The 71,172-nt window shown below is 48.2% G+C and overlaps 3 protein-coding genes, 1 long non-coding RNA gene and 1 pseudogene across 5 annotated transcripts in view; 4 read left to right on the top strand and 1 right to left on the bottom strand.

Annotated features, from left to right (window-relative positions):
* Window positions 1-9,759, top strand: part of LOC144151353 (glutathione S-transferase omega-1-like) — a 10,341-nt gene extending 582 nt beyond the window's left edge. Inside the window, exons 2-4 of the mRNA XM_077682373.1 lie at window positions 143-362; window positions 4,482-4,608; window positions 9,389-9,759. Coding sequence (XP_077538499.1) covers window positions 143-362; window positions 4,482-4,608; window positions 9,389-9,630 — 589 coding nt within the window. The 3' untranslated portion in view covers window positions 9,631-9,759. The remainder of the gene's footprint in view (window positions 1-142; window positions 363-4,481; window positions 4,609-9,388) is intronic.
* A 16,330-nt stretch (window positions 9,760-26,089) lies between these two features.
* LOC144151351 (glutathione S-transferase omega-1-like) lies at window positions 26,090-36,715 on the top strand (annotated as a pseudogene). Its single transcript, XR_013318854.1, has 5 exons — window positions 26,090-26,480; window positions 30,609-30,715; window positions 31,317-31,536; window positions 33,562-33,688; window positions 36,270-36,715. The product of XR_013318854.1 is annotated as a glutathione S-transferase omega-1-like (transcript).
* Window positions 36,716-41,033: 4,318 nt separating this feature from the next.
* On the top strand, window positions 41,034-43,358 carry LOC144151701 (uncharacterized). Its single transcript, XR_013318943.1, has 2 exons — window positions 41,034-41,189; window positions 42,090-43,358. It is a non-coding gene; the product is annotated as an uncharacterized LOC144151701 (long non-coding RNA).
* Window positions 43,359-52,727: 9,369 nt separating this feature from the next.
* On the top strand, window positions 52,728-55,095 carry LOC144153681 (uncharacterized). The gene is made up of 2 exons (XM_077685342.1): window positions 52,728-53,191; window positions 54,800-55,095. Exons 1-2 carry the CDS (start codon window positions 52,728-52,730, stop codon window positions 55,062-55,064), a joined length of 729 nt encoding a protein of 242 aa, XP_077541468.1. The 3' UTR covers window positions 55,065-55,095.
* A 14,833-nt stretch (window positions 55,096-69,928) lies between these two features.
* The window catches only part of LOC144153314 (uncharacterized), a 14,658-nt gene continuing 13,414 nt past the window's right edge, over window positions 69,929-71,172 (bottom strand). The window contains exon 5 of the mRNA XM_077684965.1: window positions 69,929-70,988. Coding sequence (XP_077541091.1) covers window positions 70,692-70,988 — 297 coding nt within the window. The 3' untranslated portion in view covers window positions 69,929-70,691. The remainder of the gene's footprint in view (window positions 70,989-71,172) is intronic.

Here is a 71,172-nt window from a genome sequence, read left to right as displayed (position 1 = left end):
GTTGGGCGGTGCTCAGGAGCCCGTTCTTTTAGTTACAAGGTGAGAAAATGAACGATCGTTGTTACGCGGTGACGCCTCCGTCAGTAGTTGCCTTCTACGCCGCTTCTAGGCAGATTTAAATCAAAAAGGGCTCTCTTCTCAGTCACGAAGTGGTCAACGTAAACCTACGCAAGCGGCCCGAGTGGTACGACGACGTTCTGCCTTCGGGCACGGTGCCCGTGCTGTACCAGGACGACAAGGTCATCAGTGGCTCCATGCCCATCATGGAGTACCTCGAGGAAGCGTACCCCGAGCCAGCGCTCATGCCGTGCGACCCGTACCTGAAGGCCCTCGACAGGAGCTTCCTGGACTCGGCTCTGCCGGTGAGCCTGCGTTTATGCTTGGACAGATGTGTGCCGTATTGACGCGATTACAAGCACTTTACGGTTCTAAATACCATACCAACCAGTTCGAAACGAAAACGTAGGTTGCAACCACCCTCTACTTTTGTGCTCCCAATTCATTTTGAAAAGACAAGGGGGTTGGAGTTGAATTTGAGTAAATAGCCTTTGTAGCATAGATTTAGCTGTTAGGGCCTTTGTAAAATTTGTTGGTGTTACTTTTCCTACTTTGCCGCCTCTTTGCGAGCTTGCTCTGCCTTAATAATAACACACACACACGCACACGCACACGCACACTGGGTGTCCACGCACCGAGATTTAAAAAAAGAGCTGTAGCGTTACTCAAAAAAAAACCTAGTGCATAATGTTTCCAGTACACTGGAGTAGCGGCAAGTAATTTTTCCGCTAATGATAATTAATCAGTAATTGTTATTAATTATCTAACTCGAGAATTACTGTCCCAATCATTAAAGTCTCAATGGGGCACTTGTTGGTACCCACACGGGACATCTAACTGAGGTATTTTCAGCGACGTACTAATTGCGTTCTCATTTATTGTGACTGATTAAGAAACCCCGCGAAATATGAAAAATACTACGGGACGGCGCTCCCGCCCGCATTATAAAGCAGTGCCCTCGAGCAGGCCGCCGCTGAATTAGCCAGAATGAAATAAAAATAACGAAAGAAGTAATCGTCACCGAGTTTGTGCCTTATGTGCCACACGCAGTGGCGTAGGGAGGGGGGCTGGGCTTGTGGTGCCTCAGCCTCCTCCCCCTTTCCCGAAATTATTTCGCGCTGTCGTGCACGCGACCGAGACAAGCACCTGCGCCGTAAACCAACCTAAGGTTTTTGTCTAGAAACCCAAGAAACCTGTCCGGGAAGCGCACTCACCCTCCCTAGGTGGCCCGTTTCCCTCCTGGCATGCTTGAATTCTAAGCAAGGCCTTCATCCATGGGGGTGTTACGCGAGCTCGCGCTCCGCGGCGCGACGGAGAGTCGCTGCTCAGAACAAACTATAGGGTAGATCCGCGGGCGAAACCGCAGGCCTGACAGGCCTTCAGCATTTCCATGCAACCACGGCCCACCGGAAACTAGTGCGCTAACGACTTCGGACTTTGTACCCCCCCCCCCCCCCCCCTTTCCCTCTACATGATGCGAATTTGCCAGTGAATTTGCTGCAGTGCTATGTCGTTCGCGTGCAAAACGATATATTGCCGCAGCTACAAAAATGGGTAGTTTTGCCGCACGAGCGCCGCTGCAGCAGCGAATTCGCAGGTAAATTCCAACCATGTAGAGAGAGAGATAGGATAAACATCTTTAATTTGGAGCTTAATGGTGCAGAATGGTGAGAGCACCACCGGTGGGGGGCGTCCGCTAGTCCGGGATGCCCTGGTACTTGCTGGCTGCTCGTGCCCTCGCTATCAGCATGCGCTGGGTCGAGAGGTCCGAGCTGGACAGCCGGTCCACCCACTGCTCGTACGTGGGACGGGGATTGGGTGTGAGGGATGGGGATTGTTGGCACTCCCAGACCAGATGGTACAGGGTGCGTGGCTGGGGGCAGAAGTGGCAGGTACTATAATACTGGGTGGGGTAGATATGGTGGAGGAAGGTGCAGTGCGGGTAGGAGTTGGTCTGTAGCCGGCGGAGTGTGGTCGCTTCGGCTCTGGAACGGTGGGAGTTGTGTGGAGGGAACCGCTGACGCTTGTGTCTGAAGTGAGAGATTCAGTGTGAGAGATTCAGCGTAGCCATTGAGTGTGTGTGTGTGTGGGGGGGGGGGGGGGGGGGTATTCTCCGTGTCTTGGCTCTCTTCGGAAATGGCCCAGAGGGTGTGTACTCGGGCAGCGGTGTGTGACGCCTCATTTCCGTAGAGAGACTCGTGTCCAGGGGTGCAAACGATATGGATATCGGGAAGCTGCGCCGCTGCGGGATGGTATTAAGGATCACTATGTAGAACCAACTTTCCTATAAATGTACATTTTTTTACCAGTGGCACTTTTGTTGCCCTGATCAGAGAGAGAGAAGGCTCTTTACTGAAAAAGCAGAGAGTTTTGCCGGCGTTTGCAATTGCCTACCAGCTTCTCCGCTAAGGATCGGGATGTAGGCAAAAAAGGCCTAAGAAAAAGGTTGGCAGGAAGGAAGAAAACAAAAAGCACTGTGTGGCTTGACGTGCTTGACGGACTATTTTCAGATTGTGTCACAGAATTCACAATTTTAAAATGTGACCATTGTCCTCCAAATAAAACAACAAACTTTTTAGAGCCTGACGCTGCTTTGAGGGGCCAGTTCATATGGTCCTGATCACGATATTATATTCTCGCTTTTTTCGCCCCAACTGTAATTTTGACGTAATTCTTGTGTCACTAATTTTGGTGCAAACATCCGCAGTGCATGCTTCCCTGACGCAATATATTGACATACAAAAACAGAGGTGTTAAGATTTGTCCCCAACCGTATGCAAAAATAAGAAAAAAAGAAAATCTTCGATCACAAAGCGACTACAAAATAAATAAAACGCCCACCCACAAGTTGATTGTTTCGTGTTTGCACGTCTATAGTATTCGCTCCTTGTTTTGTTAATTCAGGTGAATTAGTTCTTTAGTTCAATGTTTTTTGCTTCAATGTTTGTTTTGCATATATATTTATATTTGTTCTACATTTTCGTATTTATTTAAGTGCTATTCTTCTTATGTGGACAAAACAGAAAATTAGAAGCAATAATAGCAACTCTGTCACGATTCTCGGAACATGCGAATAATTTCTTTATGAAATATTTTATTTTCCTCGTTATTAACAGTGATTAGTTATGTATGTTCCGTTTATAATTGTAAATTTGCGTTAATAGTTTCAGTTAGTAATTATATATATAGCAAGGAAATGAGGGGCTCGTTGAGGAAATACAGAGAGATACGGCAGCAGTCTACAACGCCAAAGGAGGCATAGGGGTGTGGTTAGGCTCTTTTTTCTTTTTCACTACGGTTAATGAAGTCAACATTTTTTTAATATACAGAAGAAAGAAAGAAAGAAAAACACGCGCCCAGAGTGGGGACCGAACCCACGCCTTTCGATTACATGTCGAATGCCTTACCAATTCGGCTATCTGGGCGACTGTGTTCTCCTTCACTTTCTGGGCTATTTATATTTACTAGAAGTGTATCTGACGCTTGAGGGTGGTAGCCAGCGCCACTCTGACTACACGGGGAGAAGGGGACCTTTTTTTCAACCCCCGGGCGTGACCGAGTCTATATATATATAATATATATATATATGTATATATATATATATATATATATGACCAGTTTATAGTTATGTATTTATATTTGCATTTTTAATCCCGCAAAATTTCTGCAAAAAGCAAAATTTCTGGCTACGCTCCTGGCCACACGCTCCCCGTGAGACTTGCTGTTGCTGTTCCTTCCATGCCATTATCAAGGTGATGCGCCGCGTCTTCGGAGTGTAACAGGCCTAGCAGTTACTTTCAATCAGCTTATTTGAGGGCACTGGTTTATGATGCGGGGGGGAGCCCCGTAACGTGGTATTTTCTATATTTCGCGGGGTTTCTTTATCAGTCAGAATAAATGAGCACGTAATTAGTTCGTCGCTGAAAATACCGCAGTTAGATGCCTCTCGTGGGTACGTACAAGTGCCTCATTGACACTTTAATGATTGGGACTGTGCTTCTTGAGTTATGTAATTAATTCCAATGACCTTAATAAATCTTAATAAAGAAAAAATTACTGGCCGCTACTCCACTGTACTGTAAGCATTATGCACTAGGTTTTCTTCGAGTAACGCCATTGCTCTTTTTAAAAATCTCGGTGCATGACAGCTGGGACACCCTGTATATAATCTGTCTTTCGTTGCAGCTGTTCTTTTGTTTTGCAATTATCTAGAATTATCTTACAAGCCTCTTTCCAAACATCACCGCGGTGGAAAAACAATAAAGACGACCCTTACGTGTTTCGCAATGCTGTAGTCACCTGCATTGCATGTAATCTTAAACGCAGCTTTTGAAACATTGTCTGTGGTTTTCATATATCGTGTTGTCTGCTGCACAACATAAATTGAGCCCTGGTACCTTCGCTTTTCTTCCCCGTGGCCGAAGACTGCATCCAATATCAGCAGCATATGGTTGAAGATCGGCTCCAAGGAAGACAATTGGGCAAAATTTGTCCAGAAGATTCCACTTTTTGATAAGGAGCTGGCCAAGAGGAAGGGAACCTATTTCTCAGGTACAACGCCATTGGCTTCACTGCTTATGGTATTTTATTGAACAGAGGTGTTGGTACACTGCTGTTTTGACTAAGCGCACGCGTACCTTGCCACCTATATAGTTCGTGTTTCTGCTGTTCTCTACCCAAGGCGAACATAACGTTCTTTTATCTTCTTGTTGCGGGGCTCTTTCGACAGACAGGCTCTTTCGCTACCGCCGGAAAATTGACGAATTTTTAGGGGTCAAAGAAAACATTTTTTTTCCTGCTATAAAAAATTGGTTAGGCACTAATTACAGGAACACAAAATGCAGATTTTTTAACGGCCTTTCCAATAACACCAGTTTTTAAAATGTTTTTATATATCATAGTTGTGAAAAAAAATCAAAATCAAAGTTTTTGTCCAAATGTCGAATAAAATGATAATAAAGGAGTTGTGCATACCAAACCACCGGTAGTAAAAAAAAATTAGAATATACATTTTGTAGGAAAACATTTCAAAAACATGCCCTACAAAAAATGTCGACTTTCGCGGAACAGTTTTTCAGATACAAAAATAAAATGTTAGCACGCTCGGTGCTTTGTCATGCGGTGAAGCCCAACCTCCAATTCAAAATGTGCAATTTCGGGTACTTCCATAGAAGAAATCTGGCGGTTTCACATTATAAGAGGCACCAATTTGCACCCACATAATGTAAAAACATCTTGTCAATGACTGACTTTGCATTTACAGCGAGCAGAATATTTGGGACAAGCACGCGATTTGAAAAAAAACATGCATGAAGTTTAAAATAGAACGCTATGGTTGGTGCTTGTTGATGTTCACGGTCAGTTATCTCTGAAAACATAAAGCTGAGCTTTATTATCATCTTCTTACTCGCAATTGTAGCCTTTCTCGCAGAAATGAGGTACGATGCGCTAAAATCGTGCCCTGCAATCTTTGGCCGAGTAGCAGTTGCGCGATGAAAAAGATCAGCACAACGAGCCTTCTCTATTGCAGCGCCACCTAACAGTTTTCAAATAAAACAGTACAAAAACTTATCGGAGACTCCGTCAGAAGAGACAGTTCAACTAAGCATCAACAATAGACACCCGGATATACCCTCGCATGGAAACGAAACTGGAAGGCGAAGGCAGTGCAAGGCCGGTTTGAAGCGCTGTCCTCGGCCGTACAGATATCTGGCGACTGGGTGTGATCTTTTGACTTGCATCTGAAGTTCTTATCGCAGAAATCGGGTTAAGGTGGGGGGAAATCAAGAGCGGCGTGCTTTGTTCGAGGATCAGTCGCCGACGCTCCAGGTGTCATGGCAGGTAGCCTTGAAGTTGGGTAACTGCGTAGTAGCGCTAAATATGAATTTCACGATGCAAAAACGGAACCGAAACTGTTGTAAACTGTTCACGAATGGTCCTGGTGTAAGTAGAACTACCACAGAACTTAGAACAACGTGCGCAAAGGCAATAAAACTGCCTAAAATCATAAAGTAGCTTTGCAACCAGGCACTGCTTGACATTTTCAGACGATTTCTGGGATTATTACTGTCAGAGCGCGAACCTGACGATTTAAAATCGTTTGCTGGTTCACCATTCACGCCCTGATAGCAAAAAACAAACGCTGGTGCAGAGTAATTATGAGTGGCACGCATTCTTCGTTGGTAGCAGTGACGTGCGATGACCACGCCCCTTTTCCACACCCAGGTGATTCAAAAGCGTGCGAAAAATCATGTTTCCGTTGCAAAAATGAAAACAACACTTATTTTGAAAGGCCATTTTCTGACCTAACTCCGAACAGCTTTACTTGCTCGAGCAACGCCTGGAACGCTATGAAAAGGCGCTCCCAAAGTATCGATCAAATTGATCGATTTTGATAGGCGCGGTAGCGAAAGAGTTAAAACCGCTACAGCTGCTTTGCCCAGCAGGAGGGAATCGCGCTTAATACTTGAGGGAACCTCCGTCTGCCGAGGGCTGGCCAGCCCATCTCACCCGACAAAGCAATTCGGACAGGCAAGAAGCTTAGATCGCCGGTTTACTCTGAGACAACAAAACACACGTGCAGAAAAGTAAGTGAAACATATGATGATCATGGGAGCAACGCTGCAGTGAATAACGTTCTGCGCTGATTGCAAAGAAAATATACGAATACCACGCACAGGTGGGAATCAACGTGCAGCGAGGCTATATGGTTGCAAGCCGTTCTAAATTCAACTGCAATCGAATAGAGATTAATACCACAAAAATACTCAACAAGGTCCTCGCTGCAAGTCAGAAGTGCTACGGGGTGACCTAGTTATCCGCGCACGAAGACATGCCCGGAAGTGAGAGCGCGCGCGCACTCGTCCGAACGTTAGAGCACTGGGCGTCTGAGCATGCACTGCACACTGAAGGGCCCGTGGACGCGACCAGGAAATCATAATCCAGTTGAAATCAGATATCTTTTATGGACAGCCCGTCAAAACAGTTATATTTGCATTTTTAATCCCGCAATATTCTGCAAAAAAGCTAAATTTCTGGCTACGCCCCTGGCCACACGCGTACCGTGAGACTTGCTGTTGCTGTTCCTTCCATGCCATTATCAAGGTGTACGAAAGGAAGAGCAACAGCAACAGCAAAACACTCGCGCTCCGGGAATCCGCTGTGCTAAGGCAGATTCAGACAAACACGTACTCTACCTACTGTACACCTCGCACACCAATTCCAACGATTACCGGGTACCCCCAAGTGTCCGAACACCGGCATTTATCATACACTCTGGACTTCCTCTCATACCAAATCCTACCCCCTCCCCCCTTCCATGGGAAAGGAGGCAGGCCGACTCCAGCGCCGAAGTGAAAAGGGCACTCAGAGCGCGCAGAGATGGCCCTATCGACTATCCCGGGAGCTCCGGACTAGGGGATCCTTGTGGAAATAGTCTCTTTCTTCGTCTTTTGAATTCGTCCTTCACGAAGTAATTTTTCCAGCATTTCTCTGATGTGTACACTTCATACATAAACCCCCACAAAGCTCTCGAGCACGATGATGAAACAACAAGATCAGGCAAAACCTCGGCGAGGTTAACTTGCAAAAAAGCACCCCGGGAGCACAGCATTTCCTTTGGGGTCGCAGCGCGGGCGTTGGCTTTGGACTGGACCGTGGGTTCTAGAGCGTTCTAACGCGGTCTACTTTGGGAGAGATCTGAAAGCATGCAGACGAAATGATCCGGGCCTGCCAGCCAGGGAGAACTTTCAGCGGCAAGTTCGAAAATAACTGTGAGCTGACGGTGACACATGGAGCGGAAATTTGGCGGCTTACCAAACAACTTGAAAGCAAGCTTAGGTTGGTTTAACGGGCCATGCAACAAATAATGATTGGATTATACACTTAAGGACAGGAAAGCGAGCGTCCTGGATGGATCTGAGAACAAACTAGAGTAGAAGATATCCTAATGCAAATACAAAAAAAAAAGAACTTGACTTGGGCTGGCCATGTAATTAGTTGAAATGACAATCGGCGGACTACCGGGGTGACAGAGTGGACACTGGTTGACGGGTCTAGAAAACGAGGAAGGCCAATTACTCGATGGCGGGGAAGAAATAAGCAATTTCGGAGGGGAAGAATGAACTCGAGCGGCGCGGGACAGGAGCGGTTGGGGGTCGGTGGTTGGTGGTTGTGGTTTGCGAGGGGAAAAGGAAAGGAAATTCACTGGGGATATTTTGAGCTCGGCAGGGAGCTCACCTGCATACAACCCAGTGCAGGGGAAGGGAAGTAGAGCGGGAGTAATAGGATAAAGTAGAGAGAGAGAGAGAGAGAGAGAGAGAGAGAGAGAGAGAGAGAGAGAGAGAGAGAGAGAGAGAGAGAGAGATGAGAGCTGTCAGTCCTAGAAAGCTGTCAGTCCGGGCACATCAGTCAATTACTGCACTCCGGGCTACAGCCGCTGCGTAAGGCCGGTCGTCTCCAGGAAATGAAGCAGATAAGCGAATACTTCCCGTTGGGTTGCCGCAGGCCCCTTCGGGAACAGAAGGTCCTCCATGCCGGCGCTGGGAAGGCCTCGACGCTGGAGCGCTCGGCGGAGCTCTGCTCTCGGCCCCGCGTGGTGGGGGCAGAAGCAGAGTAGGTGCTCGAGCGTCTCCAGCGGAAAAGTCCGCACATGTAGGGGAGTCCTTGCACCCGTGTCGGTGCAGACGCTCCGCCACATTGCAGCAGGGGTCGATGGGAGAGGCCTTTGGCTGTGACATGATTGTTGGATCTTTTGACTCTTCAGACTTTTTGACTCTTTGTATCTTTTGACCATAAGCGCCTTTGTCCTGCGGGGGACCTAGTGGGCGCTGATGTTGATGATGATGGTACAGCCGGGTCTCCGACGAAGGGATAGGTGCCGCCAGCTCTGCAGTTCTACCAGTTTTGCACCACTATTGCAAGCTGCGCCATTTTTTTTATTGTGCAGATATAATTTCTGGCTCATTTCCCCACTTAATTAATGACACGCTTCTGTTACTTGCACCAAGAAACGTCCTTAAGATGCGTGACTTAAGAAAGGAGAGAAAAGGAAGGAGAGACGCCCTCTCCTTCCTAACATCACGTGTCTTCTTCCAGGGCTGTATAGACTTATTATTTGTAAAAAATGCAGTTGTCAGCCAATAAAATAACGCAAAACCCCATAAACAGCAAGGATGCTTGATTGGACAACTTGGTATACCACGATGCTTCCGGAAGGCGCTTTCTGACTTCGTCTTGTTCTCCTTGTCCCCGCATGTAATTCGCGCTTTCCAGAAGAACGAGTACAAATTCATTGTCTTTATAAACAGTAAGCTTCTGTCGCATATTTCAGGCAACCAACCGGGACTCGTCGACTACGCCCTGTGGCCCTCGATTGCGGGAGGTCGCGCCGTCAGCGTGGTGTACCCGGAGCTAAAGTTGCCCTGCCCCGACGAGGTTCCGCTCTTCTCGCGCTGGGTAGACAACATGCTTGAGCATTCGGTCGTCAAGGCCGTCACGAACGAGGACCACATTGTGCAGTACGTCAGGTCAGGCGTCATCGGAGACAAGGACCTCAACGTGGGGCTTCATTAACAGCAACGCCTTCCTCTGCATGGGTGCAGCTGCGGCTTAAAGTAGCTCTTTCTGGCATCTTCGATCACGACTAGAGTGAACTAGAGTAGTTCACTCTAATCACGACCAACCGCATTGAAATACAATTGACAACTTCCGGAAGACTTTCCTCCCTTTGCTCCCGGTTATTTTTTTTTTTAAAGCAAAGCTTTACTTCTTTCATTTAGTTGTTTCGCCGCGGATGCGCAAGTTCACCTTTTGACCGCAGACCCTGTCGCAGGGTGTGTCGCAGACCCTGCAGGCTGCGACACACCCCTCGAAGAGCATCGCGTGATACGCCGGGCCCGCTTTCGGCGCTTCGCACGAGGACCCGTTTTCAGTCGTTCTGCTCAACTGATCAGCTGCGTGGCGCGCGGTTGCGGGCGCTCAGCTGATCGGCAGCCGACCAACTTCGCCGCCTCCCACGCATGCGCCGCTGAGTCGTCTCGGGCTACGTGACTCATCTTGGGCCCTGCGAAGCGCGGTTGCCGGGAATGAAAGCGAGGCCGGGCCTCCTCCTGTCAGCGTTGCACGGGACCGAACGGCTTTGAGCCGTGGTAGGCAACGCAGCTACATCAAAGGTTAACCAAGCGAAACCAAGACAACCAGACTAAGCCAAGCTTTTGCTATGCGTATCCAACGTTAGCTGAGATAAGCCGCAGCCATTTTTTAATAATATACGAGTCAACGCGCCCCACATTATTGATGTTTAATAAATCCTTGTGGGGGAGGATTGCTCTGTGATGGACACTATGACGATGACGGAGGGTTTCCCCTGACGCTCGCACGTTGGCACAAGTTTACCAACTGAAGAACATTCAATGCGCATAGAAGTGAGGAACTAAATTCAGAAAACAAGGCCGCGGGGCTATAAAAATAAACACGAATAAATCTAAGGCAAGGATGAATAAACATGCCGAAAGCGCCCTGTTCAGCATGTGTAACGAAACGCTAGGACAAGTAAAAGATTAAAACTATCCCGGTCAGGTTGTCTGTGGTGATCCCAGCCACGGGAGAGAAATCCTGCGCAGAATTGGTATGGGCTGGGGTGCACACGGCAAACACTTGCCAATAACGAGAAGTAAACTATCTCTATCACTGAAAAAGAGAATATTCAACCAATGCGTCCTTCCGGTAATGACATATAAAGCGGAAGCTTGACGACTTACTAAACAACTAGAAAACAAACTTAGGTCGGCTCAGCAGCCCATGGAAAGAAGAACGATAGGAAACGAGCTTCTTGGATCAGAAAACAAACTGGAGTAGATATCATAGTTGAAACGGGCTTGGGCTGGTGCCAGGTTCGGGGACAATACTGAATAGCAGAAACTCTATACACGAGACTGCATGTTTGTATTACCCGAAAACCACATCAGCAAACGAAACACACAGAGACAATGAAGTAACAATGGGGAACGAACTACGCAAATGCGGCAGAAACAACAGTAGAGAGTCCAAACAAACGGATAAAAGTCACAGTCGGGAAACGAAAAGGTCACAGTACGCGTTTGCTGCTCGAACGGGGGTGTCCTACCTCACGTTCTAGGTGCACAGTAGCGGTGCTGCGGTGTTTGAAGTTGCAGCTGACGTCTCGTGGCCGCGGCGGTAGAGAGCACTCCGAGATAGCGTCGCAGAGTAGCGGACGCGCTGCAGCTCTATTGGCGCGTCGCGGCCTTCTACCAATGTCCGGCGACCCGACGCTCTTGCAGAGGAGAGGTTCTGGAGGTTGCGGTGGTGGAGGACTTCTTGGGGCACACCACTGGTCCGGCCGCCCGACCGCCATGCATCCCGATCACACTCAATCCTCCTGTCCCCCTGTGTTCTCGTTAGGTCCTGTAGTCACGGACCTAAAACACTGGGACACTAGTTCTCCAGCGCCTCGCGCTAGAACGCAACGCGTACTAAAAGTGTATAATGAATAAAACCGATTCAAAATAAGCTAACATGATTTAAAGATTTGTGGAAGGTTCCCTGTCCGCTTCAGCAATCGTCAAGCACAAGCAGAAACGGTTTGTAGACGGGCTATAATCTGTGTTACACTCAAATACCCACCGGCTTTCGACGCTAGGCCTGATGATCGGGTGGTAGGTCAAAGTAAGAAAGGGCATACTTACCTGGTGCCGGGGCCTCGTTTATTACCAAGGACAAGCTAACTACAGCGGTTCCTAGCTCTAACTAGATTTAATAAATTCTTTTAAAAGCCCCTAGGGCGAGACGCGGGCGTTGCACTGCGCTCGCGTTAACCCCTGCCACTACCCCGAACTGGGGCAGATGGGGCATGCAAATTGCTTAAATCCGGTTCAACGAAAGAGAGGGCGCCACCACCTCAGCAAGGGCGTGATTGGCCTTCCCACCGGCACTTCTTCGGCGCCCAATCAGCGCGCGCCGTGTTGCAAAAGACAGACTTAACATCTTTGAATGCACTTATACACTGAATGATTCGCCCCTCCCCTGGTTTCACGTTAGGGAGATGGCCTTTTTTTTAAATGCGAATGCATTTATTAGTCGGGGGTTGTCTTGCGTCCATCGAGCGGCGTGCGCCTGCATTCCTCCAGCGCGAGCGCACGTGAGCGCGCGCCTCGTAGTTCTGCCTTCGTCGTCGTCGTCGTCGTAAATGCGAATGCATTTCTTAGTCGGGGGTTGTCGTGCTCCGTCGGCGTGCGCCCGCAGGTGTTATCTCTCCGCGCTCAATGCCGAACGCATGCGCTTGAAGCGAGCTGTACTAGTTTGCTCGAAGCGGCAAGGACGGCGAGTACTGCGGTGTTAGTCTCGTGTCTAACGTGTATGGGAACTTGATATCGCACGCCGTTGCCACGTCTCCCGTTCGAGACACGTCTCCGTACAAGGACTTGTACACCCTTGCCTACACCGGAGACGGAGTCTTTGTGGTGACCGTGTACCTCGCGCCCAACCTCGCTCGAGACGCCGTTGCCGCGCAGCTGGACGCGGCTATGGAAAGTGTGCGCGTGCGCTCCAAACCCTCTGACCCCATAGTCTTGGTTGGCGACTTCAACGTTGACGTGCGCAAGAAGAGTGGCGAGTGGCGAGTGGCTGGTCGAGTACATGCAGACCAGGCACTCTATGCATTGTCTCTCTGCCGGCTTCGACACGTGCCCCACTACCATTCACGGGAGTTGCATTGATCTGGTCTTTACGCGAAACTGTGACGCGCGTATGCTTCTTAAAGACCCTTTGACCGTGCACTTTAGCGATCACAAGGCAGTGATTGTGGCCGTCAGGTACAACGATAACACAAACAGGTGCTGGTCTTGGTTGGCGACTTCAACGTTGACGTGCGCAAGAAGAGTGGCGAGTGGCTGGTCGAGTACATGCAGACCAGGCACTCTATGCATTGTCTCTCTGCCGGCTTCGACACGTGCCCCACTACCATTCACGGGAGTTGCATTGATCTGGTCTTTACGCGAAACTGTGACGCGCGTATGCTTCTCAAAGACCCTTTGACCATGCACTTTAGCGATCACAAGGCAGTGATTGTGGCCGTCAGGTACAACGATAACACAAACAGGTGCTGATGAATAAATGATTACGTTCACACTCTCGTCATTAATTACGCCATTACTCGCAACACACTCATCGGTGCACCCAATGCATTCGCATTTCTGCACGATTCCCTTCGGGGAGGTGCGGGGAATTTTTTTTTTTTTTTCACAGGATCGCCTCTTCCCCCGGCCGCTGTCGCGGGCCGCTTCCGATTAACCGGCGGCCGATCGGGCTCGTGTTGTGGTCGCGAGCGCTCGGCGTCGTAGCCGTGTGAACGACCTTGGCGCTGTGTTCCTTCTGTCTTCCTCTTTTTTGTCGTCTTTCTTCACTACTTCTCGTCGCGTGGCCCTTGTTTCTCATGCGTATTCTTCGCGTGACAGCTGGACACGTAGTTACGCGAAATGAAAACCGGTGGACCAGCAGGGTGACAGAGTGGATACGTAGAGACGGATCTAGAAGAAGGGGAAGGCCAATTACTCAATGGAAGGACGAAATAAGGAATTTCGTGGGTAAATAATGGACTCGAGCGGCGCGGGACAGGAGCGGTTGGAGGTAGATGGGAGACGCCTTTGTCCTGCAGTGGACCTAGTGGGCTGTTGATGATGATGATGAAAAGTGGGTATCTTTCTTAATGCAGAAAGCCGCGAGGCAGCCTGAGCGCGTGCGACGAAATGTTCGGGGTCCTCGCACCATGAACTGGCCAGCTCGCGCTATTTTGGGACCTTACGTCTGCTCAGGGAAAAGGGAAACATGGGGGTTGGCACGTAGGGGTACTTTCAGACGAGGTAGTGTGTGGTATTCGGGACGGGCCAATGAGGGCAGTTATAAAGGTAGGCAGGAAGGTGGCTGTAGAGGAGTATCAATGTGTTGTATAATATACGTGGGTCTGTATTCGATGCCGCGTGCATGCGAGCTGCCTGTCTGCTTAGGAACCATTGAAGATGGGGTGTTGTAGTCGGAGTCGGCCGTAGTAGTAAATAATTTCAGTGTACCGGGAAGAAACCGAGTGATAAGGGGAGGGCGCGGAGGAGAACTCTACCGTCAATGACAACGCCAGAAGTGTGAGATCCAGAGTAGCGACTTGTGCCGCCTCGTTTTCCTCTACGAAAGTATGTGCGGGGGTCCACACAATCTCAGTGTGGGTGGGATCGGTGAGGACAAAATTTTAAGGGCTGAGGGCGAGACCCGGTTCAAGTAGCAGTTGCGGTAGCCCTGTTGAAAGTCCTTGAGGACGACCACGTAGTTGGAGGAAACTTAAGTTGCGGCCAGAGCGATGGCTCTCTCCCGACGCCGTGGTACGTGTGTTGGGAGGGTGGGGTAGGTAATAGTAGCCAAATTGGGGCGTACGATAACTGTAGTGCGTGAGCTGGGCGGGCAGCGTAAGGTGTGACGTCCGAATATTGTTTGTCCAGCTTGTGGTGGTGCTCTGCTCGGCCCAGGGTGACTCGGGCCTGTTGCCTGCCTTGAGTGAAGGCGACAACTAGACTGGACAACTATACTCGGTTACAACTTAAGAACGGCACCGAAGTTGCCGCTGTGCCTCATCACCGCAGCCGGATGTCACTCCGCGCAGCACAAGTAGCGCTTTACTGGGAATATTTTGAACATGGCACGAGCCGTTTTTGTATCTTTTTGGACGTAATATGCTTATAAACTACTGCAGCGACGGCAAACAAACTACGTGAGAAAAGGCAGACGCTATCACGCATTCGTGGCAGTCTCCTTTCAAAACGCGCGCGCCCGTTGACATCCGGGTCCGTCGCTTAGGCAGAATGATACCGTACATGAGCTGGTGCCGTTCTTAACTTGTTCCCGAGTATAGGTAGAGCTTCTTCTCCAATCTCTTGCGTCATCTGCCAAGATGAATATGATGACGGCTGCTTTTGTCAAGCATTTTGGACGGCGATAAACGCCGAAAGTTTGTTGGGGAGGTTTTGATGAAAAATGGTTCTTACTGTTAAAGTGTTTGGTTCCCGCCGCCCGCTGCCTTCCGATTATGCAAGAGGGAAATGCAGTTAAAGGTGAGATAAAAATTTGCACCACAGAAGTGAGAAAATCAATCTTTCTTTCCCTCAATTGTATATATTCGTGTTCAAAGGGGCCAAGAAGACAAACTAAAGCCATGTATAATATAAAAACTTTTAACGCATAAACAACACCATTTTTGGCCGCCATGCATGCACACTGAAATCGCCGACTGCGACTCCGAACGCAGCCTGTTTCATATTTAAAATGCGAAGGCAGGCATTGCGTACACTGGTGGCAGATTTCTAGCGTTTCAATTAAGCGTGGGTTTCATCGCTTGCACGGGGAGCGGTTTCAGAAAAAAATTAAAGCATGTCGGAAGTGCAGAGAAGTGATTCGCCATAATGGGCTGCAGCGCCGTTATCCGCTCACTGCTGCATTTCAAATTCCCCCGCTTTCGCAGTGCTCGCGCGCCCCCACCCTGAAACTTCGCCAGCGGGAGTTCTGTTCTTTTTGTGCTTGCTTTGATTTCGTATGCTGGAGCTGTTTTCCGTCATTTCGAAAGCGTGATTTTTTTTCTTGCGTGGCTGGAGCCTTTCTGCGTCATTTCGAACGCGCCATTTTTTTCTTGTGCGGCCGCTTTTTTCGCTTACTATCGTAAAAACATCGTCAACGAACGTTTCTAACTAAATGAACGCGGGGGCTGCCGGTTATATAAACAGATTTTACCTCAAATGTACCTGCAGTTTTCTTTGCGCTAAACAACGGGGAGATGTGTGACAAGCTCCAGGGGTTCACGAGGTTCGAACGGTGATGACTATTTAAACTGCGTGGTTTTCGACGCCTCAGCGGGACTCCCTGATGACGGTACAGAAGTCTCTATTTGGGTCCGTTATCTCGCTGCGCCGCCTGATTCCGGCAATCGCATCGACCGTTAGCGAGCTAAGACGACAAGGGGAACCCATAAAGTGCTCTGCACTTAAAAATCCCAGGCCATCTCCACTCACGTGAAACCTGGGGAGGGGCGACGCATGCAATGTGCGCCGGTGTTTCCCACATCCAACTCGCTGCTAATGGCACGCGTTCTCGCTCCTTGCGAGCTAGCAGTTCAGCGTCCATCGCAGAAAAGAGTGTTTCTGGAGCCAACGTGCGCCGTTGCCTCTCTTGCCACACGGCGCGCGCTGATTGGGCGCCGGAGAAGCGTTGGTCGGAGGCGCAATCGCGCGCTCGCTGAGTCGGTGACGCCTTCTCTTGCGTTGAACCGGATTTAAGCAATTAAATGAGACCGGCGTTGATGAGACATACTGGCCTAAAGCTCTCTTCGTGCCACACGCCGCAGCATGCTAAGAAGTATGCTTTACAGGATTGATTGATTGTGGGGTTTAACGCGCCGACGCAACGCAGGCGATGAGGCGCGCCGTAGTGGAGGGCTCCGGATTAATTTTGACCACCTGGGGATCTTTATCGTGCGCCGAAATCTCGTACACACGGGCGTTTTTGCTTTTCGCCTCCATCAGAAAAGCGGCCGCCGCGGCCGGGAATCGAACCCGCGACCTCGTGCTCAGCAGCGCAACGCCTTAGCCACTGAGCCACCGCGGCGGGTATGCTTTACAGGAGAAAACCTGGCGTTTGAAATCAATTTCGTGACGGAATTGAACAAATTTGTGTAAATAATGCAATTAAATCCTGATTATACCTGTAATTTGTATTAGTTTAAACCATGTTAGTTTATTTTGAACCGGTTTTATTAGATATATACGTGTTTTTTGACCATCGTCTGACAACTTTATTTACAGTGACGGCAGGAGACCATGACGACAGGAGACGCCGACAGCCCTAGCAACTAAGGTTTTTCGTCCCGGGAAGCGGAATTCTTTTCTTTTGCAAGCGCACGTGCATCAGATAGGTTGTTTGTGTGCGATATGCCATTGCAGGGCTCGGCCAGTGTACTTAACGATACGGGTTGTTTTTTTTTCAAATCGTTTAGATGCAGCTGCAGCAGTTTTGTAAAGTTTCCCATCTCCCATATGTACACGTACCGGCAGTACAAACAACACTCGGATAATTTTCTTTTTGCAGTTTACTTGACTTTTACAAGCTCGTGCCTAACCTTGCAGGATGGCACGGGCGGAGTTTGCACATTACACGAGTAAAGTACGCGTGACAGCGCCTCGCTGATACCGGGCACGTTTGACCCCCGACGTGGGTTACACGCGAAGGGAGAGTCAGCTGTCGTTGAACAAAATCGATGAACGCGTTAGGGTAACCGTACGATGAAAGCTCCTGCCGGCATCGAGTGGTGACCGCCACTCGGTACTCTGGCTTAGTGCAGATCCTCTCAGCTCTGGGCAGCCGAGAGGCGACCACAGACCGCTACGGTGCTATCGGGTGCTTTGATTTAAATTGCAGGTACCGGTCGGTGTGCGTGTCTTTTCTCAACATAGTAAAGTAAAGGAGAGCCACGCACCATCACGCTTCACCAGAACGTATAGGAGTGCCCGACGACCGTCGGGCTCTTCCTGTGTCGTGAAACGTATTGCAGGTCAAATTCATTGCAGTTAGTCATGAAGGATTGTTGAGTCCTCTGATAGTACAGAGAAGCAAGCAGAAACGTAGCGCAGGATCTTTTTCTGTTGTGGTGCAAACGAGGCAAGGACACGCACCTCTAGCGCCTTCATCGTCAGGTTGGCGAGTCTCTCTCGAAGATAATGAGGCGGCTCACGCCGCTGCCCGCGCGCTTATACACCGGGCCATTACCATAGAGGGACAAACACCGCTTGCGGCCCCCAAAACAGAACCTCTTGTCAGGTATGCTGAAATTCTCATTTATTACCGTCAAGGCTGAAGAACCTTCCCGACTCCGCATTCCCAGTTAACAAGAGCAGATTCCACCACCCTTCGGAGACTACAGACAAATACGTACCCCCACAGAACCCTACTCCATGCGATTTACCCTACCCAATACCCATCTACCTGCAATTTCTGTCCAACTCCCGGTACACTGTACCACCAGAATTGGGAGAAGACCCCAGGCCTTGCCCCAATAACCTCCCCCTCCTACAAGCAGTGGGTGAACCGCCGGACGAGCCCGGACCTTGGGATCCAGCGTCAACTGGTGAAGAGGGCCTAGACCGCCAGCCGAGCTCAGGGTATCCCGGAATAGGGAAGCCCCCCACCGGGCGGGTGGCCTAACATCTGCACCAGCTTGACAAATAAAGGTTTCATCCTCATCATCATCATCATCATAATAATAATAATAATAATAATAATAATAATAATAATAATAATAATAATAATAATAATAATAATAATAATAATAATAATAATCATCTCACGGAAATATCGGCCCTATGTACCTGCTTGAAGAATTTCTCGTTGAATGTACTCTGCACTCAAACGGCGGGAGAATTTTGGCTGTCTGTCTGTCGGTACCTTGATTCGGCCGCCCACAGAAGTTAAAATTATTTTTGAGAGAGGCGTTTATATAGGCCCAACGTTTTCAACCTAATAAATCTACAAATATGTTCTACATTTGTCAACATTGTTCAGCAAAAAGATCATATGAGGTTTTTTAACAGCGTGGCTGTTCAGAAAATCGTTTGTGTATGGTGTCCGCAGTTAAAAATACCAAGAAAATGGCGAGCGCCCGCGCACGCGTGCCTCGAGCGCACGTTCGTCAAGCTAAACATACCCAGTTAGGGAGATTGGCACATATTGGCCCCACACAAAAAAAATTAAAGCCATTCAACTCAACAATTAAGTTCATTGTCTGTCTCAATAAAGTTCATTGTCTGTCTGTCTGTCATTCCACTCAATGTGAAAGCTGTCATAAGTGCAGAGCAGTGATTCGCCATAATGGGCTGCAGCGCCGTTACCGGCTCAGCGCTGCCAGCTAATGCATTTCAAATTTCCTGCCTTCGCAGTGCTCGTGCGCCCCCTGCCGGAAACTGCACCAGCGGGAGTTTTGTTCTTTTTCTGTTTGCTTTAGTTTCGCATGCTGGAGCTGTTTTGCGTCATTACGAACGCGTTATTTATTTTTTTTTCGTGGCTGGAGCCTTTCTGCGTCATTACGAACGCACCATTTTTTTCTTGCGCGCCCGCTTTTTGCGCTTACTATGGTAACAACCAACCCAACGGGTGTTCCTAACTAAATTAACGCGGGGGCTGCTGGTTATATACAAAGATTTTGCCTGAAATGTACGTGCAGTTTTCTTTGCGCTAGACAACGGGGATATGTATGATAAGCGCCAGCGGTTCACGAGGTTCGAACGGGGATGAATGTATAAACCGCGTGGTTTTCGACGCCTCAGCGTGACTCCCTGACGACGGTACAGAAGGCTCTACTTGGGTCCGTTATCTCGCTGTGCCGCCCGAATCCGGCAGTCACCTGACATCGACCGTTAGCGAGCTACGACGACAAGGCGAGCCCATAAGGTGCTCTGCACTAAAAAAAAAAAAAACGCGTTCAAAACTGTTTTACCCACAAAATACAAACTATCGAGGCAAGCATGAGGCCTCGCGCTCGTGGCTCGAGCGCTAAGTCTCAGCAAAACCAACTGATGACGCAGCAGGGAGAACGCGGCAAAACTGAACTCCACGAAAACTCCAATGGGTGGACCGAGAGAGGGAGAGAGAGAGAGAGTGAGAGACAGAGAGAATAAACTTCTTTATTAGCAAGACAGGAGCGCAATAGCGTGAGAGATGAGCGGATGAGGCAGAAGAGGCAGTAGCGTGGCAGGGGCGGCAGAGGATTGTCATCTGTCGACGACATTTGCAGCCGCGCGAGCAGATGCACATCTGCTCGTTTTTAACACTAAAGTGTCTTATTCCTGGATACACAATGATTTCACTGACGTCATATCCGTCACGGAAATGACGCCAGTACAACGACGCAAGTGGCCTGTAAAGGGTGCACCCTTGCACACATGGTCTTCTTGCGGGGAAGCAACCTTTAGTACTCAAGAGTACTTTATACTTAGGGTTGTTCGTTTTCCGGTTTTATATTTTAACACGAGAGTGTTTTATGTAGGGATGCACCAAGATTTCACTGACGTCATATCCATCATGGAAATGACGCCAGTACACCTTTGGCGAAGCGACGCGCCAGCAGGACGTCGCTCGCCAAGCACAGCCACAAGACAGCCGCCAACCCGCAAACCTTGCTCAGATGCAGATTTCGCTGCACATTTCACTTTCGTGCTTTAGCGATTCCTATGACGGAGGAATCAACGACAGCTTCTCTCGTTATTTTTTATTTTGCTCAATAAATTTTTTGCCTCATTCTCCTTCTTTGTTGCTCTTTTACAACGAGATCTCACGGGAGTTTCATTTCACTTATGGCGGGTCTTTACTTCTTTTTTAGGGCAAACGACTCTTCGGGTCACGCGCTGCAATCGAGATGCTTAATGGAGCCTCTCTCGGTTTCTGAGTGCTGCTAGAAGTCTCGGCCTACGATTGCGTAAAAATGGCCTCATGACAAGGCTTTTCAAAACGTGGCAAGCGTGTACGCGACGCTTAGTACCCGAAAATCACGAGTTTCCATGAAGATTTAGCTTTAGGGCTCGTGCTCTGATACTGCAAGTGTCCTTTGCCAAATACGATTTGATCATCAATAAAATGTCTGTTCCTCCCCACAATAGCAACAGCACTGCAGTTGTCTGCACAGAGATCCATCGAGCTCTGTATTCGGTATTTGGTTCAAAATGTGCTTCGAGCCGAATGACTAGTAGCGGGGAACATTCGGTGCTCTCGAATGCCTTCGAGACGCAAGTATTTGTTACCTCGTCCCGTTGCCATCAATTTTTGGATAATGAATACTGAGTTAACATGAACAGTTTTTGAACAAGTATGTCGTGCGACTGATTTTTCCTGAAGCTAAAATACCGTTGATGCTTTATTGTCATTATGCTGTACATCCCAGCAATGAATAGAGCAAATCTTTTTAAAACGAGCAATTAAAAAAAAGAATAGACTGCGGAATTACAGTCACAAGTAATTTTAAATACAGGTGACGATGATTCCACTTAGCGAGACAATCTATAGGTAAAGAGAGAATGCGGTTTATTGATGTTGAAGATGCTTACCTACGATTTTAATTGTTGTCTGTCGTAAGGTGTGAAAAGAAAACTTAAACGTCCCACGGCAACATAACGACTCAATGATAAAGATTTCAGCGGTGAGCGATATTGTAATGGAGCATGGTGGATACCGAAGGCTGCTAAAAGTATGTCGTTTGACTCAGTGGTAGTGGTGCAAACATTTATTGCTTTCATTGGGTGGTGAATGCGCAGCCTCGATGAGTGAACTCCTGAGTCCAGAACTCCGATGGAGGACGCTATCCGGCGCAGTTGTTGATACTGCGGAGCAGTTCTGGACAGAGAAGCCTTCCAAGAGGAGACGGTGGGGATTTGCATAGTGGTGAGCCCGTCTGGAGGCCGCGGGAACTTCCATACAGAAGGTAGAGGGTGAGAGGGGGGCCATTGCAAGCCGGGCAGCAGCTGAGGTATTGGGTGGGAAAGAAGAGATGATATTCTTTTCGGAGGAGTTTGAAAAGCCATCTGGAGCACAGGTATAATAAAAAGTTCCAAGAACGATGCGAGCCCTCATTATGATGATGATGATGATGATGGTGGTGGTGGTGGTGGTGGTGGTGATGCTGGTGACGTTCCTTGGTGAATGGCGCATACCCAAACAGGGGATCGGCCAAACATCACGGGTATGAAACCAGATCTTATTTATTTACAGGCTCATGAAAATAGGAAATTTCAAGAGGTTGGAAATACGTTTCTAAATTAAAATCCAAGATAATAAAAAGAAACGAGAATTTCGGAAACCAATTACGTAAGTTGCCAGCGTAAATAATCCAGTCAGAGCGGGAATCAATCAGAGAAAATGAAGAAGTCACATCATCCAATTAGAATCTAATCAGCGGGCATCGATTAGAGAAAATAAAGAATGATCAGCATACGGCAGCCAGTATGCTGAGCCTTCTTCATTTTCCTCTGTTTCATCAAATGACTAAGGCATTGGAAAGACGATTAAACTTATTTTTAATTACTTAACATTCCTTGTGCCTGTTACGTGTAAAGGATGGGTGCGTCCCCGAGATGGCCAGCTACTGGGCACAAGAGGTGACAGTTTTCACTTGCCCAGCTGCTTACTTTGCTACACCCTTGCACTGCAACTTCCTTCCCTGTAAAACATTTGTGTAAATTTACAGCCTTTACATACAATGTCTGTTGCCGCACAGAAATTTTCTGTAATGGTTAGTGAACAGTAACCTGTTAACAGAAATAACACACATTTTCTGTTATTTCCGCGTCTTGACCAATAACAGGCGTGACATCGTGAAAAAAACTCGACTATTAACGCGCACAAATTAGGATAATATATGACTTATTTTTTCAAAGTTCTGCAAGAATTTACTGAACCGTCAAAACAGCGCCCGGATGACGTCGTTTTGTTGCGGTCCTGCAATTTTTAAATGCGGTCTTTTGCTAATGGCCGCATTGCTTGTACCAGCACAACGCTACAGCGGCGGGCTTTTTTCTTGAATTTTTCTTCTTCCGAGGGTGAGTACTGAATTTTAACCATGCCTTGTGGATGCTACGCCTTGTTCCTATTTATGCATCTCTATTTCGTGCCTGCACTGTTCGTTCGCTTCTTGGATGGAAATAGATTGTTATGAAGCACTCGCCCCGTAGCGCACTGATACATCGCCTCGCACGACAACAGCTTCGTGCCGGGCCTCGCTTGTGACCATAGGTCGGCAGTGCTCACGAGTGCACTCCTTTGTCCTTTGCCTTGGCAAAAGACACTTTGCAATGTCCTTTGCCAAATCCAAACGTACCATCTGAGCAGAGGCAAGAAATATATATAGCTGCCAACATTACAAGATGGTGAATAAACACAGTTCACTCTATTTCTTCTCTTTCCGCTTCACAATACGTCGTAGCATATGCTTCTGATGAGCAACAATATCAATCAGGAAAGGCCTAGAACCATCGCTATATTATGCAGTTCTTGCTCATATGCGTTTCCGGCAGACGCGCGAAAACCGGTGATGTTACGTGCTGGGGGAGAAAAATTCCCATTTCTAGGTTCAGAAATTACCTAGTTTTAGCATTTTCCCCCGCAGGTTTCCCAAAATTTTCTGCAAAATTCCCGCGTTCTCTTTCTTCAGCTGATGTATTTTTACGTGGATTACTGTTCAGTTTTGCGCGTCAGCCATCGCCACCTATGACTACTTTGTGTAGCCTTCCGGACGCAGACGTCGTCCAGAGAACAATAGTTTCAGCGTTAACTGAATCTGTTGTGTCGTGGGACGGCGAGCGACCTCGGCAGCGACGGGAGCGAAGGAGCGGCGCGCCGGCCCGCGCACAACGCAGAAGAAAAGAGTGCTCCCTCGCTCCTTGAACCCCAGACCAAGAATGATTTATTCAACATGATGACGACACAACCACACACGCATACGCACGTGATTGGAGCATTACCATCCCGTGCGTCCCACCGCAACGACATCTGGTTACAACCCAACAACACAAGCGCACACAGTGCGCGGTGCTCCACCAGAGGGCGCCACATATTCCACATCATCTCCCCGGGCAAAAAAAGTCCGCACACTCTGCGAATATTCCACAAATATCACTAGATCTGCCGCTCAGCAGCATTTGACTGTGCATTTCACGTTTTGGACCAAACAGCATGCTTACTTTACATGCTAAAGTTTAATGTTAAAACTGCCCGTATGCAAGAGAACTAGGCATTGTTGGGTAATTGCGGTAATTTTAAACAGCGGCGGGACTGCTGGCGCCATCTCATGTTGACAAGACGCGGACTAAGGCACACCCGAAATATGTTTTTGTATATTGCGCAGAAATACGTACGAACAGTTTTCAGGCCTTCAGCCGCTCCCGCTTCAGGCTAGGTCGTTCTCATGCAGTATTCTTTCCTCCATGCTCCATTCTGTTTTATGAAGTGGATTGCAAGCGGTCTTGGATGTTTGTGACTTGCGGGAACACGTACGACTGCGGATATTTCAACATAAATGCAACGAAGTCTTCAGGGAACTATTTTTGCTGTCCTAAAATTCCCTGTATCTATTGAAGACTCCCTTTTTCCCGTTTGACCAGAATTACAGCCGACAATTCCCCGAAAAAGTGAAAATTCCCCGCACAGAACATTACTGGTGAAAACTACTCTTGTTAGGGGTATTTTTACCGCAGGCTGGCGGTTCCCCTCCTGGTTTAGTTGCGCGTTTTCAGAAATTAGTGCTGCTCACATCCTGTACGTCATTCCCAAGTGCGCCGCCCTCGTCATCATGCTTTATTTCCTTTCAATTTTTTCGCATTGTCACCGGCGAAAAAAAAAAAAAAAATTCGGGCCAACCCAACCTGTGGAGGTGGTTGGGAAGTGAAGCTTCATACACCACCCGCCAAGGGTGACTACGGCCCGCTTGCGTTAATCACACGCTACACTGTAGCTGTAATACGTTCTTTATTATTTCACTTCAGCACGACGTTCAGAACGGCCGTATGATCGGTGTGATACACATTCAGACTTTGCGTTTTCACCGCAGTTATATTTTAAGTCAATGCACGTTCCACGGATGGTAGTCGATTGCTTGGTATCGGTGTTGCACGCGAGTCCAAACTCTTAGAGGACGAAATAGATGAACCACTGGCGAGCATACGGCCGCTACACATGCCGTGGGCGGAGCTCACAGCGGCGCGATAGGGCGCGTGTCATTCAGCGAGAACGCAGAGGGTAAACACGCAGCTGTGCTCGGTGAGTACACCGTCTGTCCCGTCCGTCTCCGCGTGCGCTCGTAGCTCAATTGATAAAACGACGGCCTTTTGCTTCGATTCCCTATCCGGTCAAAGTTCAATTCCTGGCGGTGCCAGTAATTTGTTTTATTAGTTCCCGGGAGTTTCTCTGGACGCCGACGGTCGCGACGGAACCCTTGGCTGGTATAGGTACGAAGCTTCGCTTTAAAATAACGCGTCTCTCTCGAAATATATTCTTCTGATGTCGGCCATAGTGTGGCATGCCTGCTGGGGAAAAAACTCCCCATCTAACCAATATGTTTCTAAAAAAACAAAAAAAGCGCGCAACGCGCACAGAAAGTTATTCTGCACCCGCCGCGGTGTCTCAGTGGCTAAGGCGTTGTGCGCTGAGCACGAGGACGCGGGTTCGATTCCCGGCCGCTTTTCTGACGGAGGCGAAAAGCCAAAACGCTTGTGTGTTCGAGACTTCGGCGTACGTTAAAGACCCCCCGGTAGTCAAAATTAATCCGGAGCACGAGCACTCCACTACGGCGCGCCTCATCGCCTGCGTTGCATCGGCGCGTTAAACCTTACAATCAATGAAGAACCCTACAAGAAGGTTATATTTGCGAGAGGAGGAAGCAGGAGCTACAGCGCTCACCGATTATCTACACAAAATCAGTACACCGTCAAAGGGACCCCACACCTTTTTCACTTTTTCAAAATCGTGAATGCTTGCCGAACGTAGTCAACCAACACACCCAGTACTTAGATTAGGGGATCGCAAAGTACCTCAGTCAAAAATTAGTGCTATATGCCCATCAGATAACTTAAAAACGTGCTCAAGAAATTTGTCTCTCTTTCCCGGTCTTGGCGTTCTTCGACCACTGGAATTACGTCATTGCAGCGGTGTAGCGGCTTTTGGCCGGCTTTCGTTCGGTTGCAGCAGCAACCGCACTCTATAGCCACTTAAAAAGAAAGCCACAAGAGCGAAAAAGAAACGGAAGGCGTATCTGCTGCGAAGAGCTAATCAGGCAGTGCCGTTCCGTGCTGGCGATAACTATATATATATATAGCTTTCGCACTTTTCGCAGTGCTTCCGAACAGGAAGGAAGAAGTGAAAGCGTTTATCGGAAGTGTTGCAGAGTCCCTTTAACGAGGCTATTGCATGCCAAGGCCTTCCTGCGGATTCGCCTTTGGCACAGAGCTATCGGCGCCCTCCTCTCCCCGCTAAGCTCGCATTTCCAGACCTCGCCTGTTTCACACGCCCTCTTCAAAAGCGGCAAGAGCGCACCGCACGAGCTTTTGGCGATTGCGTTGTTTATTCTTCTCAAGCGGTCATTATACAGACACGTACTGCATGCTGCCAACACCGCACTCTCTCCCTTTCCTTGACCTCCTCTCTCTCCGCCGACAACATCCGCCCGTGCATCTGGGCCAGCAACTTTCAGAGCTGTTCGTGGCCTTCGCATTTCTGCCAGCTGCCCTCCACGGTCGTTCGCCGCGAAATTCTTTCCGCCGCCAGTCACCGGCTATCGTTTGCCAGCGAGACTGCCGCTACAGCACCTCGCAGAAACATGGACGCCTGGGCACTTGAAACCGGTGAGTACTTAGCTGGTTTATACCCTCCAAAGGCACCAACATTGCTTTGCTTGGATACGTAGTTTTGCCCTCTGAAAACAGTGACGGCTTGTTAGAACTAGATAATCGCGCTGGGGGCGGTGTCTGCCTACGTCGCAACAGATGGCAGGAAATACCACACACCACATCTGACAAGAATTGATAGCGCGTACAAAGGCTTATCTGCAAGAAAATCAATGAGCCGAATTAAATGCACAGAGCAACAGGTTGAAGCACTTGGGGAAACTACTTGGTCCGAAGCAGGCACGCCCACCTATATATTAGCTACTTCCTTGACAGCCGCAACCTGTAGTTCGAAATTTGCAGCACAGGAAAGAAGTGTACGCATCTAGACGAATCGTTGACTGCTGCTGCACGGTGCACCAAGAAGCTTCGGTTTCGTCGAGTACGCGCCCATTTCCCCGCCTTCGGCGTAGCCTGGTGTCGCCACCCAGCAGAAATGTTTTGAAACAGGCTGACGCGTGTAAATGGCGGCTTACACGAACACCGCTTTGACCATGGAGGCTGTGACCATCGGACTTTTCTCTGCCTCCATGCCTGTGACCACTTGTTGCATTTTAATTTTCGTCTAAGTACAGCAAAACCTGCTTATAACGAAATCGCTTTATTCGAAGTGCTTCATTGTACCCATGCAGCGTATTTAGAGCAAATCCTGTCTGCATTTAACGAATTATCGCATCTAAGGAAGTCAGTTTCCTGTCCGCACAACTTCGTTACAACGAGGGTTTACTGTAGTTGATCATAGGAAAGCAAACGAAGCATGTTTTGCAGTTTCACCGTTATGTGAGCCCTTGTTGCTCCCTAATGGTGTTGTGTAAACAAATTCACTAATATTACACGGAGCTTGCTACTGGTTTTTGCTTTTTATGACCCATAGTTATCTTGCAAAACTGCTAAATGTGTCGATTAATTGCAATTACTGTCACATCATAACTGGAGATGAAGAAGCCCCTAAGGGTGTGCTGTAATTTACAAGCGTCTATATATATATATATATATATATATATATATAGCTAGCTAGCTAGCTAGCTAGCTAGCTAGGCAGCCGCACACAGCTGATTACTTCTTCGACACATGGCAGTCTAATAATCCGGTTGCTCTTGTTTACTTGACCCAAGCCAGGGGAGCAAAGCAGACTCCCCTTTGCGACACGTAGGACCTATCGGGAGTTTCGAAACTGCAAACACTGGGTAATTCTGATATAGATGGCGAAGCAACGAGCATTGGAAACGGGCAGCGGCCACCAGTGCAGACAACGAAAACACCGTAGCAGGCATGTGCCCATTACCAAACACAAGTTTCGCAAAAAAAAAGAGATAAAAGAAGTAACTAGAAACAGTCGCACAGTTAGTAAATTACTCGAAACAAGCATATTAAATATACCTTGGTTCTTGCAACGTTTTTTTGCAACTTTTTTTGCAGGACTAGGGGAGAGCTTAGAGCAAACTCAACGGGTTTATTTACATTTTTACAGTGAGTTGTCGAGATGAATACAGAAGACAGATTAACAAGGTTCGTGGAATCACTCCGGGAAGGGTTAATGGCTTGACCATTGCCACTGCCTTCTTCGCTGTGCTGCCGCCACCACTGGGTTCATTGTCCGGTCGTCGCCGTCTGGGCTTTCACGCGCACACGCGTTCAGTTGCTTAGGCCGGGGGACGAGCGGCGGCTCCTTAATCCCTTTTGGGCAACAACACTCAACACCGCTCAAAAGCCGCTGTCAATCAGTGGCTGCCGCGGCGTCGTGTCGGCCTCCTTTCGTTTCCGTCGACAAGCGGTGGGGTGGTCGACCGGCGGGCGACTGACCCGCGCAAACATGGCGCCAGTGAGTCATAACACTGTGCGTGCTTTTGTCATTTTGACGTCGTGAAGCTTAACGGCATCAGTCGTAAGCTTTAGCTTTTTTATTACGAGACGCAGTGTAATCAAGGTAACTATATAGCCTTACACTCTTAATAAAAAAGGCCGTAAAAAGGTAGTAACGGCCGTATTTACTAACTCCTTACGAACCTTACTACCCCGCGGTTTTGTACGTAGGCTCTGGCACTAACAACTGCATGGTTAGTAAGCTAACTGAGTGTAGGAAGTAGTAGCACTAGATTAAGGTCGTGCTTATGACTAGGTTGTGCATGGCCAGTTAGTAAACGCATGTAGCTCAGAAAAGTGCTATCGCTGGGACTTTACTAGTGGGGTAGTGGTGCTTACTGCCTGCTTAGGTTAGTAATTTTGACAAGTGCTACATTTACTACCTCCAGTTACTAAGTACCTAGTGTATACTGGGACAAGTAACTTGTTAGTATTCCATTAGTGAATGCTCCGACCTTTTTTTTAATTGTTTTTGCTGTCCAGCAGAGATGTGGCTGGGTGGCCACACCCTCTCTGTTTGTGGCTCGTAAAATAGGAGGGACAAACTTTTGGCGGGAATGTGAGCGCACGCGTCGGTAACCTGAGCCTGCGCGCATGGTTTTATTTTAGAAGCTGCAAATGGCGGCTGCCATATATTAAGAACTGAAATGGGGCAAACCATTTCACGTACCCTCGGCTAAAGGTCACTTTACCGACTTTACCTAGCGCTTTGAATTCGCGAATTTTCAGCAGCCGTCATTTCGAACATGGTGCTGGTTAAAACAAATCGGCTGCTTATGAGTCATAGGCAGGAAATGACAAAAAATATTTCATGCGTAGTTTCAACCAGTAGCGCGTAATCTGATTTATTGGTTTGGTGCAACAGCATCACAAGGGAGCAGCGCTTGCATTTCTCTACTACAAAGAACCCAACGCACTGCATATAACATCCACTTACACAACCCGTCTGCCTAGGCTTCATTTCGCCGGCCGTATCTCCTCACAACACCGAAACATTAAAAGCGCCGAAGAACGCAAGACAAACACAACGGAAGGCTGCGCACTTCGATACGCCGGCCCATTCCAGTAACGAGGGGAGTGCAGAGGGGTGGCGCCAGGCGTCGAGCGGCTAGGTCCCTATTAAATCAGCGTAAACCTAGTATTGTACACACCCACTGAGTTAACCGCCTGCTTTCTACGGAATTCCAACGATCACTCGGGTGATCTTTGCTGACGATGACAAGGTTACCTTTTCTCTGCATGTTAGTTTTATCGAAATGCGAGCGCTTTGGCCTTTGGGCGGAGTGTTCATGGTAGCTAGAGAGCTCCGTAGCTCTCCGTGGGTCCTTCGTGAAATTGTACATTGTACTCCGCTGTCAGTCGTCCACATCTTGAATCGACATAAGTTGTCTGCAGTGACAAATGCAGATCTAACAGTGCCGTCATTGACAAAGTGCAAAATAGGTGGCTCCCGTTCCTTAGGCATTGCTTCCCTCGTAATCGCTGCCTTTCTAACTCAGAACCGCTGTACGTAGAGGGGCTGCCTTGAGTAAGCGCCGGGCGCTTTGTTCAGTTGCTTTCCGAGGTCTAGCTAACAGTTAATCTTAAAACCTCAAGAAAACGCCACCTTTTTTGTACTGTCAGTTCCTGCATCAGGCACTTCCCATCGTTCAGGCTGGCAGGGCACTGAACTTCTATTTTGCATATGCCGACCTTTTCAACAGCGCACTCTTTCTGTTCAATGCACTTCCATTCTCCTCATTTAACTTCATAGTATATTTCACACCGTTCGCCGGGTGAAGCCTGATGTTTATAGTGGCAGGTCTAGCTTGTTTTCCTATGTGCATCTTATTTGTCTGGCTGTTCGCGTAGTGGGTATTAAGAATGTTTCGTTTTCACTTTTCTTACGTGGGTTATCACTCTAGACGTCTTTTGTAGTCCTGATTCTGAGGGACCGTTGGGCTTAATTGTTTTTCTGTCGTATTACGACAGTTTGTTTCATGTTCCATTGTTCTTAGTCCATACGTTGCCTATGATACATGCTCTGTTTTTCGTGGTTTTATGTTCTATGTTTTCGTGGTTTTATGTGATTGTTCCTGGACACCTTAAAAACAGCGGGTTTATTTATTTATTTATTTATTTATTTATTTATTTATTTATTTGTTTATTTGTTTATTGATACGGAGCATTTTGCTGTGGTTCGTTCTCTGTTGAACGCTCCTAAATCACCATCATTGTGCGCAGGCTCGAAGCTTCCGCCACTGGCGCCCGGAAAGCTGCGTCTGTACAGCATGCGCTTCTGCCCGTACGGCTCAGCGTGCGCTGCTCATGCTGAAGGCCAAAGGCATCGAGTGAGTGTCTGTGCTTAGTGTAGCTATTGCCAGCTGCTCCTATATTAGACGTTAATTACCCACGCGCCCGCCGCGCGAAGATCACGATATTCTGGCGCTGTACTGTCGATGGCTCAAGGGAATCGTGAATTTGAACTGCTTATACGTTGCCCCTATATGTGACCGTCATGATACGGTAGGTCGTTTTCATTAACTCTCTCTTAATTCATAGCGGGTAAAATCAGTGGGTAAAGTTTCTTGTTTTTTTTTAAATTCTAAGCAACTTACGGTCTAATACAAAGTTTTCAAAAACTTCTCTCTCTCTCTCTCTCTCTCTCTCTCTCTCTCTCTCTCCTCTCTCTTCTCTCTCTCTCTCTCTCTCTCTCTCTCTCTCTCCTCTCTCTCTCTCTCTCTCTCTCTCTCTCTCTCTCTCTCTCTCTCTCCTCTCTCTCTCTCTCTCTCTCTCTCTCTCTCTCTCTCTCTCTCTCAACAACAAGGCGCCAAAAAAGACCTGCGCAGTTTTAGTGTCTCGTTTTTTGTTCCGTTTTACTGTGCGCAGTGTTTCCCGGTGACATTTCAAATGTCCATTGGGAGTGTGTACACGAAAGCCCTCGCTTCGCAGCCACGAAGTGGTCAACGTGAACCTACGCAAGCGGCCCGAGTGGTACCATGAAGTCCTACCCGCCGGCACGGTGCCCGTGCTGTACCAGGACGACAAGGTCATCAGCGGCTCCATGCCCATCATGGAGTACCTCGAGGAAGCGTACCCCGAGCCGGCACTCGTGCCTAGAGACCCGTACCTGAAGGCCCTTGACAGGAGCTTCCTGGACTCGGCTTTGGCGGTGAGGCCTGCGTCCTTCACATTTCATGCCGAATCAACGATGTTTCAAGCACCCTGCGATTCTAAGTGCTCAATAAACGAGTTCGCGACCGTATACATAAAAAAGCAAATGTGGATTATAGCCGAAGTCTGATAGTTGTAAATATTGACAAAAAACGACGTAGGGGTTTAAATTTAATTGATGGTAGGGTGCTCGTATAGGCTTCATATTTCTTACTATATAGCCGAACGCTAGAATAATTAATTGGTAATAAATTATCTTAAGTAAATAATTGGTTCAAATGCAAAGACGGAGACAGAAACGGAAACTAAGTTTTAGGGTCCCTGTGGGGTCAACTGACAGAATGTGGAGGCTAAAACAATTGTATGCGAGATTGTGGACTTTGCGAGAGCACCGTCAAAAAACGAACGGCACCAGGCTCCGGTTTTGTGGTGTCGTTAGTAGTTCGCATCCGAGACTAACAGGGCAGAAAATGTACAAATGAAAGATGACAGAAGACAGCGCTGGCTATCGATTGGTGTATTGAAATTTGTCAAAACTGTCCATGCGAGTACTTGTACACGAGCAACTAGTACCACAATGTACCGTAATTACCCGATTCTAACGCGCCCCGATTCTAACGCGCAACCCGATTTTCCAGGCAAAAAACCGATAAAACTTGCACCTCCGTTTGTAACGCGCAAGGAACTTTGTGAGCAAGAAAAACGAATTCGAGAGAAACGGGCGATTTGTTCCCCGAAGTAATCTCACCCATCTCACTCCTCGTCGCTCTCCGAGAGCTCTTTGTCGCCTTCCGCTGACCGCAACATGTCGTCCTCGGTGCCGTCAAGCGCGTTCGCGATGCCACACTTCTGAACGAACGTTCAACCATGTTCGATGGTATCGTGGCCCACGCCTCGCGTGCCCCACCCGCGAGCTTCTCCAGAGGCTTGCGCTTCAGCCAACAGCTCGTTGTGAACGCGTGGGAGCCGCTGGTAAGCCGCGGAAGCGGCGTACCTTCATTGCCGCTGCTGTCATTGCTGTCATGAAGCACGCAAATGGAATAATTTGACGATTTGTGTTAACGCAGAAAGAAAAGCCTAGGCGCCTAGATCCGAAAAATTGTTGCTAAAAGCTTTTGCGCCATCTTGAAATGGCGATGGGTGGAACGAAATTTCAGCTGTTTAGGCCGTTTCGGTTTCGTATCCGATTCTAACGCGCATGCGATTTTTCGGCCTATTTTTGCGGGAAAAAGGTGCGCGTTAGAATCGGGTAAGTACGGTAAGTTGCTGGCACTGTCTCTAGGGCTCGAGTCAACTAATTTAGCACTGAATATCCGTTGCTTTAACAACAGTTCGCGATGTAACGTCAAGCATGTTTGAGAATTAGCAGCTCAAACTATTTTTCTGTGCACAGTTGTCATTTTGTTAACTACATTTTAACAGGTTCAAACATCCACAGTTCTAGCATGCCCATCAGTTTCAGAACTCTACCATTGGACAGGTAGTAACATATTTATTTCGTTGCTGGAACTAACTACATTTTAACAGGTTCAAACATCCACAGTTCTAGCATGCCCATCAAGTTTCAGAACTCTACCATTGGACAGGTAGTAACGTATTTATTTCGTTGCTGGAACTCTGCAGCTGTTTTTCAACTCTTGTATCGCGGAGATCTCTCTTTAACACGCGCAGGTGCTCGCATATGTGTATGTATATAATTAGCTGAGTGCTGCCACAGTGCTGCCCGTCAGAGTTGCATAATCACTGTCCGACGATTCACATGTGCTTGTGTTTTCTTCCTACAAATCTAGATATTGCTATTTAACGCAAAGGCGTTCACGTTATCCTCTAAAATTACCTCGACCGCCTCTCCGAGCGTCCTCGCCATGAAAAAATAAACAGCGACGTGCTCTGTGGCGCTGGTCACCTATTTCTATGCCATCTTAAATGCAGCCATTTCGAAACGTTGTTATAGTATTTGAAATAGTGTTGTCTGCTCAACATGAAATCAGCTTTGAAACATTGAAACCTTTCCTCTTGTCAGTGCGCATCTATGATCGGCGGCATATCCATGAAGACTGGCTCAAAGGAAGAACACTGGGGAAAGTTTCTCAAGAAGATCGAACTTTTCGAGAAGGAGCTGGCCAAGAGGAAGACAACGTATTTTTCAGGTACAACGCCATTGCCTTCATTGCCTCTAGATATTTTTTTTACGGTGTGTTGTGACATAACTGCTTTCTCTAAACGCCGATATTTCATACCCTTGTCGTCTTCCTTCCCGTTTTAAGAACGCATTCGAATATAGCCATCGTTTCTTTCCTTCTTCTTGCAGGGCTCTTTCGATATACCGGTTTTGAAACGCTAACCCTTCTTTTGCACAGCTCGAGGGAGTCTCGCGTATTTGTAAAGGAAAGTTTGACATCCACCTAAATGCACCCATACGGCTACAAAGGAAAGCTATACAGCTTTCTCGGAAACTTCGCAGCTGAAGAAAAATTCGTCCTGGTCCAGGATTCGAACCCGGGACCACTGCTTAACCGGAGCAGTTGCTCTACCAACTGAGCTAACCAGGAAGTCCTGGTCAAGGACTGGTTAAACTTTCCTTTACAGAAACTTACTCTACCTTGGGGATTTCCCCTAAATCTGGTCGGTAGTTTCGCGTATCACTTGAGTAAAAAGAGGTTTAACATACTATCCCTCAAGATAGTGGCTCACACCTTGTGTGAGCCACTCCTCTCCTCAGTGAGAGGAGTAACAGATTCATGATCCTGTTTCTCTCCCTGCCCCCACCTATCTGGTGATCTTGATGACACGCCCCAGTACCTTGCAGCGAGATACGTCATTCCAAGAATTCACCTGTTTAGTCACGTGTAATTTTCCAGCACTTTGCAGCATTGATCAGAAAAACGCAGTCGTTCATCAATGAAAAATCGCGCAAAAAATCAAAGCCCCTTTCTGAAGAGAAAGATGGTTAAAACGCGAAGCTTTCTCCCCTGTAAACCGAGTCAGTCAAAGCCCAAAATCCCAACTGCTTCGACCGTGTCGGAGTGGCGTAATCGGGAAGACGTCGGCTTGATAACGCGAGGGACCCAGGTTTGACTCCGACCACGGGAAGCGTTTGCTTTCTTGAGGCGCTTGATGTCTTCGCTTATCACCATCGTTCTCTGAAAACCATTAATGTGTAAAGCTGAGTTTCCTGCAGTGCGTTTTACTCGGACGGACGGCGCCATCAGTGAGGCGTAGAAAGCTTGGCTTTAACTATTCATGGCTACTCCACCCGGCGAAGGTGAATGGCCAACGAATATGTGAATTATGGTTATGCGCAGTATTGGGAAGAGGGGGAGGAGGGGGAGGAGAAAAATGTTGTTGGCCTGGGGATGTGGGAGTGGTCCCTTAGTCCAGTTGACCATGAGACGTGAGACGATTGTGCTGTTTCAGCCCTGGACACCAGGAGTTGCTGGGAAGCCAAGCCGGCGGTGGTCTTCAGGTTCTCCTGCAGCTCAGGGAGGGGAAGGGAAAGTGGGTAACGGAGGGAGGGCGGAGTCATGTGCTCACCCCAAGATCATAAGTATGAGGGTACATGGGTTAGGGCAGAATGTACATGTGGCAGGCTATTAAGTGGGGTACATCCGATGTAGCCAAGGTTGGTGAGGATACGTGTTTGTCTGGAGTCTTCGGAGTATTACTTCTCTTTTAGTAAGCTGCGGGTAAGGAGGGGGAAAATGTTGTCTTGAAGTGCGGTAATGGTGGGTGATGTCTTGAAATGGTAGCAGGGAACGAGGCTCGGTGTCTCTTCAGAGTCCTGGGAGGGAAGTTCGTAGGCTTGTCTATGGGAAAAGCCATTGCGCGTTACTGAAGAGTGTCCCGGGGTCCACACTATGTCGATCTTCCGGTTGGGGAAATGTTTAGTGGAGAGTTTCCCCGAGGTGGAGGCGGCGTTACCTACTAAAAAACTATGACAGATTGCTTTGACTGATTGCTACTCGCGTCTCTTGAGCATGTTCCCCGCTTCGTGTCATGCGTTATCCGGTCTGGCCTGCCGCTTACGGCCAGCCTCTCTAGCACGAGCTTCAGAGTTGCTCTTCGCCGCATGCTGTCGCTTCTCGCATTCCCGTCCTAAAGTCACTAATCCCGCCCATGTTTCTGCCGTTGGTAATCGTACGCATGCTGCTCTCCAAGAGTCCTAACTACAGCAGAAAGAGTTGTGCGAGTATGGTCCCCGTGATGTCGAGGTAGCCTGGCTGGCGAGCGGATTGCAGGAGAGTTGGCTCCGTTCCCATACGAAGAGCCAAAGGCCAAACTTAAAAGCCCGCACTTGCCCAGGAGGGTTCTTCGACTGCACTGCAACTTCGACGGCACTGCAACGTACGGACGTGCTGGGGGCCTTTCAATATGGCGGTTTCGCCGCACATCACTGACCCTCCGTGGGAAAGTCCGTACATCAGTCCAATCATAACAGTAGCCTCCCCATTTCTTGCAACGCATGCTGAACACTACCCAACTTTCTCGCGGCATTGCTGCAGAAGCTCGATGGGGACCGGCCATTGTTTTCTCCGGCGCAGCCCAATCCGTCATCGCGGAGTGCGCGGAACGCCGAATGACACGCAGCCGGATAACGTTGTCTGCGTTTGCATGTATAGAGCTAGTTTTGTCCACGGACACGAAAATGATACGGTACCCTATACATATACAGCTTCGCTGTAAAAATTTTAATACATTTTTATCAACAGATATTTTTATCGCGTGTTTCAGGCGGGCAACCGGGACTCGTCGACTTAGCCCTTTGGCCGTCCATCGCGGGTGGGCGCGCCGTCAGCGTGGTGTACCCGGAGCTAAAGATGCCCTCCCCCACCGAGTTCCCGCTCTTCTCACGTTGGGTGGACAACATGCGGGAGAACCCGGTCATCAAGTCCGTCACGAATGAGGAGCACACATTGCAGTACTTCCGGTCGGGCGTCACTGGAGACAAGGACTACAATGCGGGCCTTCATTAACAGCGCCGTCTTCCCGCGCGTGGCTACAATTGGAGCCCGAAGAAGCAGTGTCTCGTATCTCCGATCAAGATAAACCGCATGGAACGACGATCGACAACTCTCGCCAAGATATTTTTTTCTTCCATTTATTTCGTTTCCTTTTATTTATACAGGTGAATTCGCTCTGCATTATTGGTTTTCCTAATAAAATCTTGTGGAAGAAGACTTTCCCGTTGCTGTCGCCACGATATTGTCGATTACGATGAGTTATACCTGACGTACGCATGTATATAAACAAACTGACAGTTTTTGTTTGGATACATGTCGTCATATATGATAGAATGATCAGACATTGTTATTTAACTTACGGTGTAAGAAATGGCTATTTATTAGACCGTGACACAGCCGCACACTATCAGGACGATGTGAGCAACCACATAAAAATATTAAAAAGAACACAAATTTGTAACATGAAATACCTATAAAAACACCTTTCCCAGGGTATAGTAACCGCCCTCTACATGTCCCCCGGCTCTTCTTATTTTTAATGGTTCGGCAGGGACATTGAAGTTGCCTTGTCGTGATGAAAGCAGACGTTGAAGTCGCGTTGCTTCAACGCATTGCAACGCATTCCATAGAGAAATACTACCAGTTCGATTTTGTAGTCTGAGACAACCCTGTTGAAGAAGCAAATCGACAGTCGTTTACTTTGCGTAATAGGCTGTCTTTATAAAGTCTCTTGTGCTTGGTCACGAAACCATTGAACGAGACATTTGTTCAACGAACACGAAACAAAGGGATGACGGCTTTCACCGGCGAACACAATGAATCATAGTTCTTATTGGCAGTTTTCAATGCACCCGGCAGAAGATTACAATAAATTTCTCTTCTGCTCCGCCAAGACAATATAAGAGAGAAAGGCAAAAATGCCTACAGTGATCCATGTGGTTTTTCTGCGCCATTGAGTTTGGGGGGGGGGGGGGGGGGGGAAGGGTACAATGATGTTTTCCCGCTGTTTTCCAGCACTTAAGATAGCTTTTTCTTGTCAGCAGCTGCCTTTTTCGCTTCAGGAGCCGATTTCCTTGCCTCCGGGGCCCGCCGCAACCACACGGCGAGCAATTTTCTTTTGCCTGCCACGTTAACGATGCTACCGCGGCTAACGCTGGCTCTGTTGTGATCGCCCTGCTAGTGGCTCCTCGGTCAGGTCGTGAGGCCGGTGTTGAGGATCTGCTAGCGTGACCGTTGATGGCGTCCGTTGGTCCTGAGTTGGGGCGAACACTGAGGCCGAGTAGATCAAAGAAAGAGACATTTTGTACAGAAACGTAGTTTGAGAATGAGTGAACAGGGTTGCTGCGCTCCTGCGCGCACTACATTAAAACAAGCAAGGGTATGTAATCCCTTTTTACCCTTTTTCTCAGCTGTGTTCAGAAACGCACCAATCACAAAAGTTCATGACGCCGAAGTTGGTAGGTTTGTCTCTCACACGGTAGGTTTCCCTCTCACACAGGTGGACACCATGTTGGCTACGGAAGAGGCAATCTGCCTAAGGTCGAAGTCCTCCGGACCACCGAGGCTGAAGCGTCAGGAGGACGCTGGGGACCCCCTCCGGCGTTGGGCGCCGCGAAGGTTCCCACGATGAGCGGCGCGCTGCCGAAGAACACAGGAACACTCAGCTTGCCACTGAAAAGGAGGCGCCGCGCGGCGCCTTTGTCACCACCTCCGCTAAACGTTATTGGTCATTAAGGCAGCTTTCTCCGGTAGGCGCTTGGGCGGCCACGAAGTCGCCGAAAGCGGCGTATGTCCAGCAGCGGCACGGGTCGCCGCCGCGTCAGTGTGCATACGCCGGGTGGTTTCCCGTCGATGAGGGCGGGCACCAGGATGGCAGAAGGCTTGTGTGGACAAATTCTAGAATATCGAGGACGGATTTCGCGCCACCGTACGCTGATCGTAACACTGAGCATTGCAAACTCCGGGGTCTCCATAAGAATCGATACACTCCGGACAACAGGAATACAGCCGTTTAGTGCGGGTGGAGAGGTCGAAATTCGGCCTCTCCACTCGCAATACACTATGTATAGGCTGGGGCTGGTTAAATTAGGCACGAGAGAGGAGAAAGACGCGTGAAGAAACAGTCATTCACAAAGCAACACAAACGCAGCTCAGAGGCAAGAGGCCGTCACCGGAAGTCCTTGTCACAGAAGTTCCACGAAGAGACGTGCGGCCCTCGGTGTCGCTTTGTCTCGAACGGTTGCAGGCACACCCCCGGTGTCGGCGCTCTGGCTTGAAGTCGCCCTGTGACAAAATAAATGGGTCAGCTACAGCGCACTGGCGGTGGGGGAAGGGGGGGGGGGGTGGGGTGGGGGGGGGGGTCTTGGCGCTTGTCAGTATGCCCCTACCCCGTGGACGGTGAAACCGAACCCCACTGTAGCGTGTGTCCCTCCACTCAGGAAAGCGAGCTGTCAACCTAATGGGCCGAAGTAAGGCAGGCGAAAATTGTTGCCTTTCGGCTGCTGCATTAATTGTTCACACAGGTCCATTCTTTTCCGCCGAAAGTAGGAACGCCGGACTCCCACATGTTTTCGTGTCGGCAAAGTCACAACGAATCTCAGCCAGCAAAATCCTCCTCAACACGTGCGGATAAACTGATTTCCGTCGATGGGAACAGTAGTGACAGCACGCATCGCCGGTGAACAAAACGAGCAAAATTTAACACCTGGGGGGAGGGGTCCCCATTGTACACAGGCGCCTCATTCATCCCTAATGCGGCTTAGATGCTTGTTTTGCGGTTTGCTTACACGAATTCCGAGCTCATGTAGGCTGCATTCCTGATTAGCATGACGCATGCGCGTGGCGTCTTAGACCTTGGCACCATGGCGTTTTTGCTATACGGCGATGAAACCGTTGGGAGGAAATCGCCAAGGCGCCAAATAACAATAGGTGCAATAAATAACAATACTTCATGGTTCCCACCAGAAAACGAACTTTGGGTTGACTCCGTAATATGTGCAGTTCCGCGGTTCTTAGGTCATGCAATTCGGCTTATTGTCACCGCGTCGACGAAAATGGCGATGGGTGCCCGCGTTCCAGGATGATATGGAACCCGCGAGGACCCAGGTTAATAGCTTTTATTTTTTTAAATGTGCTTTTCTTTTGAAGGAGTTGCAATTTTTCGTTCTGTTGTGCACTGCTTTGTGATTATGCCAAAGGCAAATAAAGGGTGGGCTGCTGATAAAGGTGGTCTGAAAATTTGGACGAGGAGTAATCAGAATAATGTTCTTGGTTTTACGCTCGAAAGTGGCATTAAAGAGTACAACACTAGTGAACAACACTACAACATGATCGCACTTTTCATTGGGGGTAAGGAAAGACTAGTAGAGGTGATGACGACTCGTTCCGTGAAGCCGGAACGCCTTTTTAACATCGCTCCCTCTCCTTCGGTTTCGCGCACACTCACAACTACCTTCGCTTTTACTCGTTTCTCCTGTTGTGAGCTCGGGCTGCTTCTATCAACCATTTCATGTATGCTGGGCTGCGCAGTGACGTAGGCCCTTGTCGAGGCGGCCCTTGCTGCCACTGCTTGCTGCCACTGGGCTGTTATCCCCCTCCGTATGGCCTTCAAAAGCCGCTAATCTACCGCCACGCCTGTCGCAATGTACGGGGTCGTTAGGTGCCTCTCCTAGGCTATTCTTACCTCTATGGCACTAATCAAGCAACATGTAACTACAAAATCAAGTTGACCTGGAGTTTATCACACTGCTTCCCAAGGCCGACGAGCTCATAAAATAATGACAACCTTCGACCGATCTCACTCACATGGTGCGCGGGCAAACTTCTTTAACATTTAGTATATCGCTGCATCATGGACCTTTTGAAGACACCGCGCCGCTTACCTCACATCATGTTCAGGGGCCGTATTCTGCTGGTCATCCGACGCGCGCCGGAACGATTTCCGGCGCCCTTCCGACGCGGTTGTTTAGAGAGAGGAGAAAGTGGGCTCTCACGATTGGCTCGGAGCGGAAAACGTCAGCCGGCCTACGTCACGCGGCTATATTTTGGCTATTTTTGGTGACGTCACGTAGCCAAAGGCTCCCGCTCGTTCTCCCGCGACCGGCGGGTGAAATCCGGCGCGGTTAAGAGGCATCGGATTGTACGATGGCTGCGTATATGCCGCCTGTGTTCGCACTTTTGTTGGAGCTGCTGGAGGAGGATCCCGTGCCTGAGCGTCGACTGAGTGACGGCGACTTTCAGCGCCGTTTCCGTGTCAACAAGGGCCCGGCGCGGATGCTGTGCGACGCACTTAACGAGCACGTTAGGCCTCGAGTGCGACGGGGCTATCTACGGAAGCGAACGTGATGTGCGCTCTGAGGCTCTTCGCTACCGGCAGCTTTCAATAGATTGTCGGTAGCGGTGATACTCTTGGCATGACGCAGCCGTCGGTCAGCCGCAGCATTCACGCCGTTGCCAAGGCGCTGAAATTGGAAGCCCTTATCGGCCGTCGAGGTGCAGCGAAGTGTCAACAGATACGAAGGTGCTCTGCGTGCTGTGTCCCTCTTCGCAACTGACAGTTTGCAAAGCGTTTTCTGCCACCATGAAACACTGTCGCACCCCGACGCCAGTCGCAGCGTTCACACTGTGGTGTCGGCACTGACGGAGCTCCGACACACGAGGGTTTTGGATACCCCGGCGACGTAAGCACGGTGTAAGTACTACTTGTTTCTGGCTACGTTTGTTACGGAAGCAAAAAATTGTTTTGCATCGAAGGGAAAAGGAGCGCGATGTCTGAAAAGCAGTCACTGAAATGCGTTTGTTTTGAGCGGTGTGGTGTGGTGGCAGTGATCTCCCATAAATTTCGCAATTGTGCATGATCAAATAGTGTGTCAAAAAAAAAAAAAAAAACTTAGCAGATGCATGCATATGTAAATAATGTTTTAACTCTCCGGCCTATGTTCGCTTAAGTGAAATGATATCGAAAAGGTATGTCAATAAATGTAGCTAAAATGAACACGTTCAGAGGTATCGAATAGGGTGGCGTCTTGAAAGAAAAAAAGCTTATAAAGAAAGATAAACAGGTGTATTGTGTTGGTCGTCTAACTGACTTCATAAAGAACCGTGTAATATATGCGTAACGTATATCGCCCTCGCCCCGCCCCCATCGTGTGTCAACTGCTTCGGCGCCTTCACTTCGGCTGAGATGTTTCCCCCTGCTTGACACATAGTGAATAGGTGACAAGTTCAGCTTGTCGGCTCGTTTTAAGGGTTTATCGATTTCGAAAAGCGGGGTGGGGAGGGGAGGGGTTCTATTTCGCAGTTGTACCGCATAGATGGGTGGGAGGGCCCTTATCTATAGTTGTAAGTAACCAATTTTCCTCTCAGGTCGCCTGCATGCTCTAATTCCCCTGCTACGCGAAACAGCGACGATTAAAAAAAAGGCACGTACAACACGGCGATGTCGTTTGTCATTGCATGCAGTTGCGGAGTGAATCAGTTCCAAGTAACCCAATTCTTTATATTCTTGCTCTTGTTTATTACCTTTTCCTTTTTTCAAACTGTGTACTTGTTTAATGCTTTAGTACATATTTGTGTTATGTATTTCTTTCAGGTGTGCGACGCCAGTATGAAGGCCCTGACCGTGGCTGTTGACTACAGTGCCTTTGTGTGACTGGCTGTTCACTTTTGCCCGTGACGTGTAAAGCCTGGCGAGTTCTGGGGTTGACGGTGGCCACCTGCTCGAGTCGTGGCTCATGACACCCCCTGCTCGTCGTCCAGGCCCCAGACACCTGAAGAAAAGTACAATGCCGCACATGCTTCGATGTGCTCTGTCGTGAAGTGCAGCATTGCAGTTCTCAAGAGCTTTTTTCCTTGCCTGCAGTAGCACCAGCTTTTCTTCATAGGCCTCTTCTGGCAGCCAACATTGTCAGTGTGTGTTGCGTGGCTGCCTGTTGGAACGACTGACGACAATAGCTGCAGCAGCACCAAGGGACGAGGGCAGTGATACAGACGATGCGGCTGATGAGGTGCCTGCCCCCGACAGGAGCAAGAAGCTCCTGAAGGACAGGGCAACCAACGCATCTTCAGACAGCTTTGTGGCACTAAACATGTCATTTTTAACTTTCGTTTCTGATTGTGTGTGGTGTGCGGTGTTTGTTTTGTCGGGAGAAAATTGTTTTGTTGTTGTTTCATGTAGCATATACTTTGCCCTGACGCGACATTGTTTCCTGTAGAGAAGCTTCTTGTCGTTTTGTGTTTGACATGGTTGTGTGAGGACAACAGAGAAACTTGCTTTGCTTTGCTTTCGACCACTATATACTATGTCTTGACACGGTGTTGCTTGATCTGGGATAGGCCGTGACTACTGTTTTGATGGGTCGTGAGGCCTTGTTGTGGGTATAGAGACCGGTCAAGATTCTCTTGAGAAAATTCTGTTTATTACACTGTAACCGTCATTCTGCTGTGAAGCAAAGAATGATGATGCATGTACCACAAACAAAAAAAAATAATCAGTATACTGCGGAATCTTCTGGACACAATTAGTTCAATCCAGTCAAGAGTTATATTATGACATAGCACAACCATTGCACGGTGACTTTGTTTGGAAATCTCTGACAGATCATTTTACTTAAGAGAACACGATATGCCAGTATGCATCTCCACTGTTGATACAAAAAGTAAACATGCTTAAAATATTGGAGGCTGTCTCTTAACAAAGAGTTCACTGTCATGGTTTACTCTGACATTCTCATGATAAGTGGAAAAATGGTCACAAAAGTTTCATTTACCCCACCATTGCATGTATTCTAGCACTCAGTGCTTTGATGACTGCTTGCTTAGATTTTTAAAGTGATATTGCGATTTTTTCTTTCATGAAGGACACCTGCTTGTAAAAAATATATAAGATAAGCCAACAGCAGCATCTACAAAGGCGTATTGAATTTTTCCTCAATAAATCAGGGTGTTACAAGTTATGTTGAACTGTTTCCTTTTCCCCTGCATGCAGCAGCACCGTCCAAGAGTAACCAACACTGGGAAAAAATAATCGTGACAAAATCAACTATAGCATTTCTGTAGTACACAGCCTTATTTAAAGTGCACAGAAACCAACGTAACTTCATTGCAAAAATAAAGAAGGGCACATTGATGTTTGTGATGCAATGCCAAAACTGCTTTCTCTACTCCAGCTTGTTAAAGTGCTCATAGTTGGCATCTATTCTTGTTGAGGCCCACAGTACTGGTTGTTTGTTCAGGGCCTTCCACAACCAGCAGCTCTCCAGCTCCAGTGTGCCTGAAAATGTGTTCATTATGAGCTTAACGGCCAAAAAACAATAAGGGGTTGAAAATTTGGTCTCTATCTTAGTTAACGAAGCGTATTGCGGTATACTTTACCTATTTAACCCTGAAGGGTAGAGGCATTAAATAGGAAAATGGAATTACAAAATATGCTAACGTAAGAATACATTGCAGGTGCTCAATTACAAAAATTGCACCTCATTGCACAGTCACTGAGTTGTACCTATGCTTGTAGAAACAAGTGATTATTGTAGATGGAAACAATACCTGCGGGAAGGCGGTTTGATTCTCGGGATGTTTTAAGAAAAAAACTGAGCAAACTACTTCAAGTTGCATGCTTAAGCACCAAATTTGTGGGCGTGGTTGATTTGACGTGATACAGGCTTAGGCTGTTAGAGCAGTTCGTCACGCAGAATAGCATATTAATATAGCTCATGAAACAAAGCTAGGCAGGAAACGTATCCTCGGGTCGCTAAAGTCTGGAGGTCAGTTCTCTCTTTCATTGACGTTGCACTTGCACCCCTGCTTTCATTAAAAAAAATTAAAACGAGCTTGCCGTGATATTACCGCGAACCATGTATGGGTTTGTTTATTTATTGTTTGTTTTTATCGCCCGGCCACGCCTGGCTCTGTTATCTGTGTCCGCGAAGCGCGTCTTCCATTCTTTATTTTTATGCCGCACGGGCTATCTCATTCAGATAAGCAGACTGTTTCGACCTAACGGCACTAGCCCAGAATAATCTTCTCTGATCTACAATGTTCTGTATTTCAATGGACGGTTCGAGAAACATTTGCGCCGAAAGATAAAAGCGTGCAGAGCAGACGCCGCGGCATTCGATTCGACGACACTCGTCTGCACAAGTCACTCTGTTGACCGCTGCTTCGCCGCCTCTGTATTCTTTTGAGTTGTTAGGGGAGCACAAGTTCGCCATAATAAACTTGTTTTTCCTTCAAGACAACTGCGTCATCCTTGGCTTCGTGACAATATAAGTACGTAATCTGATCGTGCGCAAAACGCGCACACATGCGTTTTGAAAAACGGGTTTAATTCACTGCACAAGCGAGAGTGGCCGAACAATGACATGGCGTTAGAAAATCGATCAAAATATCGATCTCACGTAACAGCCGTCTTATATATAACTGCCGGGCAACAGCGTACCGTTTACGTCGCTTTTCGTCCCAAGAGAACGCCCTTGTGGGACGAAATTTTTGCGCAGCAACTGTACTGAGCGTTCAAATATGCCTCCTTTAAAAACAGCTGTGCCGCGCGCAGCGCTCCCTGGCGCCTCATAACGGAACAAAGTAAAAACATAAATGCGTGTAAACCTGTTAAACTAGCATTAGCAGCAACGGCAGTGCCCGTGAAAACACACATACAGGAAAGGCTTTGTTATATCTAAACATTTTTATTAATTTCGCTTTAGCAGCATTTGAAAGTTATGAGATTGTCCCCGAAGGCGATGACGTACTTCCCGCGATCTTCGAGGGCGGGGCGGTTGGCTATTTGCACGTCATTTTGACGTCACGAACTTCCGACGCGCGTCGGAAGGGCGTCGGATAGCAGAATAGGTTTTGTACCCTTCCATCGGTGCAAGAGGTCCACATCCAACTCAGAGAACAAGTTCTCTACCAATTTAGCAAAGCACACTCCTGCACCGTCCCTGTCCTTTACATACAACCTTGGCATCTCTGTCAACATAACACACACAGCCATTCTCCACTAATCTCAAACCACCTGTTGCAACTCAGCCTTGTATAACCATGTAAGAGCCTTACTGTCAAACCGAAGCGTCATTCCTTGTTTACATTGAACGTCATCAGATAGAGCTCTATGCAAGTGTCACTCCCCAAGCCTCGGTTATCTCACCACTGGTCTTCGATATAACGCTGATAGACCTCCCGACACTACAGGTTTCCCGCTCAATTTAGTCCAATCGCCTAGCAATGTAATTAAATGGGCGCCGGCCAATTTATTCCAAGCGCCATGTAATTTAATCCAGATGCCATGTAATTTAATTCAGGTGCCAGCGAATTTAATCCAACTGCCAACAAATTTAATCGTTTTGCCAACCAAATTAATGCAGCTGTTAGAAGAATGTTCAGGAGTGTTTTGTGCGAAATTAGGTGCAGCTTTGCGGACTTTGCCGCGCGTGGCGTGGTGAAAACGAGGTGTTACGTGACCCATTATGTGCAAAGTATCATATGAGCGCAGCTTAATAGACATTTACTAACCGAAGAGCAGGAGAGCGTTCACATTTGATCCATTGGTGCTGTGTGCTGATTGTCTGCGAGATAGCCACAGTATCGGCTGCTCGCGTATAGCTACGCCAGCAGATTTGCCAGCGTATCGTTACGCAAGCAGACGACACTTCTGTGGCGAGCAGGCGATATTTCTTACGATCTCGCAGACGATATCATAATTTGGAAATTATGCTTAATGCTGCAGAAGAGCATTCATTAATTGAAAATCAGAATGAAAGGGCATTTAAGTAATGTGTTTTTATCAAAGGAGCTTCTGAAAGCATTGTTACGCGAAGAGCAGACGATACTTCTAACGTGTGTGGTATGAATGTGCCAAGGACCACGTAAGCAGAGAGCCGAACGCTGTTTAACGGGTTGAAAACTATATTTCACAGGATGGAGGACAAGCACAGGATGTGGGCATAATGGACGACGGGAAAAGGCCCAACACAGTCTGGCAGATAGGAAAGTCAAAGAACGGATAGCAGTAATTAAACGGCCTCACGTTCCGTTGGAATACGTTTCTAGCAGCCCAGACGAGTAGACAGACGGGGACAAAGCGTGTAGTCCGCGAAAGTCTCGAGCACAGTCATGCTGAGCGGCAGCATCCAACAGCAATACCGGAGCGTCAGCATTCGGCGCACCAACGCCACGATGACGGTGCCAGATGTGCTCTAGAGCCTTGGCGGAGGGTAGCGACGGTCTTGCTCAAGGTGGCCCGTGGACCAGGCGTCCCACGGGGTCGTCTCCACGTAACCGTGCCCTGTTCCGCCACTTGGCTTCGAGCCGTTGTCGTTCCAGCTTCCGTCATCACTCCCGCGCGCTCCTCATTGTCGTCATCGCTGAATCTCCGCTGTCTCAAGTGCGCGGTCGATCACTCGCGTGGCCATTTATCACAGTGTGTTTTCGACGGCGATCTATCCGACAATCAGCTCACAGCACGCGACACCAACGGGCTGCGGGTGTTAGTAAATGTAAATTAAGCTGTTCGCATAAGATATTTTGCGCATAACTGCTCAAGAAACACCACGTTTTCATCACACCACGTGCAACCAAGTCCGCAAAGCTACACCTAATATCGCACAAAACACTCCTGAACATTCTTCTGATAGCTGGATTAACTTGGTTGGCGAAGGGAATAAATGGGTTGACACTTGAATTAGATTTGCTGGCACCTGGATTAAATTACATGGGGTCTGGATTAAGTTAGCTGGCAGTTGACTTAAATTGGCTGGCGCCTGGATTAAATTGTATGGTGATTGGATTAAACTGAATGGGAATTCTTATGCCGTAGAGCAATCTTTCGCACACAAAAAAGCCTGTAGTCCGACAAATCCTTCACGTTTCGCACGCGTTATGCGCACATGACTTCATAATCTTGTACAACCACATCTCTTCAGGTCGACAGCGCCCCATCAAAATCCGCCTTACTCATCCGCTAGGGTCAAACCAGAGGCCTAAAACGCTCTTCACTACCCCCGACCCCTCATCACCTTGAATAAAAAAAAGGAATTCCCGCAGTCAAAACGCCCCGCATCGTGAATATGCACTACGCCCACTGCATCTTACTTTGCTCCGGCTGTATAGTCTTTCATTGCTGCCATCCGCCTTAGCGAAAACAATACACGCGCTGTAGGCGTCCATGCCTACGACATGCATCGAGTACCATGCAGTGCACAGCACGTTTCAAACCTTCAGGAACTACGCACCAGGATTCGTTTTTGTTTCCTTGCCAGTGCGTGGCCGCGCATGGCTACCTTACCCCGTGTTTCGAGGGGAGCGTCCATTTATTCATGTTATTGTTATGCCTTACTTGGCAATCATGTTGGGCATCCTGTATGTAACCGGTTCGTAACTTGCAGAAGACAACACTTGCACTGTTCTAGGTAAATTTATAATGTTCTCGATTAATGCTTGAAGACCCAACGCCGCTGCATTCGATTTGCCCACGCTGCACTCTGACTGGTTCTTCGACTTTTGTGTGTTTTTAGCTCATTACGGAGCATATTTAGTTCCAATAAGTTTTAATAACGACAAGAACATTGTGTCGTTTTTGACTATAAATGACACATGACAGGAGTGCGCGGTGCCACCTATATGCGCTCTCCGCCCACGAGAAGCCGTCAAGCCAGCTGAAGTCTAGTCAGCCGCCGGAAACAGGTCTCCTACCACAATTTCGACCCTTGCCCACAAAGCTAAAGCAAGAGAACATCGTGGCAGACACCACAAACAAACAAATACCAAGGCATTGTTCTCGGCTAAATAAAAACTCCAGTGAAAGCTGGCTTGCTCGTTATGTCTTTTTCTTGAAGATTAGTGTACACTGTACAGGATGACCCTTTGCGTACCTTAACCACCACTTTCACCTTAAAAACTTGGGCAGAGGAAGTGACTCTGCTGGTTCTTCTATAGTTTAATATGCGGAAACGTGTCTACGAGAGAGCTGACAAGCAAGCTCTGACGGGACAGTGATCGTATTGATTACCAACAGTAATACGCCTCAGAGGAATACGTGATGTATGCTTCTGTGCATTTGATTCCTTTCGAGGATTCTTTCACTACATATCGCGGCGAGAAGTAAATTTCGATTTGCTGGTCCTGCAGTGTCACGCCCCGTGTTTTTTTTTCTGGTCGAGAGAGAGAGAGAGAGAGAGAGAGAGAGAGAGAGAGAGAGAGAGAGAGAGAGAGAGAGAGAGAGAGAGAGAGAGAGAGAGAGAGAGAGATACTTTATTTGATGCCCGAGATGGGTTCTGGAGGGTAGACGAGTTGGACGGTCTCCCTCCCTTAGCCGTCAGCCAGAGCTCCTTGGGGACTCGCGGCGGCTTCGGCCATCCGGACTGCTGTGAGTTGTGCCTCCGGTGTGGAGCTGAGCAGAACAGTCTACCATTGTTACGCAGTCTCAATTTTGTATCTTTTAAGTGCATTTATATCGGACTTGCTATTATAGGCGGGTATCTTTTAAGTGCATTTATATCGGACTTGCTATTATAGGCGGCCGTTTCTTCTTCTTTTTTTTTTTTTTTTGAGCTCATGGCAGGACCATATCATTCAATTCAATTCAATTCAATTTTTATTTAACATCACACGATGTTGGGAGGTAAGGGCAAAAAGCCATAATGAGGCTTGACTGGGCCCGTACCCCCTGCTTTGCAAACAGTGGAAATATTACACAGGATACATGTTTAGCACATCCGCAGTACAGTGCATCAAACAATACAAATTCGGATTCCAAAACAGAAGAAATAGCTGTACATTCCGATTGCTGAAAAGGGGTGAAACATACAAGGAAAAATTCATAACTTAATCTGTACGTTATCAGCGATATACATAATAAGTGACTCAGCAAATTGCCATGAATAGCAACTCAAAGACCGAAAGAAAGGAAGCGTACCAGGTGAAAAGAAAATAAAGAGAGAGAACAGCTCAGACGCAAGAAAAAGTACGCACAGGGCAAAGAACTTGGCACAACACGAATTTATTACTGTCATACATCACAAATAGAAACAAGTGAAAAAATACCGTTTTGCGCAAGTGCAAAGAAACTACAAGAAATTTCCCGCAAGCGTTTGATTGATATGGAAGCGATATCTGGGTTGCTTTGACGTGATAACGTATTAAGAATGGACGGTAGACGATGTTTCAGCATCTGTGTGCCATAATCTGTTCGGCATGTATCAACTTTGTAAGGTTGAGGATGGCGAGTGCAGTAACTCGGATCATTTATTCTGAGGCTAGTTAATTCAGCCAAAATGTGCTCTCTTTTGTTAAGTTCAATTTTGTAGCATCGACACAATCGGAAAGAATATAAATATTATAAGGTAGGTCTTCTCTTCTGTTGCACAAGGTGCAGAGGTTTGAGTTGAGGTCTGGAATAGCAATGGTTGAGGGAAACGGGGCTTGGAAAAGTGTTCGTCTGCAACCATCACCACGTGACTGCCCCTTTTATGGAAATGGTGTGGTGGGCCGGTGGATATTCTCATCTGGCTAACCTGTAGTGATTTATTGATTGATTGTAGGGTTTAACGCGCCGACGCAACGCAAGCGATGAGGCGCGCCGTAGTGGAGGGCTCCGGATTAATTTTGACCACCTGGGGATCTTTATCGTGCGTCGAAATCTCGTACACACGGGCGTTTTTGCTTTTCGCCTCCATCAGAAAAGCGACCGCCGCGGCCGGGAATCGAACCCGCGACCTCGAGCTCAGCAGCGCAACGCCTTAGCCACTGAGCCACCGCGGCGGGTCTGTAGTGATTTATTATATCCCTGTATGCCTGTCCTTGTGTGATTTCATAATGTGTGCTTGTTCTCATCCTTCCTGTGCGGTTTATTGGGGGATGATGGTGGTTGGGGTGGCGTCGTAGGTAACACAGCTCGGCTGGCAAGAGCTCAAGCGGTTGCGTGGGCCACTTCATTCCCATGTAGACTGCAGTGGGCCGGAGTTCATATCAAAAGAATTTTTTTTTTGGTTAGTAGTCTTTTCTAACAGCGAGCCTGCTGTTCGGGAGATCCGGCCTTTTGCGAAGTTAAGTATGGTGGGCTTCGAGTCACTTATTATTGTGGTCGCTCGGGTAGAATTTATAGCAAGGGCTATGGCCGTATCCACGCCCTGAGTGGGATCTTTGGCTGGTGTGGATGCTGACGCCATTGTGACTCCGTCATTGCTGACGACTGCAATTGCCATGGCGTGGAGACACAAGCCACCGTCGTAGTAGTTGGCAGCGTCAACGTAGACAACCTCCCGTGGCCCATAGTGGGATCGGAAACATTTGTCAAGGGCTCGTGCTCTAGCTTGTCTGCTTTCCACGTTTAGCTCTGGGTTCATATTTTCTTGGTAGTGGCGGGATGCGAATGTATTTTCGCCATTCGTTGGGGAGGTCAACCTCATTTGGGAGGGAACCTCCGCTTCAGATTCCGAGTGACTACAGAATGTGTCTTCCCGTTTTTCTTTTATACAGGCGTTCTGTTTGTTGCGCTTCGATTATTTCTTCAATTGAGTTGTTGGTGCCGAGTGCTTCGAAGCGTTCGTTGGGCGTAGTAACTCGCAGTCCTAGTGCTTGCTCATAAACCTTAATTAAGCCATTAATTTTTATTTTCTCGTCATTTTTTAATTGTAGGAAAGAAGGGCAGTAGTTGATTTTACTAATTACGAAGGTCTGTACGAGCCGTATGAGCGTGTCTTCCTTCATACCGCTATTCTTGTTTGCCACTCTGGAGATGAGTCACATGGTGAGCTGAGTGCTCTTCTCCAAATGAAGGTTGGTCTCTTTATTGTGACCATTAGATTGCAGTCGTAGGCCGAGGATTTTAATGCTGTTTACGACTGGGATATTCTGGTTGTTAGCTTAGACGCAGATGTAGGGGTTCGACGGGTTTCTTTTCTTGTTTTGGTGGACCGGTAGATGAGCAACTCGGATTTCTGAGGAAAACAGTCCAGCCCTCGTTCTTGCACAGTGTCTACTGCCTCTTGTAGGGTGCCTCGAATGTGTCCATCGCTGCCGCCGCCGATCTTTTATTTTTTGTACCGTCGGCTTGAACAGCGATCAAGTAAGATTTTGGAGTTGATACTTCGGTAAGTGTTCTCATGTGATTTAGGCGGCCATGAACACGCCGCGCACATGGGTTAGTCCTTCGAGCCTGCGATCGCATTATTGGTCATTGTCATGCGACTTGCGGAAATGGCTGAGATAGGTTACTACAAGCATTAAGCCCTGCGCGTGTAAATGAAGAGCAGAGAATGCAGAAACGGCAAGGAATCGGATCAGCGTTCAGTCAGCCAAGGTTAATCGACCAACTATTCCGACAGTCGTCCAGCTCTCACAAAACGGGCTACGTATGCGTTGGTGATGATCTTATATTAAGTTATACCGATGTAACACGGCCTCAAATATTTTATGAGCAATTGTCTATCACAATCTCAAAGTGTGAACGCAGGAGAGAGGCTAGCGGTACCATGATGTGCGGCTATGCTACATCGCAATGGACAACGTTACTGAAGTAATTTGCAGAGGGCTTACACGACACCTTTTTTTTTTTTTTAGGGTAGAAAAGCGTTTGTCAGCCATAGTGTGATTAGTCGGAGCAACATCGGAGGTTCGGCTGCGATATAGAGGCAGAGTGTCACCAGAAGACCCACAGTGATTGCTCTAGTTTTGACACAAATCGTGGCATGCGTCATAAATTACATGCCCACCACCAGTGTGAAACCTAACAAGGGTACGATTCATCAGCACCACGCGCACACGTACACAAACTACTGCTTCACTGCACTGACGTCAATGTGATGACGTCATGGCTTCGCCTTCCGGTATGAAGTCATGGCTGTCGCTTAGGATGCCAACAGCCTCCTTTCTCCTGATAAATAGTCAGTCGTATTTGATAAACAAAAAATGGGTTATCTTCCTTAGCTGAACTTCTGTAATGAAAGGTACAAGGAACACATCAAGAGGTGCATATAGAGGCTTGTTGTCATCACCATCTTACTGGGAACACAGAAGGAAAAGCAACGCACTCCCACCAGCATCCGTCCTCGTTCATTTTTTCCAAAGTTAGTTTAAATGAAAAATGCCGCACCATCAGGCGTATCCCCTGCAGGGGATATGTCTGCCAATGAAAAGGGAAGACGACAAAGTACTCGAGGGCGCGAGCTCGAGCACAGACAGTGAGCGAGCCGGCCGCATCGTCGTAACCCCCGGAAGGCGCCAAAAGCAAACATGCATGCCAGCCTTGTGTGAGTGCCTTCGCTGCTCCCCTCGTAACGGAGCTGCCATGCTGTCCGTGTTCGGCCACGTGCCCCCGCCCGTGGAGATCCTGCAGTCGGACCTTCCCTGGTACCAGCGCTTCTGCTCCTGCCGGCGACACCGGGAGAATGGCTCGCTGCTCAACGAGGCGCTCGCCAAGCCGCTGGTCAGCGCCAGCGGAACGCTGGACCGGATCAAGACCATCAAGTACATCGAGCGCTACCCGTCCGTCATGGGCGACACGCGGAACCTCAGGGCCTGCCTCGAGAACCTGGGGAACGCCGTGGACGCCGACAGCCCCGAAGTCGTCATCGCTTCTGCGGACGCCATTGCGTCTCTCTTGGAGAAGCACGGCTCCAAGATGACCGCGCCCATGATCGACAGCGTGCTCAAGACGGCCTTCGAACAGCTCATGGCGGTGCGCATCAAGGTCCGAAACAGGTCCGCTTCTTGGCGTGTCCCCGGGGGGCGTATGTCGTGTTTTTAACGTGGAACAGGGGTTCTCAAATGGAGTACCCAGAGGGTCTTTCAGGGTTCAGTGAAACCTTTCCCAAACTCTTTCTCTCGCCCGATTCGTTTCTCCTTTTTGACAAACCTTGCTGCTAATGCAAAACGTGGCTTCACTGCATGGCTTGTACGTTATATTTTTCTCCGCGTAGCACATCTGGCTTTTTTGCTCAGCACGCTAGCTATGTAAGAAAGCCAGAAACACAAAAGGCAGCATATAAGTGTTTTGGTGACTGTTAGTTGCCAGGGCAAATCATTTGACAAATATGGCATGCATCGGCATAAATGTCAGCCCCAGAAGGCGGAAATAAAATACGTGTGGGTGACTTAAGCTGCGAGCGTAAATTGCTTGACATTATGACACGGATCAATACAGATCAGCATCATGGGGGCCTCCATTGGGGGCAAGCCCAAAACGGGTCCCCGACGCACTCATGGTTGAGAATCACTGAGGTAGAGTACTGAAACGAGAGAGATGTTTTTTAAGTCATGTATAACCAGATAGGGAGCAAGTGAGCTTGTTGGTTCGTCTTCAAACTTTGGGAAACAGCGCTTAAGATAGGACGCAGACAGCGCTGCGTCTGGGCCCCCTGAATCACCGTCTGGCCTTTAGCGCTGTTTCCTGAAGTTATGTATTAAAGCTGTGTATGTATTAAGTTATGTATTAAAGCACCGGGAAATAACACTGAGACGGACTTGTGGCTACGCACTGGGCTGGTTGGTTACGTGGTTGCTTGTTTCCCTTTTGTAGATATTGAGTTAGACACATTTGAAGAAAATTAGACTTGGGGACGTAACATCACCTGCCTTTTGATTAGATAAGCACCAACTCCGCGGAAAATTTAGAACAGTTACAAATAGTATGAACTTCATCCTGTAGGACAACGTAACCCGCGTGAAAACATAGTTCACACAAACCTCGTCACAATTGGCAGTGCCGTACTGGAAGGCTCAAGTGTTTTAGCGTCGAGTACCTTATTTTATTCCGGTGGAAGCACGCGACAGTCAGGTTCAGGGAAATGTTATTGACAAAGAGGCGACATGAGCTACACTCAAGGAAATCTGATTGTGTCTTCCGGCGCCGCCAGTACCACGCAAACCTAACCAATGCATGATGGTAAGTTAAAACGGGCTGATGTGAAGAGCTATAGGTCATACAAAAGGCTATGTTCTCATTTATTTCGAAAAGCCTCCGGGAAGATCGGCGGGGTGTTGGTGTTGGTGTGTCTCTGTGTGTGTGTGTGCGTGCGTGTGCGTGTGTGTGTGCGTGTGTGTGCGTGTGTGCGTGTGCGTGTGTGTGTGTGTGTGTGTGTGTGTGTGTGTACGGCCTCCGCGATCAGCAACGGATTCTCCGGTATGTGCGTGTGTGTACGTGACGCGGTGTGGCATGGCGTGGCTTCCCTAGCCTTTGTCGATGTTCGTGTCGGTGCTTTCAGGGTCATATCCGTGTTTACACTCCTATAACGGTTCTCCGACAGACAACCCTTTATATTTTTTGGACTACGAGCTGCCCTGGTCACGAATTCAGCGGGTGAATCACAGGTTCATCGACGTGATCGTGCTGCTGCTGAAGCAACACCCGAGCCACGCGTCGAGCCACCTGCTGTACCTGGTGCAGCGGTGCGACGTGATCCAGACGGTGTGCGCCATGGAGGCGCTGTGCCGCGTCATCCGCACGCGCTACTACCTCAAGCTGCTCCCCCTGAAGTGCATCTTCCACTTCTTCTCCGTCAACGCCGACAGCAAGGACCCCAGCGTGCGCTCCTACGCCACCAAGGGCATCACCCTCATGGACTTCTACTTTTGACCATTCCATTACTCGCACGGAGAGTGCAATAAAGAGAACTTGTAACGCTGCACGCACGCCCACATTTCGAGATTACGCGAAATTGGATTTTGCTGGAAAATAACGGATTGATTGATTGATTGATTGATTGATTGATTGATTGTGGGGTTTCGCTTCACAGGCGATGAGGTGCTTCCAAGTGGAGGGCTCCGGATTAATTTTGAACACTTGGGAATATTTAATGTGCGCCTAAATCTCGACACACGGGCACCTTCGCTTTTCGCCTCCATCAGAAAAATACCATCGCGGTCAGGAATGACTGAATTGCCGAAAAAAAAAGCGGCTACGGCGAAACATCTGCCCCAGTGATAAACATGCACTAAATTTGCGGCTGCAACTTTCTTTCGATGTATTCATCTTTGGCGGCACCGTTCCTACGTTCCCCAATGGCAACCCGGTTTTTTTATATTTATTTCGTCCTGCTTCGCTCTTTTTAGCATTGCATTTACACCTATTCTGAAAATGTCAGCAGGAAGTTTTTGCGCAAAGCGGCGCTGTCGACGTGTCGGTTTGGTTTAACACAACGCGGTATGATCCGGCGTTTCACTATTCCTTCCTTTACCGCGCGGCGGCGATTCCACTTGTATAATTCATGCGGAGCAACGACAACGCAAGGGTGAGTTTCCAGTCGCGTTCCATTCTTGTGACAGCTCTTTTTACGGAACTGGCAGCTAAGTTTTTTTGTTTTGAATTATCCCGTAATTAGAGATCTGAGCCTATTCTCGGGACCCGAAAAATGTGCAACTTTTATGTGTCACTGCATCGTATGCTGCAACGTGCGCAAGCGGGATACAAAGCGCTGTACAAACGTCGCAAGCTTTCCGAACTCGGTAAGTTTAGGAGTAAACGGCGGGAGGTGAATATCGTTCGCTCAATGCGCATTTCCCGCAGTCAGGTGTAAGGCCGTTTTAACGCGATTTAGCTGAATGCGAAATGCGCGGGGCACTTGCGCCCGTAACGTCACGGAGCAGTTGACTGCGTCCACCTTTGCCACGACAAAAAGAGAGTTGGTACCGGTAATTACGGAAAACACAATTTGTGGCTGTTTCGACAAGGGTTACCACTGGCGTCGTCGTACTATACACGGTGATCAAAGTTAAGTCGACGGGACTTTTTTTTTAATACCACACGCTTAGGTGTACGTGAAGACCACATCTACAGTAAGGTTGTGAGCCCAGGGGGACACAGAGTGAGGTGGTAGTTATTGATGTCGGTGGCTTACTTAACTGAAATTGCATAATTAACTTAGTTACACACCTCAATGCCTACCGACGCCCACTTTACCAGTGTAACAAAGGGTCTAACTTGTTGAGAAAAGTGTAAGCGGATAATTTCCCTCAGAGTCAGATTTACCGGATTAGTTGTTGTTCGGATCGACGCCTAAAATTAAAAATTAGTTTTCAGGCATCGATAAGCGTCACATATATGAACTAAAACCAGTTTGATGTATGTACGGGTCCACAGCGTACTTAAGAATTTTCGGAAGAAAAATTTTAGCCGTTTACAGTGAAACTGTATACCGATACCTTCCACCCTCAAAGGCTCAATGGCGAATTTAATACGATACCTTTCCCAAAGGTATCGAATCTACCGGCCGACGACTTCACGCTTAGGCAGCGGCCACTGAATGCCAGCCATAATCTGCCTGAAGTTTGTCCCGGCATGCCCAGCGCATCCGTCACCAGCGGCGACTGAGATAAGAGCAAGCCACCAAACGTAATGGATGCGCCTGCAGGCGCATGCGCAGATGAAGGACGTAGAAAAGGTCAAGCGTGCTTCGTGAAAATGACAAAAATTGTTTGTTGCTGTGTTATCTCCAACCTCGGAAAATCGCGCTGCATCGCTCCTGAGGCTAACCCCATGACTCATCGATATGTTATATCTGTTTCTTTTAACAGTGGAGCTGTTCAAGCTTGAGCTTGGTTCGGTGGCATCAGTAAAAAATAAAAAAAACTGCACCGCCTGTAACGGGTGTACCACCGTAGATAGAGTTATTACAACAGTAAAGCCGGGCTTCGCACCTACTCGAGTGCACGACCGGCTTTATGAGCCCAAGGGTCATATGCAGGTGGGCGTCGCTTAAAGGGGTCCTGAAATGCCTTCCGCCGATGCATGGATGTACATGTAACCAAATAAAGCAATGTATTAGCAATCTCCTCCTGCAAGAATTTTGTTAAAGCGATGAGTATTAGCTGAGAAATCGTAAATCAAAAACTGCGAATTATCGCCGCGCCGTATTTCCTCCTCCTTTCAACTGTTTCTTCGCTGTTGGCCTCCCCTCCCATGATGCTCCGCTCCTCAGCGGTGACGTACTTCCGCTATTGCGCTCCCACAGACTGCCGTCTGCTACGGGCCAGCTCTTTCGGCTTTTTCATCTCTGTAGACACCATGGACATAGGCTGGAAAAGCGAACGAATGACCTGGCCGCATGTGCGCGGCCTGGCCTTGCCCTTTCGCGGTGTACGTAGCTGCAGGGCTGCAGTTGGTATCGGCGGCGAACTCGCAGCCGCGTGGGGAGAATCGTGCGCTCGTTCCCTTTGGTGCACCGCGCACTGTTTATCCAAAAAGCGCGGTCTCAGATGTGGCCCCGCTGGTGCCGGGTGTTATTTTGCGGTGGTTGTAATTCCTACTACCGGCGGCATGTGAAAAAAGACATTTTCAACCGACACAGAACCCGTGCACAAAACGCGCCGGATCGGATCGCTTTATCAGCGGCGATGAACGTGAAGGCGAAGAGCGAACCAACGCTGCACTCGATCAGCGAGAACCCGTGTTCTGACAAGCTGCACCCATGTGTTGCATTCAACACTGACGGGAAAGCGTTTGTTTGCACTTGTTTGGATAGTCGTAAAATGTCCAAACACTCCGGCACTCCGCTAGCAGATCAGCCGGCGAGACATTTCGGAAAACATTTGACAGATGGCGCCGTATGCATTAGTGTGTCGCTACGCAAAACTGATGAGACGCTCTACTAAAACTCCCATCGCGGTGTCACGTAGCGGGACGCAAAAATTTAGCGTTTAGCGTATGCAAAGGCCACAAACGCTGTACTAAAACTCTATTAGCAGCAAAATAGCGTGCGTATGTGAAACCGCTTGCGTTTACAAAGCTGCACGCCGAGAGCGTACGTTTCAAACCTAGTGACATCGTTTAAATACACTGGCAAGCACAGTGTAACGTAGTCAGCTATCAACCGTATGCTCAGGCGACAAGCAAGAGCTTGTTTTATGTGGGGCGGAGATTGCGCATAAAGGCTCGTTCGCACTTGCGACGAAAGCGAGTGAGAGCGGCAGGAATTCCGTCGCTTTGTCGCGCGACGATCGTTTTTGTCGAATGGTCGGGACAAATTTTGGTTGCGCGACAGAATTCCCGTCGCTTTCGCTCGCTTTCGTCGCAAGCGGGAATGGAAAGTTCTGCCGCTGCCGTCTGCTACGCAGCTCGGAGGTAACCGCGCGATCTGCTCGGGCCGGATGAACGCGCACACTCCCGCACGGCAGCGCCCCAAGCGGCAGACGGCCGCGTACATCGCTCCCGGCGCCCGCCTGGAGCCCGCCCTCGGCACACTAGCCAGTATATTTCAGGCACTATAATGGAGGAAAGATTTTTTGCTTCCGATGAACCGAGTTCTTTGCCCCTGTGTTTTTAAATACGTGAAGTGGTTAGCACGTCGTCCTCACGCAGCTCTGTATCGTCGTAGCATCGCTGATTGTCCGAACGAAGCTTGCAGCTAAGCCAATGCAGCGACCGAAGCTGTGTGTGTGTGTGTGTGCATCGCCTCCTGTGTGTTGTGGACGCGTTCGTTTCGCGATGAAATGCGACATTGTACTTCTGCGGGTGGATAGTGCTTCCCATGGTCTGGATTATCTTTCTCGAACGACGTACCACTCAACCTCGCATGGGGTATGTGCAGTGTGCCTGGCTAAAAGCCTTCTCGCTTGCGCGCCAGAGTTGTGACTTGCTGCTCGTCCCCGCAAACCGGGTGTGAGGTGAGTGCCGTATTTACGACGGGCAGGAGGAGGCAACTCATCGTCTGTCAATCGCGGTTCAGACTTGCAACGCATGTTGTGACGTTGCGTTCGTTCGAAACGCATCTCTGGATTGTTTTGAAGTTGAATAAAATGTACGCGTCAAACCCGGGCATTCGGCTCAGGGCGTTCTCTGCGATTGCACCAAAGAAGTGCCACGGGACTTTCTTTATGGTACGTACTCACGTAAGATAAAATCCACGTCGTGTTATGGCCATGTTGCATTCAATACAAACGGTTAAGCGTTTGTTTACACTTGTTTCGTTTGTCGTAAATTGTCAAAGCACTCCGGCACTCCGCTGGCAGATCAGCCGGCGAGCCGACGCTGAGCAGACGACTCATCTCTTTGCCGGAAGTGCGTGAAAAAGCCGCCCAATAGCAGGATGTCTAGCTCATGACGAACATCTGGGAATCGATGATGTAGACATGTGAAGATGGCGGCGTCCAAAAACACGAAGGAAAGGGTGAGAAAAAAGCGACAAACTTTGCAACAAAAGTGTGAGCTTTCCGCTGCGCGTAAAAGAGTAATACTTGGCACAGGTGACGTTGGCGACCCAATCTAGCGATTGCGCTAGTTCATTTAGTGTGCTCAAAATGCCTTTCAGGGCCCCTTTAAGTGCATGGAGGGCTTATAGTATGTTCGGACGGCAGCCTGGACGCAGCATTTTCTTTTAAAGACGATAGTTTTTCTTGGGCTACTTTAACCCAGAAATTTTGGTCTGTATGTCTGTCTGTGACTCGATTTAGCCATTGGGCCAAAGTGAAACGAAGGCTGCGCAATAGTCTCAGTGAAATCAAACGTCTAAGTCCGGTTTATACGTTCATTGTTCATACTTGGCAACATTGTTGAACAAGAACAAGACATTACGCAAATATAAGACAGAAAATTATCACACAATGGAATTTACAGTGTTCCTTTATACAAAAAGTCATAGATGCTTGATTTTTGCGAAATGAAATACTACACTTACTGCAGAAAAAAAAAAATCCCACTCTCGCCTGCTGTCGCCCGCCCCACTATAGCTTCTTAAGTAATCAAGCGGCAACAGTTACGGAAGGTTCCACTGGACAGGTTCCACGTTCTGCTTGGGACGCACGTGGACTAGGGAAACGCGGTTCTACCGGGGGCCGGACACTTCGGCTTGTTTCGGTATCGCGAAATAAAGTGCCGCCGTGACGCTGGTAGCCAAGCGAAAATTCAGCATCCTTTGCATCTGTGGCTTTATCTTTTCAACGTACGCAGCAATAAAGTAAAGTGATTACATTATGTGTAGAAATAAAATGTGTTCTTGGATGTTCCCTTTTTTAGCACCCTATTTATTTATTTAGTCGCTTCATTGGTTGCGCCGACGGGCGGCGCTTTCGCTCTTATCTCTTCTGCTGCTATCCTGTCAGTCTGCTCCTTCCGCTTTCACTGTGTATAGTAGGTGTAGAAGTTTTGTAGTATGCCTTGAAGGTGAAAATTGTGGTGTCTGTGAGTGAGAACGGGCTCAAAATGTCAGAGAAACTGAAAAAAGGACGCAACGCGTGCTTCGATGCTGTGCAGTGCGATAACTCGGGAAGGAATAGCACAGCGGAATTTTTCCGCTCCCCAGCGGACGGCAGGTCAGTACACTTTTTATTCAGTCAAAGTTATGAAAAAGCAAGCGCTACCCTTATCAAAAAAGCTGCACGGCGATCCGAAAAATCTTCTGCTGTTGCTTTACAGTGAATTTTTTTGTTTGTTTGGTACAACGCATTCGTCGCTAATGTTGTAAGCATGTGAAGCTACTTGTCGACAGTTTCTCATGAGCCGATTGATGCCAGCGGACACGCAGACGGAAATTTCGCTTCGGTATCGGTTTTGTGAGCGGTTGCTCTTCATTTTCTTTCCACCATAGAAAAGCTCGGAAATTATGTTTGCCTAATGTGCTAAAATGCTTCTTCGACTAACTGCTTTGGCTTTAGAGCGTAACGACGACCAATTTCGTATAGAGACATTACCACCTTCTAATGCTTATCAATACGAAACAAGCCCCCAATGTTATTTACGTGGCAGCTGACCGCTTGCATTCCGTGTTACGAGAAGTTTGAGTTACCTGCGCGACGGCCGAGCTGCGCTTGACTTTTCGACCTGTGCTAGGGCACATTTTTTGTACCTTGTTGCACTCTCAATATTTATTTCGCTTTTACGTGTTGTTAATTGATATCCATGGCGGTGCTTCTTCCATTTACTAGGTGAGACGTATGACGAAATTCCGAGAAAATTCGCTAGCTTTAAAAGGTTTTTTTTGGGGCTGGCAAGTTTACGAGAATAAAAATAGGGAGCGGTTGTTAATGGTGGCCAAATGAGCTGGTCGACTCACTTCATATTCATTTTGTTATTCACAGACGCGTGTTTTATTAAACATCGTTTCTGTAGAATTGTATTGTGTATTGTGTACAGCAAATGAACGTGGTGACCTCTGCAGTAATATTCTGCATACGATGAATTGTACTAGGATGTCTTATGTTGTGTAACCGACACAGAATTCGGACATTTGTACTTACTATACGAGATACACAGCTCTGTGCTATTGTGGTATGTATTGAACTTCGCTTGCGATACGTTGCTAATAAAATCAGTGAATAAACCACATTTCCGCCTACTACTTTTTCTGCCCCAAACAAAGTTGTCACCCTTCAGGGCGTGTTGGCTCGCGCGTATTCAACTAAGAAAAATAAAAAAAAAATGTTTTGTGCACGTGCCGAGAGTCCAAGCAAATTAGCAACTGAAAGCTGTCGAAAGCAAGATGTGCAGCAGCAACACACTCTGAAAAGCAAAATGCAAGCGGTGTTTGTTCACGCTTGCGGCACACAGATAGTCGCGCTCGTTCAGCCCATACCAGACGATAAGCTGCACGGCGTTTCCTCCTCCAAATCAACTAAAGCGTTGCCATAGCAGCATCAGTGATTTTTTGTTGTTTTTTGGTTTGACAGTTTGGCCTATCAAGCACCAGGGGACAAATTGGCGCTAGTGGCGCAATTATCGGTTACCCGGGGGGGTATTCCAGCTGCCCTAGCCGTGGTTCTAAGAAGTCGGGCGCCTCGATCACGCGCGTATCCGCCGTACGGCAGCGCTGGCATCGAAGCACCCGACCTGGAGCAGTGGAACGCGGTAAATTTAAATTGACTTGAGCAAACCTTTAGCGTGTTTTCCTTGGGAGGAGCGCGACGCAAGAGGGACAACATGAGAGGTGAGGGGGAAAGCGAAGGGAGACATTTACTTGGCAAATGTCGGCAAAGACTATCCTCTTTTATCGACATTTGCGATGAAAGGAGCCGATACGCGGCCAATTTTTTTAAGTGGCTTTTTTTCGAAAGCGTTTATTGCTGAAACTGAAAGGAAGCCGGTCAATAGCTCCTTAATTGCTGTAATGACATAACTTGAGGACTTGAAAAACGGCATGATCGGGAAAGAGAAAACATTTTTCTGAACAAGTTTCTAAAGTACCGGTTTGACGTAGGGCAGTAATTTTTCGCTGACGTACTTTGTGACCCCATATTCTAAATTCTGGGTGCGTTTCTTGACTACGTTCTGAACGCATTTAGGATTTAGGAAAAGTTTAAGAAAGTGCTGCGGGTTTTTTTTAAAGATCCACCAGTGGATGTTCAATTTATTTTTCTTATCAGTCTGTCCTTTCTTAGTGCGCTGCAAGGCTACAACTGAATGCGCGCCGAGAAAACACGTAGTAAATATTAAAGCCAAGTTTTCAGTCTCATTTATATCCTCTGTAGTCCACCCAAGGCTGGCTGCAGGAAAGCCAACTTTCTCTGACGATGATGATGATCGTGGGTAAAGCGAAGAAAAATTAAAAGCTTCCCGTGGTCGGAATCAAACCTTGGTGCCTCGCATCGTGAAGCCGACGTCTATCCGACTGCGCCGTTGCGGCACAGTCGAAGCAGCTTGGATTTGGAAAGCGGGGCATGTACAGTCTTTGTCAAAATTTTCTCGGCCAAGCGGAAACGCGCAGGCCGCAAAAAATTCAATGTACAAACTTGCGTCACGAGCGAGGCTGAAAGTTTTTATGCCGGAAAGCCACCGTTCTTTCTTACTGTCATAAACTATTTTTACCACATTTAAAGGTAAATATTTTTTTTCGTATTCTTTGTGGTCGAAAAGGCTCAGGATTTTCATAGAAATTTTTTTACAAAGGGTGTACTTGCAAACCTCGACAAGAAACACCCCCCCCGCCCTACTCCCTCGTCTAACCACGGCCGCTCAATGGGAACAATTTCCATCGAGCGGCCGTGGTTGATGGCAGGAAGCAACCCTAACGTCCGTCTATAACGCTTGATGTGCGATTATTTCTCCGCAAACGAAAACGCTATTCATAAAAGTCCCGAGGACATTCATAATTTCTTTTATGACCTTTCCCCTGAGAAAACGTCTTTCGACTAACGCAGGTGCGCAGAGTTGTGAAGCTGACTTTAAGGGATCTCGGTTTATACCACTCTTTAAGGTACTTATATTATCAAGGCTACCTGTACGGTATGACCGACATGCATGAGCCGTGCTGTATGAACATGTATGAACCAGTGGCAGTACGGATTTTGACTTCAAGCTTTATATTCATGTTCTGTATTATATAAGACACATAAGTTGTTTTTGGAGCACAAGAAATTGCGAATAAAAATTTGTTCAGAGCTCCCCAAAGGCCCGGGTCACTATACAAGAGAATGCTACGCTTGAGAAAACCGTGGACGGCTGTGCTGGCAGAGGAAAGCTTCCGCTGCAATACTACCAGAGTCCTCCAATGCTTTTCTGGTCATGAAACCATGAAACTCCGCCGTAACGCTATGGGGGAGCTTCGTGCGCCGCCCAGGGAGGCCGCGGCGCGGCGCTGGTGTTGATCGGAGGACAGCAGGGGAAGTGGTCAGAGCGCGTTCGGCAGGGAACGGACGCTCGGCGCCTTATTTGCAGTGCACTTTTGCTTTACGTGTCGTGGGCCGCTGAAATGGACTTGTCATTTTGTGAGTGACGAAAAAATTTGTTGCGAACGGGCATGCTGCTACTGCGTTCCTGCCTGCCGGACTGGCCAAGCTTCGTGCAGTGCTCTGCTGCATTGTGGTAGAGCACCACTACATGCACCTTCCGCGTGGGCGTTTCTCTGTCGCTGACTCGAGCTTGCAGCAACAGCCAACAGACCCCAACAATCCTTAACGTGCCTGGGAACGGCCGGATCACGGGCGCCTCGATGTCAGCGGAATTCAAACTTCGGCGGCGGCAGACGCGGCATGCAGAGACTTGTCCAAAGGACGCGGGCGCCGTAGCGGAGATCTCCTCTCCCCCCCACCCCCCTCGGACTCAGCGTGCTCCGCTACTACCGACCCCTCACGAACTCTGGAAAGTGCGTTGTGTGTGTTTGTACTGTTCGCGCCGTGTGCAAAAATGCAGGGGGAGAACTTGTTTGGCCTTTAGCGCTTTGGGTATAAATACGGGGGTGGGGAGGGCAAGCGCAGAAGCTTATTCATTTTGGAGCAGCGAATCAATGCTGCCACTCTGCTCGAGTCCTGTACTGTAACCTCGCCCGGAAGGGCATTGTTCTTGTCTTGCTTCGGCTCATCTCACGCCATGCAGTGAACCGGTTAAGTTTCCCTTCGGCTTCTGGTCGTCATCTCCAAGGCAGCAACGTTTGCTGGCCGCTCACCACCACTCTACCACACGCATGACGGAGGCGACGGAGCCCGGTGCTTGGACGCCTTCCCGTATGTATCAGCTGTTACGGCGGTGACCTACGCAAACTGATTGAGGAAACACATACTTACCACTTACCGGTGAGGATGACGTTTCTGATGCTCCGCTATAGCGGCCAGGTGGACCAGCTTTTTTAAGCAGCACTGGTGATCCACGGTAGACAAATGCTTTACTGTAAAATGATTAACACCCTTTTTTGTCTATAATTAGCACCTTTACACCCAATCAAAACACGAAGAAAAAATCCCCATGAAAGGGTGTAATGAATGATAAAACGCCCTTTGAATAGTTGTTTCATTGTGTTTTTGCTAGGGTGTGAGGGTGCTATAAACGGCAAAACACCCATAAAGGGTGTTTTCATTTGCTTTTTGTTATAGTGTAAGGGTGGTAGTTATAGACAGTCATTTACACCTTTAAGGGTGTAACTAATTTTACACTGTGGAGCCGAATGTTTCAACAAGATATCCAATTCCTTGAGCTGGCACTCCCCCCAAAAGGTGCTTTGACTAATATAGTGCCGAATTTTCTCAAACAAAGGCATATCTTCCTATCTCTCTTCCCCCTTCCTCTCTATTTCCCCTCCCTCTCTCCCTCTCCCCCCCTCTCTCTCTATCTGTCTCGCGTATAGCACTGTGGCGTTCACCGTCGTCCATCGAGCGAACGTGCCTTCTATAGGACAAATACATGCAGACACGCAAATCGTTACAGACATTGCTTCATTTACATCACTTCCAACGTTTCGCGAAACTTTATTTGTACCACGGACAAGTTACATATAAGTTACAACAGTCTTGACGAAGCAGCACGGCTGCCCATCAGGCGTTTACATCCCCGCGAGCACATGTGATAACACACTGGGTTTGCTGAAATATGCACCACAAGTTTGGCCTCAGTCACTCTCACAAAGATAAGCACACGCCCAGTATCTCGGAACGGTGCTGTACGCCACGTGTACAGTGGTGAGCTCGCTTAGGGTGAACACGGGAGCGCGTGACCGTCGGTAATATTACAGCAGCCTACCGTGTGATGCGCGAAGCAGCACGCATGCGCCGTGCGTGTCGAGCGAGGCTATGCTTTCAGCGCGTGCATCGCGTCTTCGGGGCGTCTGAGCAACGTCTGCTAACTCCATCTTGCTTGTTGCGGGGGAGCAAACGGCCGCTGTATAAATAACCGGAAACTGGAATCCGCGAGCAAAATTTTTGAGTGAGTGGTTATTCGTTCATCAGCTTGAATGCAATGCAATCGGTTCGTCACATCGCAAGTCGCCAGCTTGCTTCAAGCAGACTCGATAAAAAGATGACGCTCATTCTAACACCACTTTATTTTTTTTGTAAGTGGTTGCCGCTGAAACCGAAGGAGCACATGCTCCCAATGTTTATCAGAAATAAATCAAGAGCTTCGAGTGAGCTCGGGCAGTACAAGCTCGATTCAATTTACGGTGGAAAAGTACCTTTGATTCTTATTGGGCATGTTCATACAAGGACCGCGGATTCGAGGTTCAAAGCGAGACACCATTAGGAGATGACGCGCAGCATAGCAGCGGACGAGCAGACGCTCCGGTGATGTATGCGCGCGCTGAAAGCAAATTATGGCTCGATATGCACAGCGCATGCGTGATGCTTCGCGCAGCTCACGGTAGGCTGCTCTGATAGTACGGGTGGCCACGCGCTGCCATGTTCACCTTAAGCGAGCTCACCACGTAGGCACGTACCCTCTTGTCTTTCGGCTGGAAATACCACGCTGGCTGAGTTTGCACGTTGAATGCGTGACTCGTAATATGTGCATGGTAGCAAGGAATTAGGAGCCCACGAAGACCATTTGGGAGAAATAAAATAAACTCAGTTCACCCTATTTCCTCGATGATGATGGTGAGTAGCTTCAATGACTACATGAACCCGACCTTAAATTTTCTCAGGGGCGCACAGATAATAAAAGAGGGTGAGGTTGGCCTGGCAATCTTTAACGTCACCAAGAGGTGAGATTGTTAAGTGTTGCTCTTTTGTTTTATTTCTGTTATTTTCAAAACTCCGAGAAAACTGTGTGACGAGGAGCAAACAAATGTCATTCCATAAGCTGCCAATCAAACGAACAAATACAGATGAATAAAAGCAAGATACTATAAGAGTACTTCAACAATGGTGGGGAACTTTATTTCAATTTGTTGTTGATTTGTGGTTGATTTTGTTGTCACCCTGCATTCCCTACCTACTTTTTCTGTAACCTAGCTTGAGTAAGCGTGCAAAACAGGCGTCTGCAAAGGCAAAAATGAAAGCAAATTCTGTTATGCAGGAACAATGATCGTTTAAACCTTTTGCATCGTAACCACAAGAAAAATCTATGTACAAAAGCTATTTACAAGTCTGCAAGAGCAGCAGAAGGGCGGTTTTGTATTTATAACCGCCCTTTCAACGTCAGGCATAATCGTTCCTAGCAGGTTGTTTTTATTAAATGCGTAATGGAGCCCTTGGCAATGCAGTATTAAAAATACGGCATGCCTCTACACCACATTCCTTTTAGATAGAAAGGCACGTTGTCAAGGACCCGCAGTGGTGGCTCAGTGGCCAAGGCGTTGCGCTGCTGAACACGAGGCCGCGGATTTGATTCCCGGCAGCGGCGGCCGCTTTTTTGATGGAGGCGAAAAGCAAAAACGCCCGTGGGTACGAGATTTCGGTGCACGTTGAGGATCCCCAGGTGGTCAAATTTAATCCGGAGCCCTCCACTACGGCGCGCCTCATCGCCTGCGTTGCGTCGGTGCGTTAAACCCTACAAACAACAACACATTGTCAAGGAATTCGCAAAAATAATTTTGCTCGAGCTGTTGCTTAGAATTGCCGAGTTCTGCGTTCGTGATTTTAACACAGCTTCGAACTGTTTGTTGTAACCTCTTCTCTTGTTTGCGCCCGATTTCACTCTATCCGGTGACCTTTCTCTTCAAAAAAGCAACCTTCGCTTTCTACCCGCATCTATTCTTGCCTTTGTCCAGACTGTCTCCTTTATTACGCGTTTAGGTTAAACAGGGGAGAGCTGTGAAATGAAAATGGGCTCTAGTTGGGGCTTAGGTAGTGGCAACATCTTCAGCGCTCAAGGATAACTGACTACGAAGAATTGCAAAAAAAAAAAAAAAAGTGTGCTCTAAGTTTCTCGCAGTGTTGTTGTCTTTCAGCGCTGATTAGATTTGGGAAAATGGAGGGGATTTTTATCTTGAGTTTGAGTTAGAGCTCCATTCAAAACAAAAGCGAACAAATACTGCAATATTATCGGATAATAACGTATCCATACGGGACAAGGTCAATGTTTTTAGCTACAGTATTTAACTGTAAGCTGAACTGCACGAAAACCATTCTGTCAGCGGCACTGCACGGCCATCCTGACTCCCAGGAACTCGCACTGTCTGCGAGGTTATCGTACAATCGTTACTTCATCAGGCCTCAAAGATTTTGTGAACCGTGATTGGTGCCCTCCAAATACATTCCCATTGGCGAATACTGTCATTTTGAAATCTTTCCTTGCGTTTTAACCATCCGTTACATCTTTAAATACTGCAAAACTTAAAACATTGATATAAATTTGAGCGCAGACTTTATCGAAGGCGTGAAGGCACAAGACATGCGAATGCACGCGTAAAGGCTAACATATTCTCAAGCTTCATCAGGCAACAAAAATACCATCACCTCAGAAGACGAGCTTTAAAACCTCGAGAAAAACTTGCGTCAAATACTGTACTCTTATGAGCAATATGAAAGGGAACGCAGAGAGGCGCAGAAAACCATCGCCTACAGGAGGTTATGAGAAAACACCCTCAGACCCAGCTATGAGTGATACGCAGCGGCCGCCGTCGGCAACAAGTGGAGAGGGGGACGGTGTTCTAACAACTGTTCCCATCCCCACAGTACGTCTTATCGGCTGTCGGACGATAATATATTATCGGGGAAATGACGTAAGCTGCTGCTTTGTAGAAATGGAAATGCCGGCGTGGTGGAAGTGCCAACAGTTACTAGAAGAGCGCCCTCCTTTACCCCTCTCTTTTTAACAGCGCCGCCCGCGTATCGCTTCGAGTCTGTTTCCAGGCTGTTTGCCACGCGTTCCTGTGTTCCCTTTCATATTGCTCATAAAAGTACCTAACAATGTTGGCTTCGGTTTCGTAACCCAGGCATAAACCTGGGCATCAACATCTACGGAAGTATTTGTTGGCTTTTGTTTTTGACGGAGTGGTTCAAAATGAATCACTTTAAATATAACGTACTATGACAACGTGAAGGCATGGAGAAGTCGCTAGTAATTTTAGCCGACATCGTTCCTGGCTATGTGGAAGCACATTATATAAGTAGAACGACTGCGATCCGTGGGGAATTAATTGATTGATTATGAGGTTTAACGCGCCGACGCTACACAGGCAATGAGGCCCGCCGCAGGGGAGGCCTTCGGATTTGTTTTGACCACCTGGGGATCTCGAACACACAGGGTCTTCGCTTTTCGCCTCCACCATAATAGCGTCCGCCGCTGCCGGGAGTCGAGCCCGCGTCCTTTGGCTCAGCAGCACAATGCCTTAGCCGCTGAGCCACCACGACGGCTGATCCGTGGGGAAGATTTAACTTCCTGAGGGAAATGATTACTACAAACGCGCGTGCCATCTGCCATTGTCGGTCCGATGCACATTTATGTGCTGCGGGTTTTTTTAGGTTTTCGAAATTTTATTCACGACGCACAGTGATTTTGCCGTCGCTGTTACTATCCCTTAACAAAGCATCCGGACACCCTGCCAACAACCCTCGCTTACAAGCGTTCTATACAGATACCTTTCGGTGAACCGCGTAAATGCACTCAAATTCTTGTTGGGTAAAGACTTTCCCATCAAAAACCTCATAAGTTGCATAAGCGGATCCCTGGTACATTATAGAAAAATAACTAATGGGTGGCGAATAAGTGTTGATGCCGCAGCCGTATCCATACGGGCTTTTGGTTTTGATTCTAAGTTCTTTCCGGCATCTTTTTGCAAAGGTAAAATAAGGAAAAGAAGTAGGCCAGGGGGGGCGGGGGGGTCGCAGAAGGACAACGAAGTTTTGTCCTGTTCTGCTGGCTCCGCTCCGGGAGTACATTTCAACAAAGCGCAATAACCAGTTAATGCAACCCTACAGGACCATTTTAGTTGGCACGTTTTTTGGTTGTAGTTTGCTAACGTCCCAAGAATACACTATTCACAATGCCAAGGTGCCACGTTGCGTAACTTGCCAGCCTCACTGACAATTTTGCAAGAATACGCTTCTCCTCCTGAGACGGATAATCTCTGGGCCGGCCAGAGTCATGGGGTCGCATTGAAGGGAATGAGCAGTTATGTTCTGCGAGCTGCAATCCACATTCGTTGCTATTGGAATCTAAACTTCCTGGTGACTGGCCTTGCCGGGCAGCGTATTTTCAAACGCTTCGCTGCACAGAGCACCCGCGTGACATGTCTGTTCGCGCGATGCAAAACAGCAATTAAATGTCGTCATTGGCTGCTCCCCAAACATACCAAATCCCTATTGTTAACAAAAAAAAACACAGATTTGAGTTTAGAAAAAAAATTAAATTTGAAAAAAAAAAGTTAAGCAATAGAAAAAACTACGAGACCGACCCACTGGGGCTCGAACCCAAGCCGTCACCGCGAATGCTCAGTACTCTACATAGAGGCCACGGAGCACGAGCTGTGGGCTACTTATGTCAGATGCTCAAAACAATAACGCACGCAGTGACATCACACACGTCACGTGTCTCTGTGCAGCGAAGCGGTTTGGAAACACGCTACCGGGCACAGCCTTCCTCGCCTACACGGATGGAAATGATTGCCTAGGTCGGGTAGGCAGGAAGTGATCACATGTGCCTCAGGTGTATCATCTCCGCGCCGCCAAGAGCAGTGGGGTCAAAGTGCGGTAGGTCGGCGATCTGCAGCACTCCGGAGCCGTCCATGAGGCTCACTTTCTCGCCCAGTCGCATGGGTCCAGGCAGGGGGCCGAACGAGCTCTCTTGCGCCGAACTTCCCAGCAGAAGGCTGTCCTTCTGCCCCTGGGGGCCGCCGCCCCCGAAGTGCTGGCCACCGTGGAACAAGTTTGCCGGGAAGGCCGCTGGTACGTTTCCGCCGGTGGCTTTCGCGAGCGCAGCAAGCTTATTCTGCGAAAAAGAGAAAGCACCACGTATTAAGGCCTCACTCGTGAATACATTTTCGAACGACGCGCGTCGAACCACTCTAGATTCTGAGAGAGCTGGGCGAGTTGAAAACGATTCATAATTAAATTCAAACTGCGCAACAGGACGAGGACAAGAGAGGGCACAAACGAGCGCGGTTTCACGACTA

This window comes from Haemaphysalis longicornis, unplaced genomic scaffold (genome assembly GCF_048455015.1).
Source record: "Haemaphysalis longicornis isolate Haplotype H1 unplaced genomic scaffold, Haemaphysalis longicornis Haplotype H1 scaffold_9, whole genome shotgun sequence".
Taxonomy (NCBI): Eukaryota; Metazoa; Arthropoda; class Arachnida; order Ixodida; family Ixodidae; genus Haemaphysalis; species Haemaphysalis longicornis.
The sequence above is the reverse complement of the archived record's forward strand: the minus strand, read 5'-3'. Positions and strand labels throughout refer to the sequence as shown.

Coding starts and splice junctions, on each gene's coding strand:
- LOC144153681 (XM_077685342.1), top strand. CDS start 52,728: ATGCCAGCCTTGTGTGAGTGCCTTCGCTGCTCCCCTCGTAACGGAGCT. Junction 53,192..54,799: donor CGCATCAAGGTCCGAAACAG/GTCCGCTTCTTG, acceptor GGTGAATCACAG/GTTCATCGACGTGATCGTGC.